General features: G+C 31.1%; 2 protein-coding genes, 1 long non-coding RNA gene and 1 pseudogene across 3 annotated transcripts in view; 2 read left to right on the top strand and 2 right to left on the bottom strand.

Moving 5' to 3' along the window:
* LOC137825707 (uncharacterized) overlaps positions 1 to 608 on the top strand; it is a 2,357-nt gene extending 1,749 nt beyond the window's left edge. Inside the window, exon 6 of the long non-coding RNA XR_011083331.1 lies at positions 1 to 608. This exon is cut by the window's left edge and continues 18 nt beyond it. This is a non-coding gene — a long non-coding RNA (uncharacterized lncRNA).
* Positions 609 to 17,289: 16,681 nt separating this feature from the next.
* On the top strand, positions 17,290 to 19,239 carry LOC137826925 (adenine/guanine permease AZG1-like). Its single transcript, XM_068633079.1, has one exon. It carries the CDS (start codon positions 17,402 to 17,404, stop codon positions 19,160 to 19,162), a length of 1,761 nt encoding a protein of 586 aa, XP_068489180.1. The 5' UTR covers positions 17,290 to 17,401; the 3' UTR covers positions 19,163 to 19,239.
* Positions 19,240 to 24,785: 5,546 nt separating this feature from the next.
* LOC137825782 (uncharacterized) lies at positions 24,786 to 25,745 on the bottom strand. The gene has a single exon (XM_068631564.1). It carries the CDS (start codon positions 25,736 to 25,738, stop codon positions 24,992 to 24,994), a length of 747 nt encoding a protein of 248 aa, XP_068487665.1. The 5' UTR covers positions 25,739 to 25,745; the 3' UTR covers positions 24,786 to 24,991.
* A 25,583-nt stretch (positions 25,746 to 51,328) lies between these two features.
* LOC137824108 (CBL-interacting serine/threonine-protein kinase 14-like) lies at positions 51,329 to 53,624 on the bottom strand (annotated as a pseudogene).
* Positions 53,625 to 72,089: the final 18,465 nt, after the last annotated feature.

The raw sequence follows: 72,089 nt of genomic DNA, 5'->3' as shown, positions 1-72,089 counted from the left end.
GCAAGGGAAAAAGGATTGCAATTTTGGATAAGTATCTTATTGGTAGTGTGTTCATGCAGTATCTCTCATTTTTCTGTTTTGGGAAAATATTGCAATTTTGTGAGGTACGTAGATATATATGTTCTCTTCTCATCCTCTGTGAAGACAGACACATTGGGTTGTGACATCTATCTTTGCTTAAAACATTTGGCAAGTGTCATTGCCTTTCAATGTTCAATCACAAACTTCTTCATTTTGGTGTAATTAGATTCACTGTGGAAATCAATCCAAAAATTAGAAATGGTATTGTTTTATATTTGGATTATGCATGGATCTGTTTTGTTGTTCAAGAGTTATTGTTTTATATTGGCCTCCTGCACTATGTCATCAATTCAACACTGTTTTCTCTTATTCCTTATGCAATATACATACATCATGCATGATGAAAACTTCATGTTGACCAATGATATGGCCAATATAGTGTGTGCAGGATAATCCATACCTTTTCAGCTAGTTTTGATATTGATTAGAATTTAAAACTGAACAGGTTTTTGACTTGGGCCTGTGCCTCTTTCATCTACATAAAACATTAAAAGTTTGTATATGGAGCTATCCTAAGGCTTCTTTCATCTACAGTGAAACAGAAAAAGTTTATAAATGTGGCTATTCTCTTTTAGGGTATATGCAGTGACATCTGCAATTTAATTAGTAACTCCATAGAGGATTCTGTGTGATCAATATACAATTTTGAATATAATAATCTCTTTAACATATAAGAGCTAAGATGTTATACCATATGATTTAAATGTTTGTGTATGTAGCTATCCTTAAACCTTTGTTGCTGTTGTACGATCCCCAGTTTTAGATACTATGTTATGTGTCCAGAGAAACATATGATGGGCAAAAATATTTATTATAGAACAAAGTTTCTTAAATGTATTAAAATGATAGTTTTTTCATTGCATATGTTTCGATAAAACATAACTAGTAAGCAGCGCAAATGGAAGGCATTTCAACAAAGCCTAAACCTAAGAAGAAGAATAATGAAATCACTAAGATAACCAAGCTAACTAATTAATGGTCATCTTCCGGTGCTTAAACACTTTTTATTCATCAATATAATAATTTATTCATTACTTTTGTTTTTTAGTTTTTAACTTATCAATTCATTGATGTTTTTTTCTTTTTAATGCTATTGCAAAAAAAAAATTAAAAAAAATTAATATTTAATATTTAAAATCCAAACTTTTATTTAAAAGTGGAGTTCAATAGCTGCCAAAAATAGTGCATACAAAAAAAAAATTATGTGTCCACATATACAAGGTTAAGCCCATTCTAATTTCATTGTCACTTTACCAAGGTCAAGCCCTCGCTTTATTCTAATTTTATTGTCCCACTATCCAAGGCTAAGCCCACGCTTTATTTTTAATTTTATTGTCCCCTTATCCAAGGCTAAGCCCACGCTAATTTTATTGTCCCCCTAGCTAAGCCTAAGCCCTCACTTTCTGTCCAAGGCTAAGCCCCCGCTTAAGTTAACATTTGTAATTTTTTGTGTTGGCAACTTGTAGGCAAAGCCCACGCAAGCCAACTTATTGCGACGCCACGCACCCGACAATTTTTTTTGCGACAAGGATATTAGCTTCAAAGTTGTGTGAAGGCAAAGCCCACGTTAATTGCATCTTTGCGTGGGCTTTTTGTGATTAGTGTCCGCCTTTGGCCATTTCTAATAAAAGTTTTTTTTTGTAGTGGGAGAAAGAACGTAAAGAACAAAAGTGAAGAGGCGCTTCAATTTCTTACGTCTTAATTTCTTCACATTCTGACCCTAAAACAAAATATTAAATCTATTCAACACGGACCCCATAACTCTAATAAAATAATATTAATTTTGCCACGTGTATGGTGGAGCAAGTGCACTCCCAGTTGTTCAACCATCATTTTTCTATTTTAAATATGTTTTTATAAAATAAAAATATGATATAAGACAATTTTATTATCAGCTTCTACTTACATTGTATATTTTCTTATTTTATAATTTTTTTTTCTTTTTCTTTCATTAGTGTACCTCTATTACAACCATCACTGTTTTTTTTTCTATGATTATTTTACTATTATTGTCGTCCGCATCACTCTATCACATCTATGATATTATCGTCTGTTGTAATAATCATGATCATTATTGTTGTAACTTCTCACCTTTAACACCATTATTATCATTTTTATCATCTTCACTAGGTTGTTATCTTTATCATTGCAACTAATACTAAAGACTTTGAAGATCTTCCACCGTGAAAGCTGAGAGATGAAAATGAAAAAGATAACATTGCCATAAGATAAGAAATCCAAAAGATCCTAAAACTTAGGATAAAAGGAAAAGAACTAGAAAAAGATAATCGAGAAGAAGGAAACAGCAAGAAAAAGCAAAATATCATCTAGAAAATTCATTAGTCAGATAAGTGAGTCACACAGCAAGAAAATAATCATTAAGGGATGGCAGTTTCTTCCTGTACCCCCACTTTTTTCTTCCTGCACCCCCACACTCTTATGCAAAGACAAAATTATCTTTATTAATTTTTAAAATTCCAAAATTACCCTTAACCTAATAAAACCCTAAAAACTGGAAATGGGTGTCGTTTGTGCGTGCAGGCAGCGTCGTCTTCCTTGGATTGTTGATAGCAGCGACGCAATACTTTCAAAGGTCATTCTCCTTCCAAATCTCACACATCTCTCTTGTGATTTAGAGTGTTATTCATAAAGGTAAGCAAAGTTTCATGTGTTTCGGATTTTCACATCCGTTTTTGTCATGGATTCTTGTTTCCATAAACCTTTTTTCACATTCCGAATCACAGAATCTGGTAGAATTTTGAATTTGTGGATCTGGTAGTGTTCCGGATTTGTGGATCCGGTAGTGTTCCGGATTTGTTGATCCGGTAGTGTTCCAGATTTGTTGATCCGATAGTGTTTATACTTTATGATTTATGTAGCAAAAGCTTTAATTCGTAGATGGTTATTGAAGTAGGAAAACCATTAGACCTCTGTCTCCTATTCCTCTATTATTTTTGCTTCGTTTAAATTGCATGGGCAAAAAGTTACACTTCCGAAACATCCCTCATTCGGAAAACACAATGTAATTAATTATGAATTCATGAATCCAGAATATATTACCAGATCCATAAATCCAGGACACTACCGGATCCGCAAATTCCAAATTCAACAGATTCTATGATTTGGAATGTGAAAAAAGGTTTACAGAAACAAGAATCCATGACAAAAACGGATGTGAAAATCTGAAACACATGAAACTTTGCTTACCTTTATGAACAACACTTTAAATCACAAGAGAGATGTGTGAGATTTGGAAGGAGAATGACCTTTGAAAGTGTTGCGTCGCTACTATCAACAATCAAAGGAAGACAACGCTGTCTCTGCACGTAAAACAGCAACCATTTCCAGTTTTAGGATTTTATTAGGTTAAGGGTAATTTTGGGATTTTAAAAATTAATAAGGGTAAATTTTGTCTTTGTATAAGAGTGTGGGGTGCAGGAAGAAAAAAGTGGGGGTGCAGAAAGCAATTGCCTTAAGGGATAAGACTGAAAAACAAAACAGAAGGAAGATAATGGGCCAAAAGAAGCCCAATCAGTCCAAATAGAAAAAACAGGACAAAATAAGGCCCAGAAAAGAAAAGCCTAAACAAAAACAAAAGCTCTATCAGCAACTACCATTACACTATCACTAATACCATTAAGGTTATGTCTTTTGCTATAAAAAAAATCGTCTACATAATAGCAATGAGTTTGAGTAATCAAATTTGCAAACACTCATTGACTTGTTTGGACAAGTGAATTGTCATTTCCATTTTTGGATCAATATATAAGAGTGGTTTCTATTAGAGTCTTACCATTTTTCACATTAATAACTACATATTTTAAGTATAAAATATGAATATAAAATTTTATTTATAAGATTTGAATATAATTTCACTCTGCAAAAAGAATACGTGGGTAAAGATTGTAACAAAGGTTATGCCAAAAGCCTTTAGAGTTGAATCCTGCACAATATTTTGTAGCAAAGAACCCTAAAACGTGTTTCAGCCAATTTGGGCGTCTGGTCCATGTCTGTTGGTTACATGACTCATGTTGGTGCTTTCCACTCATCAAATTTGAGTTAAAAATATATATGTATTAAATACTTAATTAAAAAGTTTTGCATATCATAGTCATCATATTCTATAACACGAAGAGAATTGCATTATGAGAAAATAGTCGTAATTAATATGGATGTGTGATATATCAGGCATCACATCTCTAATTTTATGAATTTAATATATCATATATGAAACTTGATATTAAAAACTAAATTTAATTCTAATTCAACTTCATACAATTGTTTTTAAGATAAAGTTTACTTTCATTTGGTACTATATGTAGTTTGGAATATAGAAATGTTAGGATTTTTTTTTATAAAAGTTGAAATATTTTTAAAATGTTCATTTTAATTGAATTAATTATTTATCGATAGAAAAAAAAATTACCTTCATTTATATACAATAATTTAACATTATCTTCAACCAATATGAGATTTACAACATGTTAGTATGAGATCTATAAACATTAATTAGTTCTTACAACATTTTTATGTAAAAAAAATATTTTTTTACACGAAATTTGTTCAAGGAAGTTTATATTAAGTTGAGACATATAAGTGAAATTAGATGTTTGTAGGTGATTCAATACCGACTTGATAGTAGATAATATAATAAACCTAACAAATCTCATTAGAACACTAATATCATATTTAAGAACTGAAGTTAAATTTTTAAAAATATCATTATCATATAAATAAAAAATTCCCTTAACTTACATGCTATAGTTATAAACAGAAAAAAAAGAGAAAATAAACATATAAAACTTATCTTTTAAAAAGTAGTGAAATTAAAATGTGCTAAATATTGAGAAACATTCAAAGAAAGAGAAGATAATAAGCTTTGTCTTATTGGAGAACACATTTCACAAAGTGTCGGCCATAACCTTTACAAGTTACATTTGTATCGTTTTCTCATTCTTTTTTTTTATGAAGGTTTCCACTAATACATCAAACGCGGAGAAAGAAAAGTTTGGCTTGTTACTGTAGAATAATATTATTATCTTTTTTTTTTCAATTTAATTAATTTGGTCACCAAGTAACTTAAAATATTATAAAAACTTATTAAAATCTCTATTTACTATATGTTCTCTTGTCTCCCACAGACACGTTTTAACGTGTTTTATGATAATATTAAATTAGCATAAAAAATCCAACAAAACATTCATAAATGAAATAAATTTGGTATATATATTAATTGAATATTCCTTTTACTTGTTCAAGTAATTAAGGATTCTTCAAGGAGAAAACCTATAACAAGTTCATGTAGAACAAGAATGTTTAACAAATGATTTCGACTTGCATTAAACGGGAGATAATTTCGCTATAGTTATCGTAATCAAGTAAATTTCTTTCCAATATTAAATATGTGGTTTTTAAAGAATCCATGGATAAAAAAAAACAAGTTAGACTAGAAAAATGGGTGAACTAGTCTAGACTATTTAGTCAAAATAAACCATTAAATTCACTTTGAAAATAAAGAATTAAAAAATTGATAAAATTTCGATAAATTTAATAAGAATGTTAAAAAGTTGATAAAAAAAAGCTATCTCAAAACGTATTAACGAAACGTGTTTAATACACCATTACTTTTACTTGTTAAAAAATAAAGAAATAATCTAAAGTATTTATAAATTTATTTTTTCAACAAATATTTTCATCAATACTATTTTATACGATATTATTGTGCATTCTTCAAGGTTAGATATGTGTATTATGATACCTTTGATTTGGACATTTATTTGTAATACAAAATGTTTTAGTTTTAGTTTTTAGTATTACAAAGTTATAATATTATGCTTTTTATGATATAGTAATATTTTAGGCGTTATTATTATTAGTATTTTATTACTACTTATTTGATTATATTGAATCATTAACTTTAATTTAGCGTTAATGTTTAAAAAAAATATAAAGATTGTAAACGGAAAAAGGTAAAATAAAAATATGAAAAAGTAAAATTTAAAAGTGATCATAAGAAAAAGGTACTGAAAGAACTTTTATATTATATACAGATAAACAATAATTTAATATGTACCAACTACGTGTTTAAAATTATCTTAATCTTTTTTCAGAAAAATCCCACCAGAAAGGTGCTATGACATTCATAAAAAAGATAGGATTGTTCTTGAAAGTCAAAGTTTATAAGCAAAATTTCTTACATATAAAAAAGTTGTTGTGATAGTGTAATTAATACTAATTAATTCCCATGGACGGTTTTCAACTTTAAATACTTTATATATATTTATATATGCAGATCATACAATAAAATCTTAATTATGTTGCATTTCACCTGTAATCCATTAACAATGTTGAAGGGACCAACTGGTAATTAAATTAGCTGCAACTTTTCAAGAAATCAAAGTTATTTGGATTTATTTATATCATGAATCTCGTGCATCAGGGCATACAAAAATGTATTTTTATTGAATATTCAAAGTTTAATAGATATTTATTTTCCGGTAATTAGAAATCATTTTATGAAGTTTTTTAAAGATGATTGTTATTAAAATCAATAAACGTATTTATCATATACGAGAATTTGTTATTGGATAATAATGTATATGGTCAATCCCTACATTAATCTCTACACACGTATTTATTATATCATATATATAAAAGTTATTTGTTTAAATAATTGAATATATTATTGTACCGGTACCGGACGAGACTGGGACCCATCTGGCTGTCCGATGCCCAATCAATCTGCCTGAGTGACCGAAGGTCGAGACCCCTTGAAGACTTGGCCGAGAGACCGAGGGCCGAGACCTTTTGGAGACTTGGCCGAGAGACCGAGACCGTTGAAGACTCAACTAAGACGGCCGAAGGCCACGGGTACTTGGCCGGTGGCCGATCCTCACCCTGAGAATTTGGCCGATGGCCGAGCCCCATTACAATTAACGCTCAAACCAAGATCAGTGAAGTTAATCCATCACCAAGAATTAGGTAATGCAACCCTAAGCGGTATCCACCTCGATAAACGGGCCCAACAAGGTAGGCCCACTAGAATAGTATAAATAGCACGCATTTCAAGGAGTAAGGTATGTCATTATTACTGTTCACCTACCCGAGAGCTAACCACCCGCTTTACTGACTTGAGCGTCGGAGTGCCTTCGCAGGTACCCCCACCATCCGGTGTTCACCCGACGACCGAGTCCTGAGTGCCGAAAGATAAGCAGAAGGAAGAGAAAGATCCCAATTCATCACCCAGCCACCTGCCCGACCGAATGAAGGAGAAGAAGACTTCAACAGTTCTCTAGGTCCCATCTCCCTAGCAGGAACAATTATGTTTAAGAAAACTATATTAACAAAATTCTATTAAAATATCCAACCAAATAAAAGCTCAATAAAATAATTTGTCTCTTGAACTATTTGGATTATATAACCTGATTAATTCTCCGAACTTGTTTTGATGAGTTAAATGGATATGCTCAACCTATTTAAAAATCCTTAACTATGAATTAAGAGAATTCAATTAAAATGAATGATAATGTAATTTTGTTACTTTATTTCTCCATTATGGATTTTCCTTTATAATAAAATTATTAACTTTTTAACAATGATTAAATGCCATACTTAAAGATGACTTTTAATTAGTTGTGAATATTAAAATACATAAAAATCAAACATTATTATCACTGATATCTATTTTTTAATATAAAAACCTTACTTATTCTCCATTTCCTTCATTGATGATGGAGTCTTGAAATTGAATGTTATTAGTGGTTTATTAAAACAACAAAACGTTGAATGAATTATAAAATCGTGTGAATGCAAAAAGTAAACAAAAATGAATTTAAAAAATAAGACCCAGCACAAAGCATGTAGCAAATAATGCTGTGCAAGTGTCTAAGTAAATTCCTTAAAAAAAAGTGTCTAACTAAAATCTTAATTAGATAACGTCGATACTAAAAAAATCTTACCATCCGCATGCAATATGTTTATTGGAGTGGATAATCCACTATCCATTTATCGACATCAATTTTACTCTATTTTTTCAACATTATTGATTCTCTATTTTTTAATATAATTAATTATTTTAAATTTTGTTATGAATAAATTTTGTTATGAATGCATAATAAATTATTTTTATATTTTAACTATGGTGATAGTCGATTATGTTTGTTTTTATACATGTTTTACATGTTTTATATTTTTTAGTTGATAAATGATTATGTTAATTTTTAGACACGTCCCATATATTCGATTATGGGTTACATATATAATGAATAAATGTTGTTGATTTTGTATGTTATGACTTTTGTATATATATTTTTTTAATTCCAAACTCATGTAGTTTTAAAATATTTTCATATTTTTCATATTATGTTGTTTGAGAGCATTTCAAATTATTTTTCAGACTTTTTTTTAATAATTTTCTATATTAAAATTTAATTTATAACTGAAAATTATTTCTAGGAGAACTTTCCATGTTTCAATAATGTTACTAGCTTGTATTTTTTTAAAATAATTATTTAATGGTACCATAAATAATGTACAAATTTAATTAACTAAAATCTATACAAAAATATCTCTTATTTCCTTTTTCAATTATTTTTAAAGACCGTGGGTATATTTGTAAACTCATCCTCAAACTCATCATATCACTTACTAACTTCATTAATTTTTTCCCACAAATCCACTCTATATACCTTAATTCAAACAACCTTACTTTCTTCCTATTTTCCTCTCAAATCATTCCAAATTCACTGTATCAAATTCTCGCACATCCCTTCCTTAATCCAAACAAAGCATAATAGTTTGTTTCTTTGTTAAATTTTTTTAGTAATTAGCGATAATATTTGTGGCACTAATATCTATTAAAAAAATGATGATTGAATTGTGTTTTAAAATGTGACAATTTTTCACAAGTATGTTCGAATATGTGTACTGAAATGATAAGTTTTGTTAGTCAGACAAATTGACAAAGATTTTCACAAACAAAGTTTAAAAACTTATCGTTCTTAAGTTAGTGCAACAAATATACATGTAATATAACAAGGTAATGTTGCAAGATACGAGAATATTTTTTTGGCTCATAGGCACCCCTGACTAACTCGTACAAGTATTGTTTAACAATAAGTCACTCTTGATTAACACTAGCATTCTTTAACAACAAGGAATTTTTGACCAAGACAAAAAAATTATATAGGTTGTGATAAAAAGATCACGAGATTTACTCATTAAAGTGAGGTTGCATTTTTTGATGTTTACAAAGTTAAATAGTATTTTCTAGTTTGTTAGATAAACATAACAATGTTCTTATAAAACTTGTATAATTTAGTGTGTACATGACTAGCGTTAAAGCCTAAACCCTAAACTTTCTCAACTAGTGTTAAAACTAACTTTTAGTTTCTCGACCTCTATTGGGCCCATATTATTTTTCATCTTTTGCCAAATGTTTAAGCACAACTTTTTCCATATATACACTCATACTTTTACTTTATGTAACATATTATCATTTTTACGTTTACATAATATACATTTCACTTTCACACTTCATTCTTCTTATTCTCTCTTTTCTCTGTTCTCTCTCATCGCGATTAGGGTTCTTCATTCTCTTTGCCTCTCACATTCATTGTTTTTCTGTTGGCTTGTTTCTTTATCTTCATTTAAGTGAAGAGCTCGGTTGCGCCTTTCTGGATTTTTTTTCACCTTTTTTACTTTTTTGGTGTTCTTCTTTTCTGTTTTCTTTTTTCTTGTTGTGTTTCTCTCTCTGCAAATCTTGACTATTTTTCTTGTAGATAATGACTAACGAAAGCATTACTTCGTTTTTCTAATCGAAACAACCAGTGAGTAGCTACTTGTATTTGCATCCTAGTGAGAATCACACTATCATCATTGTTCTCAGTGCCAAAAACAAAGTCGAATTCATTCTCGGCACTCATTCTTGTCCACCAAAGAATAACCCTATCTTTTCAACTTGGTCACATTGTAATAACATGATAGTTTCCTGGTTAGTTCACTCTGTTTCTCTCCCTATTAAACAAAGTGTTATCTGAATAAATGTTACTCTTGATATCTGGAATAATTTAAAATCTAAATATTGTGAGAGTAATTTATTTTGTATTTCTAATTTGCAACTTAAGGTTGCCTCTTTAATATTTTAAATCGTTGAATTGAATTGTTATATTACTTCTCACGTTTTATTTGAAATGGGTTTGAAATAAAATTGTAAAAAAAACCACTATTAAGATTAATGATATATTATTTATTTTTGAAGCTTGATAATTTTATAATGATTTTATTTTTAAAAGATGTGTTAAGAATAATATATTATAAAACTACCTTGGATTAAAACTATCTGTTACTGTAAAGGGTTAAAGTACCCGTTTTTTTTCTTATGATTAAAGAAAATGTTAGACGAAAACTCTTAAGTAATGTAGAATCGACATTATTAGAACAATCTCAAAGTAATGAAAGGTTAAGGAATAAAAGTGACAGAAATAAATTGATACTTTGATATGACCACAAGTCACCCAATAAATTTGTGTAGACTCGATCATTATTCTAATTAAGTTGTATTTTTTAATTCATTTTGACTTTTTATCCTGCTAACGGGTCAACAAATTATTTTGACATGCTTTAAAAAAGTAAGAAAAATATTTTTGAATAACAAACTTAAAATAAAATATGTATTTTTATAATTTAAGTCATATTAATGACATTAATTTTAATTTTAAATATAATGATTTAATATATAATTACAATACATGGATATGTTTTAATAAAATATTTTTTTCATAATTTTATTACAATAAATTTATTATTTTTTATATATATGTTTCTTATTTTTAATTTTTAATTTTGGTTTAAATACAATTTCCAAATAAAATTTAAATAAATTTAAAAATTTAAATTTGTACCTTTTCTAATTGCCTTTCAATATTGTATTGTTTGAAGATAATGAAAAAAAAAATCAAAAGATGATTTATGTTTATAATTTCTTTCTTAATTAAAAGTTCATACATTTTTATATAATAGAATAGGGTATTTATTACTATAAAATGAAAAAAAAAATCTTTTTGTTAATAAATTTTACCTACATCTTAAGTTCCTGAAGAAGAAAAGAAAGAGTTCTAATATCAATCAAATATGAAGAAATAAACAAAAAAAATCACTAACTTTTAATAACCTAATATTTCAAGACAATTTTATCCATTCATCTAGACACTAACTTACATTAATATATATTGAATTAACTTGTTAATGTAATTTTTAGCGGTAACATCGGTATTACACGATTTCTCATAATACCTTAAATAACAACAACTATTTACAAATCACATAAAAAAATATTATTAAAAAAGAAAAATACAAAAATATTTGTAAATCACATAAAAAATATTATTAAAAAAATAAAAATACAAAAATATGTTAGTTGTATTAGTTGAGTTGCGCTTTGTTGATAGATTGTTACCATACTTTATGTTTTTTAGTTTTGTAAGGGAAGGTGTCTTTTAGTAACCTCTTGTATAAGAGTATAAGAATTGAGAATATCTCTATTAATTATTTATTTTTTTATAAAAAAAAAACTTGTTAATGTATATATAATTGAAAGGAAACCATAAAATTTGGGTAAAAAAAAATTGAAAAGGATAAATTTTAGTGAATGGAAGAAAAAAGTGTGCACCCACCACACACCTAAAAGTTGAAGTTCTGACCTAAGAGAGAAATAGAAAAAGGAAGAAGAAAGGAGGAGAGGATGGTGGTGGTGGTGGAATTGAGTGGCATACAGAGGATTTATTAATTACCACTCAGTTCTTGGTTGGGATCATAGGACCTGGAAAGCAACTTATGAGTGAGTTCATCATCACTTTCAGAGACTATCAGTAGCAAGGTTCTACAAATTCCATAAAAATAATAACCCTTTATCTCCTCTTCTTTTCTCAATCAATTAGTTCTTATTCTTTCCACGTAAGTAACATTGCTTCAACATTTTTGTGTGGTTATCAATGAATGCAGGAGAAGATTCTGTAGTTAATGGAATCTGCGTTGCTTGTGCTGCTGCTGTGTAAAACTTTTGGATACAAAATTATGTCACTGTCATGTGTTCTTCAACTGGCATAACTTCATTCTAGATTTTCATATCCAATCATTTTTAAAAACTGTACTTACAAATAAGGTTTGAGAAATTTTATATTTTTAAGAATTTTTGGTTTTTGATAAAACACTAAAATATAGTTTTTTTTTTTTTTTTTTTTAGGGTTTGTGGCTTTGTTAAGGGTTTTTTAGTACGAGGATAAAGTAAAATTTTGTGTAAGGATTGAACTACTTTAAAATGGTTCATATTTGTTGATTTTTTATTGTTGATAATTTTTTATTTTTTTAAATAGTTATTATTATAAATACTTTAAAACACTTTTTTATTAATCTGGAAAAGTGTGATTGAATGGAATTTAATTAAACATAGGATTTTGTATAAATAATTTTGAATATGAGTATTGTAGTGTTAATGTAAAAACATTTTTATAGAAAATATGAGGCAAGGGAATGGTATTCTTCTGAGGTAGGAAGTTCTTTGGGCTAAAAGAAAATACCCACACAAGACTTTCATACAATAGAAGGTGATCAATAATTGAGAATAAGATACATCAGATTCTTTCTTTGATTTTTTTTTAAGAGAGTTGTAACATTTTTAAATTATCCAATTTTATTTTTTTTCTGATAAAAGGTATCATCTAAATACCCTAGGTCTGAAAAAACATTTAGAAAGTTATTAAGTATCTGGTTAATTACGTAACAAAAGTATCTAATTGATACTTGCTAACATAATAATTAAGGGAATTAAATACGATTTAGACCACTCATCCTACTTATTGTAACTTTAATTTCTTCCCCTAAAAAGGTTTCACTATTCTTTCATCCTCTTCACTTATCAACATCATTCTTTCTTTCCTTTATATGGTCCATGGTTGTAGTTTTTCCTTTTATTTGAATGGATAAAAGCTTGCACTTTGAGGATTAAAAGAATTTTTATAGAGACCACAGGTATCATCTATCATAACCCTTAAACTTAAAACTACATTGTATATAAAATAAGATATATTTGAAAGAAAAAGTACAAGACAAGGAACCTTACCTATGAAAATGGAACTCTTTGCAAAAAACTTTGTTCATTTTTGGAGGGAATACGGTTGTCAATGGAGAACATGATGTTAATAGATTGTGGTCACTCGTAGGAGGGAACCTTGGTTGCTATTGTAGTTTATAATGCCTTCCACGTACAATTGTTTTTCCCTTCACACGTTCACACACTCTCAACCTCATGCTCTTATATATTCTTTTAATTATATGGGTTACAAATATTTTTTTAATAATTATTGTACTGGGACGACCGATCCACCTAGTGAGTCGGTTGGGAACTCGACTATTCAACCAATCAACCATAATGAAAAGGTGACGACGACCAATCCATGACGACGTGTCATGGGTTGACCAAGTCAACATAGTTAATCCACAATTAAAGGTTGTTTAACACAACCCTAAACATGAATCAACCTCCTAATCCGACCCACCAACGAAGACTCATTAAAGTAATATAAATAACACAAATTCCAAGAACCAGGTACGTCATTATCTACAATACTCTGACATCCGAGTGCTGAGACCCTGATTGACTTGAGCTTTGAAGTGCCTTCTGCAGATACTATCCCAGCCTGTGAGACCAGACGACCGAGAGGAGAAAATAGAGCAGGAAGCCAACAGTGATCGTGACCGACCAAAGGAAGTAGAAGAATAATCATTTTCCACACCCCAAACACCCGAAGGATATCCTAAGAACTAAATCTTATACTTTCGTATAATTTTTAACTAATAAAACCAAGCCTAATGTTTCTCCTTTTCAATTCATTTCATTCTTCAAAACCACACTCATTACTCATTCTTTTGTCCTTATTATCATCCTTCGATTATCACATATGTTTTTCTTCTCTTGATAGATGAATTATATGCGAAGCATGACGTGAAACCTTAGTTCCCACCAACAATAACTAGTATCCCAAATTTAATGGTTTTTGTTTTCTATTTTCCTTTTAGAAATTCAGTAATCAGCTTAAAAGTTTGGTTATTACGAAGGGAGAAACATAATTTTTTCTTGATTTGAAAAAATAATAATAATACAATTTTCTCATCCTTCAATTTATTTTAGGAATTATTCGTTTTAGAGTTTAGAATTTTATTATCATTTTATTCTTAAGAAATATTTAAAAAACTAAAAAATAAAGATGTATTTAAATTAAATTTTAACTGACTCTCAATTAATGTGGTAGTATTTAAACTAATCAAAACACTTTCTTTGAAAAATGAAACAAATAAACAATAGTAAATGAAACAAATAAACAATAGACAGCAGTGTATGCACTTACATGGTAAATAACTTGTACATTATTACATGCACTTACAATTTGATAATCACTCTTAGCCATTCAACTTCGCATCTTCCATCATAATTCGAAATACAATAAGTTTATTGCATCATGCAATAATGCTACTTTATAAATTAAAATAATACTGATTTTAATTAAATGATAGTGTAAAATACATTGAAAAAAAGAGTTATGAAACAATTCGATTAAGATTTATATTACTTAAAATTTATTTTCATTACTCAAAAAAAGTTTTTTTTTTCTTTTGAAGAAAAGAAAGAAAAATACCGATGTAAATGTCTTTTAGCAATAATTTAAGTAAAGGAAACTCAATTAAAATGAAATAATTTGGACTATAGATAATTTTGTTTTTTTTTAATCATATATATAAAACAAAAACTTAAATGTTTTCAACGATCAAACTTTTAAATTTCATATAATAGTCTTTTTGGGGAGAAATATACTCTTTAAATAATAGGTCAATATCAATTTCAAAATTTGTGAACTAAAACTCTTATACTTTTTTCTTTTTCTTCCGGTATAAAAAGCATACTAATAACATTTTTTTTCAGTAGAAGTCTCAATGGCACGTAATATATGATTCTAATATGTGTTCTTAGCTAAATGAAATCATACCGAAAGTATAAGGCTCATGTGGGTTTGTTAGAATAGCTAGATTGAATTTTATTCCTAAAGTATAGAATGTACAATATTTGAATAGTTTTGTTTATATTATTTTTAAAGAAATGAGAGACTTACACATGACATGTACAAGGAAGTCAATCCCAATTTAAAAGAAAAAAAAACAATAGTGACATCAAACTAAGTAGGTAAACTACAAAGTTTGACTTTGATCACTACATTGACTAATAAATGACTTCAATTATCTAACTAATTCTATGAATTGGCCTTATCAACTACCAAAACAACCATATGCCAATAATGTATTTATAAACAACCTATTTTGATATTTAGTTCTCAAAACACTCTAATTTGAGATAAAAGAAAACATTCGAAAAGATGAAAAAAAAGAGAAAAGTGAATCCTATAGGTGCAATTTTGTCTTTTATTTACTAAAATGGAAAAAAAAAATTGTTACATGATTGAGTAAATCATATTCTAATAATATTCTAATAGAACTGTATTGGCACAACCAGACGTATCAGTGAGTCGATCAGATAGAAACCATCTGGTCACTCGACCACAATAAGAAGGTCGCGTGGCAACATGTGGCCGACCGACTCATGACGACGAGCCATGGGTTGACTAAGTCAGCAAAATTAATCTATAATTAAGGGCTGTTTAGCATAATCCTAAACGCGAACCAACCTCCTAATCCGACCCATCAATGAAGGCCCACTAAGGTAATATAAATAGCACAAATTGCAAAAACTAGGTACATCACTATTTACAGTACTTTGATAACTGAGTGCCAACACCCTGACAAACTTGATCATCAGAGTGTCTTCTGCAGGTATCATCCCAGCCTATGCTACCAAACGATCGAGAGGAAGAAGGAGAAGCAGGAAGCCAAGAAAGACAGCGACCGACCGAGTGGAAGAGCAAGACAAACGTTCTCTAGGTCCCAACACCCGTTTGAGAACAAGAACAACTTCGTAAAAGAAAATTCATGATTAAGTAACACGACTTCTAATATAAAATTATTTTTTAACTCAAAACGTGTGATCAAACTACGACTTTCATGTTAAATTGTATGATGAATAAGTTGTGAGGCCTAAAAACAATTTTAATTAACAATGACTTCGTTCCTGCGAAAAATTACTTATGCCGAATAGCTGCAAAACTAAAGTCATACATGTATAAAGCACAACTTTAATATAAATTTTGAATAATAGAAATGTGCAATGGAATGACTGATTTTACATACAAATTATAATAAATGACTTATTAAAATTTATATTAATATGGATATTATTATTAAAATAATAATAATTATAAGTATCATAATAATAGTTATAATAAAAATAATAATTATTATAATATAATGACAAAAGTTATCTATGAATTATGATTATAAATATGTAGTGAAATGTATTTTTTTTAGTGATTAATTTTGAGTAAATATTTCAAATATTTAACAATTCAGTTAAATTATTTCACATTTCAATTTTTTTTTAATTAATCCAAAATTTCAGTAATAATAACACTTTTTTGTATAAAACTGAAAATAATACGTGCAGAACACGATTTAAGTGTAACATTTATAGAATTAAAGTCATCAAGTTTTTTTAAAAAGTTGTTTTTTATAAGAACGACTTTATTATTGATCAAAGTCGTTTTTAAACTTCATGATATAGTTTAAGACGAAAGTGATGATTTACTCACACGATTTTAAATTAAAAGAAAAAAATTAGATTATAAATTGTACTGTTGTTATATTCTACAAATACAAAATAAAATTGCACAATTTTAATGCAAAAACGTCCAATAGAAAGTGAGGTCCAATGGATAAACAAATGTAAACAAGATAGCAACATAAATAATAAGAAGAAGAAAATGGATTTGGAAAGAAGGAATAATAGAAAATTTAAAGATATCCAAAAAATGAGAGAAACCAAAATTGTCATTTTTGTATCTTTGTACATAAAAACAAATAGAGAATTGTAGTCAGAAAATGGCACCAAATGCAAACCAAAGCACCCTACATCATTTGAATTTAGTGATGTATGATATATATAACATGTTTTCATTTATAATATATATAGTATGAAAAGAGAAGAATTTAAAAAAGAAAAGAAGGTCCAAGAGCACTGAGAAGGAATATAAATACGATAGGTACATAATAGGATGAAAATAGATCCTCATCAACCTTCTCTGATTCCCACACCAACTCTTCTTTTTCTCTTCATTTTCATACACCTTCCCATACACACCTCCTCACACACACATTGCTCCATATGGCACAACTTCACCCACCACTTCCGACTCACACTCACACTCCTCAACTCACGTCGTGGTTAAATTTACTGGTGGCTGAAAGCCGCTTCGGCAAGCGCTTTAAGCTTGTAGAACGCGGTTCTACTTTTACAACCGAGTTACGTGCCGGTACAGCCACGTTCCTCACCATGGCCTACATCCTTGCCGTCAACGCCACCATCATAGCTGACTCCGGCGGCACTTGCTCCGTTTCCGATTGCACCCTTCTATGCTCTCACCCCAATATTTCCCTCACTCAATGCCCCACCCACCTTCTTATCCCACCCGATTCCTCATGCAAGTACCCGCCCGTCAACCCGGGTTACGCAGCGTGTGTGGAACGCACGCGCCGTGATCTCATCGTTGCCACTGTCGTATCCTCCCTCGTGGGGTCCACCATAATGGGCGTGTTCGCCAACCTTCCATTGGCGCTCGCGCCAGGCATGGGCGCCAACGCATACTTCGCCTACTCCGTGGTCGGGTTTCACGGGTCGGGTTCAATACCCTACCGAACCGCTTTAACCGCTATCTTCTTAGAAGGCTTGATTTTTCTTCTAATATCGGCCGTTGGATTCCGCGCGAAACTGGCGAAACTCGTTCCCAAACCCGTCCGAGTTTCGTCCACTGCCGGGATCGGTCTCTTCCTGGCCTTCATTGGGCTTCAAAGCAACGAAGGCATTGGCCTCATCGGGTTCAGCCCATCAACACTCACCACACTCGGAGCCTGCACGAGAGACAAACTAACGGCGTTAGCTCCCGTCACAATAATCAACGGAACCGTTAGTTTAATCCCTGGCGGCGCCGTCTCCGGCAAGATACTATGTTCGGGGAGCCGAATGGAGAGCCCCACCCTATGGCTGGGTCTTGTCGGGTTCATCATCATAGCTTGTTGTCTAATGAAGAACATAAAGGGCGCTATGATATACGGCATCGTTTTCGTGACCGTGATCTCGTGGTTCAGGAACACGTCAGTTACGGTGTTCCCCAACACGGATTTAGGCGACGCGGGTTACCAGTACTTCAAAAAGGTTGTTGACGTGCACCTGATTAAATCCACGGCGGGGGCGCTTAGTTTTGATCACATGTGGAAAGGTGCATTTTGGGAGGCACTGTTCACGTTCCTGTACGTTGATATTTTGGACACCACTGGGACTTTATATTCGATGGCTAGATTCGCGGGGTTTCTCGACATCAACGGTAATTTCGAGGGTCAGTATTTCGCGTTCATGTCCGACGCGTCGTCGACCGTGGTGGGGTCGTTGCTGGGCACGTCGCCAGTGACGGCGTTTATCGAGTCCTCGACGGGGATACGCGAGGGGGGACGGACGGGGTTGACGGCTTTGACGGTGGCCGGGTATTTTTTGTTGGCGTTCTTTTTCACGCCGTTGCTGGCGTCCATTCCGGCGTGGGCGGTGGGGCCGCCGTTGATCTTGGTGGGGGTGATGATGATGAAATGTGTAACGGAGATTGATTGGGAGGAGATGGGGGAAGCGATACCGGCGTTTGTGACGATTCTGTTGATGCCGTTAACCTACTCTATAGCTTATGGGTTGATAGGGGGCATTGGAACGTATGTTGTGTTGCATGCGTGGGAGTGGGGAGAGAAGTTGATGAGGAAATTTGTGAGCAAGGGGAAGAAGAACTTCAACGATGCTTCATCCAATCTCAGTGTAACTGCAAATACAAATCCTCCTGTTCTTGATCGTCATGAACTAAGAGATCATAAACCTCTTCAAGTGTAGACATTATTTTTGGAAACGCTATTTAATCCAACAAATTATGCTATTACCTGCTTTATCATTATTATGCTTCTGCTCAATCTTTACACCAACTATAACTTAGTGTTTTTCATTTTTTTTTGGTAGTTTTAATTAATGATTTTTCTTTCATATATGTATGTTTTTAGATTAAATTGGGAACTTTTTCCTATTTAAATTTTATTTGTGATTTTGATCTTCTTACTCTTTTGTTCATTTTCATTTTAGTAATAATCTTTTCAAAAATTCACTATTTTGGTCCAATTCTTAAATTGATATTCATTTTACATTTTAAAAAAAGTTAAAAATACTATTATTTGAGAGGTTGTTAATTGACGTTAGGGTGGTTGAAAAAACAAGTTTTTGCTAGATATAATATAACCCACGTTACAGATTATAAAGGAAAATAAAATTGTATTCTTTTGAGTGAGTTGACTAAAATCAATTTAAAAGTTTAATAAAACCTTATTATGAATTGAAAAAATCTATTATAATCAAAATTCAGAATGCATTTTATCTTTCCATTGAGTTCAAAAATCCAAATCCATTATATAATTTGTAATTATAATTTTAAATCCTTAAAAATTCAAAAAAGCAACTATGTTATGTAATATGCTCTACAGTTTAACAATTTGCTTGACATTAGCATAAAATTAGGGTTGCATCTCGTATTGCTAACAGTTAGACTTTCTGTTTCTGTAGTGTAGTTATGATACATTGACTTGTTTGGTTTAAAGGTGAACAAACTTATAAATTTTCCTTTTTCTGCCCAATAGTTTTTTTTTTCTTTCTATCTTTTACATTCATATATGGAGTTCTAAGATCTATTATAGCAGTTAAAAACTTAATTCTTAAAGTCTTGGTTAAAGGGGATCCTTGCTTTCTCTAATATTAGGATTCTGTGGTCTTGGGCACAGAGAAATGTTCGTGAGGGTAAAATGATTGCTTCACTATCACTCACATGAGTTAAAATAATCAACATTGTTTTCTATGCACTCCACATAGATTATTAGCTACAAACATAATTTTAATTAACTAAAGAAAATATAAAACTTCACTCAAATACAATAATTTTAACTAGTTGCATCTGTTTTTCTTTTTAGGTAGTTTAAGTAAATGAATTACTTCCTAAATAACATAAAAAGTATTTTACACTATTTTTTTTTCTATTTTTTTTTTGCTAAATTGTCCAAAGAATAAATCCTCCATTTTTTTTATTAATGGTTGTATTATCGCATCTTTTACTAATAACTACAAAACAATCAATATTAAGATTCAAATACAATAGATATTGTTCTCTTTATAATCCAAATTCACAACTTTTAATCAAACATGATATCACAAATTTTATAATGATAAGAAATTACATATGAAACACAAAGAAAGTAGTTAATATATGGATTACAACACATAAACTACATTTAATATATCGACCACAAACAATATAATGATGAAAAGATTTTTTACCTTTGCATTAGAACTTTTCAATTTTCTTCCTTAAGTCTTATGATTCTAGTGATATGATATCAATGGCTAGTACTTTAGAATAATGTATATCTGCAACCAAAAAAATTATAATAACATATAAAAGATGACTTATCTTTTTGTTTGTAAAGTAAACTTCTGATCAATCATCAAACATATAGATACATACATATTATGTAATGTTGATTGTAATTTCAAACATACATGAAAAAACATTGGTATAAAACTAGTCAAAGTTTGTTCAGATGAATAGATTTTGAAATAGAAGAAGAACAACAAGTAAGGGTTGTAGCTAGCTTCATTCTTAACTTATTGTTGGAGATCCCACATCGACTAGAGATGAGAGCCTTTCATAATATATAAATGGGTGCAAACCTCACCCCATTGAGCCGGTTTTATGGGGTTGAGTTAGGCTTAAAGTCCACTTCGTAATATGGTATCAGAGCCATTTCGAGCCTATCCTAGCGAGTAATTGTTGGGCTTATCAGGCCACCCGCTATCGGACCGCTATCGGACCACCCAAAATATATAGTCCCACGCACGAGTTGGTAGTCTCGGCGTGAGGGGGGTGTGTTGGAGATCCCACATCGACTAGAGATTAGAGCCTTTCATTGTATATAAGTGGGTGCAAACCTCAATCCTATGAGCCGGTTTTATGGGGTTGAGTTAGGCTTAAAGTCCACTTCGTAATATGGTATCAGAGCCAGGTTCGAGCCTATCCTAGCGAGCGTTTGTGTTGGGCCTATCGTGCCACCCGCTATCGGGCCGCTATCGGACCACCCATAATATATAGTCCCACGCACGAGCTTCTATCTATCACTCTCGGCGTGAGGGGGGTGTGTTGGAGATCCCACATCGACTAGAGATGAGAGCCTTTCATAATATATAAATGGGTGCAAACCTCACCCCATTGAGCCGATTTTATGGGATTGAGTTAGGCTTAAAGTCCACTTCGTAATACTTATACGAGTCAAAGTAAAAAAATAAAGTAGAGAAATTTATTCAATCTTATAATTAGTGACAATAATAATATATTCTCTTATATATTCTAGAAGAATCTGAATTGCGAGTGATTAGACGTGTAATGAGAGAGATCAAATGAAGGTGACAAACTGAGATAAATTATACTGAAGGGATGTCTAATAAAATTAGAATTCCTACACAAGTCCCAAAATATAACAAACTGAAAATAATACGAGAACCCAAATATTATACATTTTTAGACATAAAAAATATAAATAAACAAAATATAGAGATCGTATTAAATGTTATTAGAAAGAACATAACAACGATGGCACCATAAACCTTGATCAATGTAGAAGAGGATGAAAAAAAGAAAGTTGCACTGCCACACAGAGAGTAAGAAGAGGAGAAATGTGTCATTCAAAGAGTAAATAAAAGCATCTGTTACATAAAAAAATGTCCTGAAAACAGTAGTAGGCAGTTTCTTTCTGCACCCCTACATTTTTCTTCCTGTATCCCATAATGTTGTGCAAAGACAAAACTGTCCCTATATAAAACTGTACATTTATTTTTTTGCATTCCCAATTATGAAATCCGGTAAATTTTAGGATTGGCGCTTCCGATAAAATTTTGGATTGACGCGTCCGGTAATCTCCTGGATTGGTGTTTTCGGTAATCTCTCAGATTGGTGCTTCCGATAGTACATGAATGGTAGTGTTAAAAAATATGCATTCCAGATCCGTCAATCCGTAATTCAAAATATGCATTCCAGATTCAGAAATCCATAATTGAAAAAAATCATTATGGATCCACCAATCCATAATAGAAATTAGGCTTCCAGATTTCAGTAATCTGAAAATCAACAATTTATGCAAACTTTGCTTCCAGAACATCTCCTCATCCAGAAAGCAATATGATTCACTTCCGGATTGATGAATCCGTAGCAAACTCCCAAATCTTGATTTCAAATTAAAGGTAAAGGTCAATTTTGGGATTTACAAAATTGTGGCAGGAAGAAACTGCCACAGTATTATAGGAGGGAAAACGGGCCAAAACCAAAAATTGGCTAAAAACTGAAAAGCCCAAATAGAAAAGCAAGAAAAAAAAAACAAGATAGTTTTTCAGCCTCATATATTCTTCATTCCCAGCTTAAAATAAAGAGTTTTAAAAACATTCGGTGAGAGAAAAACAAATTGACTAGATGATTAACAACAAACTTAATCATCCTTATTTGTTACCTCATGTTACGTAGAATTTCACTAATTTAAAATGATTAAAACTTTTTTTGTGACGTCGATATAATATCACATTTAGAACGAACATACACTCAAGAGTATCATAAAAATTTAAATATTTTCTTTGGTACTTACCTAAAATAAAAATTATTACATTTAAGTGATATTTTCTTTTTATGTTTACATTTACAATATTTTTTTTTCTTTTAATAGTCATAATTATTGTCAAAAGAAATCATCGTTAATTCTACTTTATACCTTTTGTTACATATATTTAGAGATAATGTGTAGCATCATAATTAATTACTCGTGACCAGACCAACCATCTAAAAAAACATCTTTAGTAACAGTTCAATGAAGTTGCTAGCATAATATTCCATTACCACACAAAATTAATTATAGTTATTTACTAATTAACCTTTGTAAGACTTTAACTATTCATCACAAAAATTGTGACATATTATTGTACTTTGTCATAAAGAGTCGTCGATTTTTTTTAGTATCGGTTTTGTTGTGAAATCAAATGGCTTCAATATTCAATAATTATTGTGAATAAGATAATTAATTTATTTAATAAATAAAGTAGATTTCATGGTGACTTATTATTCTTATGTTAGTATCTCACAGTCTTATCGAGAATGAATCTCTTCACTTACAACTATAAAAAAAAAATCATCAATTACAAACCGATTTAAAAAAAAAAAATTATTAATTATTATAGTGACTAAATTAGAAATCATTTTAAAAATTAAAACAAAATTAGTTTCTAAATTAATTTATATTATTCTTAAATAGTTTCTAAATTGGTAACTAATTAGATACCAATTTAAAAACTATTTAATAATAATAAAAACTATTTTTTTTTAGTTTCTAAAATGATCTCTAATTTAGTCATTATAGCAACTAGTTATTTTTTTTGTCTATAAAATTAGTTTTTATTTCATGATTTTCTTGTAGTGGACTGATTATTTTGTAAAATTTCAATTTTAAAAAAAGTTATATTAATAAATTTAATGAATAATTATAATATCATATCTTGATATGATCATTATACTGAATTCAATTTACATTTTAATTAAATGTTTTTTCGCAATCCTCTTTTTAATTACACAATATATACCTTGTGTATCGGTAAAAGAAATCTTCCAATCATATTTTTAAACGTTCATAAGTAGTGAAATTAAACTTATATAATACTTTAAGTTATTTATTATAAATCTAAAACATGATTTATATATTAATAATCTATTTGTTATCATAAATTTTAATTAAGTACAATTTATACATTAAAAGGTATTTAATTATAATAAATTGTAATCTTATAAAAATAAATATTTGAGATTTATTGGCAAATAGAGATAAAAAGAAATAATGTGCGTTCATTGAATATTTATTATATGAAGGTGGAAAAATATGAAAACTATTATATTGTCGTATATTTTAGAAAAAGAAAACAAAAATTAATTTAACTGAGCAACAAGCAAGATGGGATCAGATCAGGTAAGAAAGCAAAGTTGTTTCAACTAAATTTAGCTTACATAAACAAAATGGCATCATTTCAAATACCAATAAATGGTCTGCACAAGGCTTCAGCCTCTTTTTTTGGTTGAGAACAAAGTAACTAAAATACCTATCATTACCTTAAAATACAATCTTAAAATTAACTTAATATTCCAAGGAAACAACTTATGAAGGATTTTTGGGATGAAGATATGTTCTTATTATTAAAGAGTAAACCTCTTTGGGTATAAACAAAGGCACTCAAATTCATTAGTGGTTCCACAAGATTACTTTATCAATTGAATTAAGAACTAATTACAATAACCAAGGGAAACTCAGTGCTGGAGAAAGCAGGTAGAAAGAGTTCTTGTGACAGAAACATATGTGGTAGAAAGATTTCAACATGAAAGTCGTGAATTGAGATATACCTTAAAAAATTCATATCAAGATGTTGCACCTGTCCAATATCTGTAACGTACATATTCCTTAGTTTGTTTTTTCATATTCGTAAGGTTCAAGATACTCAGATATATTATTATCTGCATCTGATATATACCCAAATTTTTATTTGCACATATCTTGATCATTTATTCTTTTTATATTTGAAACAATAAATAATTAGTGGGTAATTTCATGATCTTTTTGACTTTAGGTAAGGGCTTTCATCCCTACATTTATCTAAATCTTCCTCCAACATTTCTATCATCTTGTCCTTCTCGTATATTGCTTCTAAGAGCCTAATATTTTCTTCTTTGAGAGCTTCAAACTGGCAAATTATTCCTGCAATTTGAGCTTCAATGGCCTCATCACTCAACTCAAAGACACTCTCCACCATTCTAATGAAACGCCACAAACTCACTACAACCAACAAACCACCCCCTTTTCTCACCACAAAGGCTTCCAAAAATATAGCCCCTATGACTACAACTGCATCAATGACATACCCCACATGCTGGAAAAATGAAGAGCCTAACCCCACTAGTAGAGCCATTGTCTTGGCTAGAAGAATAATCAGAATGCCAATTCCAATCCAATGGAAACATTCTTCTGCTACGCTGCTTATGTGTCTCTCACATGAAACTAGAGATGACGATAGCTCAAGGGTTGTGATGATGAGGTCTACAATAAGCAATAAGACTGTGAACACGTGAATCCATGTTGAATCAAGGAAATTGGCCAAATGGGTGCGCCATGATGCTCTACTATCCGAACCTTGTTGGCTAGATGTGTTGAATAGAAGCAGCCATCTTTCCCTTCTCTTCCATGATTTTACTAAACTTTGGACTGATGAATCTAATATTTGCATGGAAAATGAACTGGTGGGGGCTTGTGTTTGGTTGGTTTCTGAGGAAACATGGACAGATCTCAAGGTTTTCATTGATGAGAAGTGCAAAATTTGGTGATCAATTCATGATTTTAATAGAAGAAGAGAATGATGATTAACTTTGACGAATTAGAGGTGGCATGTTGGTGAAGTGCAAGTAAGATCTGAAATGTTTTGCAAACTTTAGCTTTGGGGTCAAGTTATTAGACGGCCACATTATTTGCATTCTGTTGTTGTCATATCATGTCATCATAGAGACTCAATATTATCACATAATAATAATAATAATAATAATAATATTATTATTATGTATTAATGTTTAATATTATTTCTTTAAAAATTGGTTAACTCTTTTTCATGACATCCTCCATTAAAGGTCATTGAACACAGGATGGTAGGTAAAAGGTCATTACGGAACTAAGGGATTGAGTCCCTTAAGGCTTAAACCAAAAATAGAGCCGACAAGAAAATAAGCTTATTGAAGTCAATTTCAAAGTGCTTAATTTTGTTTTGATTTTCACTAATGTATTGGGCAAAGAAATTAGTGTGATATCTTGTAATGGTTTTAGTTAGTTTAACAGATTATGATAGAGCATGGTTTATCTTTAGGAATTAGACAAGTACTTATCTAATATATTGATGGGAAACCCTTTTTATAATTCACATGTTTACTAAGAAAATGATACTTAGGACAAGTTCCATAAGAAAATGATACTTAGGACAAGTTCCATCTCGTTTGAGTTATTCTTATGAATGAATTTATGTGATAATTATGAGTGTTAAATTTGAAATTTTATTTGAACTAGAAATAACAATATACAAATTTAGAGTGTATTTTTTAGTATTAAATTTTGAAATACTACTTTTTTTACTCCATACATTAACTGTTATTTTTTCTTAATAAATTTTTGTTGTTTAGTGAGAAAGGTTAACACATGTCTTATCTACATGATTTTCAGCATTTAACAACAGTTAGTTAGTGGAACAAGGTTTTTGTTGTTGTTTGTGATAATAGCTTCTCCTCACCTTGTTTGATTATACTACTCCCATACCATGCACACACGCAGCATGGACAGAATCAGCACATTTGCTTAATTATTTAAGCTGTGTATGAAAATTTGCACTCAGTTTGAGTAGCTGATAACACTTAGCAGTACGTTCTTATCAAATGAGTTTTATTCATACCTTCACCACGAAACTTTTGGAATCAGTTGAAAAGAGTTTCACCCTATAGCTTATTGAAATAAGTTCAGAAGGTCATATGCCACTTCCAAATGCTGCTACATTTCCACTTTCCATGGCAAATCTTAAGAAAATTGCTGTCTTTAAAAAATGTTATTTTTTGTAGTAAAAATATTATTTTTATTGTACTAAACTTCAAATTTGTATATTAAGGACCCATATTTATTATTTTAAAAAGTATCTGTTTACATGTTAAAATTATATATATATATATATACATATATATATATATATGTATATATATATATATATATATATGATATACATATATATATATATATGTACATATATATATACATTTAATACTAAAAAAGTATGTATATATATATATATGTATATCATATATATATATATATATATATATACATACATATATATATATATATATATATGTATATATATATATATATATGAAAATTTGTTATTATTTTTATGGATCCTTTCCTACGAATCTTGGAAGTTGAGCACATATACAAAAGTTATTTTTAGAGCATTTTTTTAGCTTTAAGATTTAGAAAGTAATTTTTTTTAGAGAAATTTTGTAGGGATTGCAACAATTTTTTTTTTTAGCTTTAGAAAGTAATATAATTCATTAATAATAAAAAAGAATTAAAATATTGGAACAGTTTATTTTGTTAGTATTTTAATGTGTAGAGAATGGATTTTCTAGTTAGTTAGGCTTTGAAGCATCTAATGGTTGATAGACAATTGCTTCTTCTACCTCCATGTTTTCTTTTATATAAAATGTAAAAATTATTTTTTTCATACAATTTTATTAAAAATATTTCAGATTAAATGATTTATTTCTTTTAGAATGTATAACTTGGAATTATAAAATTAGGTATTATATTTTAAATTACAAAATTGAAAATTGAAAATTTATTAACTTTTTTTATGTAATTTGAACACAATCTGAAATTATTTTTTGATTTTGAATTGTGAAATCTGAAAATATATTTTAAATTGTATAATTTAGAAAAAAAAATCTTGAAAATTGGGTAATCTAAAATTATTTTTTTACTGATGAATTATTGAATCTGAATTTATTTTCTTTTTGGTTAATCCAGAGAGTGAAAAGATGAAGGTCTGCTATATTTATTATGACTAGAAGTTTGCAATAATAAACTTGTCATCTTTAATACCACTTTCAGAGGAGGCAAAATGAAAAAAAAATTGGGGGTGTGGGAGGAACATATAGAGTTGCAGAAAGTAATTGTGTAATCGATATGAGAAAACGGAACCCAGTAATAGTGCTAAGGTCCAAATGTTAAAAATTTATTGAATAGTATTGATGTTACATAATATCTAATATAAAAAATTTAATCATCGAATAATTTTATGTTTTAATATTTTGAGTTTTTGTTTTAATATTGGAAGTGCTTTTGATTTTTTTTCTAGATCATTCAAATATTTTTAGAAAGTTGAAAAATATAATAGGTTTACTTTGTGAGGATTGTAATGAGTTTTTTCTTAATTATTCAATTTTTTATTTATGTAAACAAAAAAATTAAAAAAAGATCCGCTCAATAAATTGAAATATAAGAGTTTGTTCCAGAAGTTAATATTTTTCTTTATAGTCCTGAATTTTGTTTTGACTTTTTGTGACTATTATTATTTGGAGGTACTTAAAATTTTCTTTCTATCTTAAGAAAACATACAATATTGTTATTGTTATTATTTCCCTTTTCTTCACTTTCATATGCTTGTGAAAACAAATGATGAAGATAGTTACATTGAGATGTGACAAATATAATATATTTTATTGGGTTAAAGAAAGATAAAAAGGAGATTTTTTTTATCAGTATAAGAAAAAAAAATTATTTATGGTAAAAATACGTAACTAAATTAGCATTATCCAAATAACAAAATTCATAAGTAGTTTGGTGTAGTTAATTTTTGTACGGAATGTCCGTGAATAATTGAAATATTAAGTTATTCACAAACTCAAGTCCGTGAAAATATTTATATATAATTCTATATATTTTATTTTTAAATTTATCATAATTATAATTATTATTAAAATTATTAATAATATTTTAAGATTAATAATATTTTATAAGTATTATTAATATTATAATATTAATATTAGGAATATCCATTCAGTCTACAAGTGTATAGGTAATATCTCAAACTTGGATTGGTAAGTAATACCCACCAACTCATGTTTGTAAGTAATATTCATCAACTCATGTTCGTAGGTAATACCCACCACCACCTGTAGTTCATAGATAATACTCATCAACTCCAGTATTTAAGTGTTCTTACAAGGACCTAGAAACAAACTATCTTCGTCTTCCACCCGTTGACCTCTCGGCCTTCGCTTCCGGACTCCCTTCTTGGTGTGATCTTTCGGCTTACTTGTTCTTGGTTTGTATTTGGTTCGAAAACCTTTCACGTTTTATTGAATTGCTTGACGGACACTTCCCGGTCAGTTTTAATTTACTCCATTTGATCTTTCGGTTTTTGGTCTCGGCTTCCTCTCACAGATGGGTGTGCGTACCTGAAAGGTGCTCCGATGCCAAAGTTAGATTCAGTTTTTCAAGATATTAAAATGAATTCAACCTTCCTTATCTCTCAGGATGACCCTCTATTTATACTACTCTTTTATTGGGCCCAGAAGTTATTTGGGCCTTTTCTTTTTGTATTAAACATTTACTACACATACCTACATATTTGGGCCCAGTTTCATGGGCTTTTGCTTAATAATAATTTCCATTCTATTTTATTTCTTTCGTTATTTAGTTTACTTTCGGGTTGAGCTCTCGGCTTAGTACACCTTGCTTTCGGTCCGATATCTCGGCCCAGTACACTAAGCCCCCCAGGCATAAGGAGGTGTAGACGACGAAATGTCTATTAGAAGATAAAATGGTAGCTCTTGTATTTTTTGGGGGGAAAATCAAATTTGAAAGAAAAGAGAGAACAACTTGAATGTTGTATTAACTATGAAAAGACAAGCTGATGGGACCGCTTGACAGGACAAGCTGGAAGTGCCAACCATCGGATGTAAGTAAATCTGATGGTCCCTATGCCATGACTCTGCAGATTTCACCACTATAAATCTTCACTTCTATTCACCTTATTTCACAGTTTCTCCCTGCATTATATATTAAAGCTGAAGCAAATATTCGCGGAAGGTATAATGTCTTCATCAAGTTCTGTTTCCGTTTCTTCTGAGTTTACGGAATTTTCGAGCACGAGTAATGAATCTACTGGGAGAGTGATTGAGTCCAATAAGAATGCCAACCCTGCTTTGTCACCTGAAACGGTTTCATGTCTGAATTCGTCAAGCAAGGATGGCGTAGATGTTGAGGTCGAGGAAAGAGAAGAAATGGCCGAACAAAAATTAAGCCTTCGGCGCGGGTACGAATGGGTTAATCCAAAAGTTCGGGAATATTTCTCTCGGTACCAATTTAGTTCAACCCTTCGTAACTTCCTTTCTAAAATTTATGTGTATTCTCCTGATGCCACTGAGGAAATCATTTCTTTTCGGCGAACTTGTGCCATTGATAATGTTTGCCATGGCCGTGAAAGCGACGAACACGAATTTTTTTATTTTTATGAATGTCTCTTTACTGATCTCCATATTCGGTTTCCGTTAAGTGAATTTCAGATGGGTGTCCTGCGTTTTCTGAATATTGCTCCTACCCAACTTCACCCAAACGGTTGGGCTTATATGCAAGCTTTCAGTATTTTGTGTAGATACCTTTCTTTAATTCCGAGTCCGAAAACCTTTTTATATTATTATAGCTCTCGGCCCGGTAAGAAGCCTAGTTGGTTGTCCCTGATCAGTAAGACAAAAGTGTCTTTTCTTTCTCCATTTACTTCTTCGTATAAAAATTTCAAAGGAGGCTTCTTTAAAATTCTAATTGAGGAAACCGGGAGAAAGTACTTCTTTGATGGTGATATTCCAAAATTCCCTTTTTACTGGACCCGTGCTCCTGTGAAATTCAACTCTTGTTCTTACCATTCGATGACTACCGAAGAGAAGCATTGTATTGCGGTTCTAAGTCACTTCTCCCATAAGATTCCAACTCGTGCTCTGCTTCGGCTATACGTTTCTCGTAAACCCCAAAAGGATTTCATGGGTATGTGATTCTTTCGGATTTTCTCTTTTAGTAATAATAGAATTTTAACTTTGCTGAATCTGTTGGTGATGTCCAGGTTTAATGGCGGCCACAAAACCGAAGGATCGTGCTTATTTCTCTAAGCTGTTTAATCAGGCTGGAGGTTCAACTCCTCGTTTTGAGAATGAAGCTCCAGGAACAGAAAATGAAGTTGTTGAGCCTACCCCTCGCTTAGAGGTTGAAATAGCCGCGGACGCCGGAATAGGACCTTCTAGAAAGAGTAGGAAACGAGACAAGAATAATAGAAGGTCACACTCCTCTAAAAAGTATCGTCATGGTTCTGGGAGTTCTTCTCAATCGCTTTTTGAAACAATGTTCACATCGTCCACACGCTTTTCAGACTTTGTTGACTGCAATCTTGACTCCTCTGCTCGGGATATGTTCAAAGTGGTTTCTGTTCCTTCTCTAGCTGATTCAATGTTTGAATTGACTAGCCGTGCTTTTTTGATTAGTGAAGCGATAAAGGAAAAAACAAAGAGCCATGTTACTTCTGCTGAATTTGAGAAATTGAAGAGGGAAGCAGCTGAATCGAATGAGAAAATCGCGTTACTAAATTCTCAAATTGATAAACTTTCTGCGGTTAATAACCGACAAGAAACTGAAAGAAAAATTGAAGGGTGAAAATGTCAAGCTCTCGGCCCAAACTTTGGCACTTAACTCGGAGAATCAAGAATTGAAGGGAGACGTTGCTAAACTCACTGCTGCGAAGAAAATCGATGCGGAAGGCATTTCTCAATTGGAAGCAGAAGTGAACAAGTTAAAGTTGAGAGTTGGTGAAGTTGAGAGTTTTGTTATCCAACAACACCAGTTGGGTTTTGAAAAAGCTCTTCAACAAGCCGAATACTTCTACAAGATCCCGTTGGATGCCGGTAACTTTGATGTCGGCAAAGACTTCTATAAGGGCGAATTAATTCCAGTTAGTGATATTCCTTATGACGGATCTCCAGAAGAGGAGAGGGAAAATGAAGGATGAAAAATGAATGACGAGGCCGAATAGTAATCTAATTAGGATGTTTTTTGTTTTTTGTAATAGCTCCGAGTAAAAACTTTCGGACTTTTTTGGACGTTTTGTCTCTGTAGTAATAGGAATTTTGGATATACGGCATCAAATTATATGATAATATTTGGTGTACTTCGTGTCTATTTTACTTGATCGGTTCCAGCTATTTATTATCTTAATTTCATACGATAAATGTATTCTGTTTAATCGAACAAGAACGGGCGATCGGCCATTTAATTGTGATCTTCAAGCGAACAACTAAGGATAGGTGGCCAGCTTACTTGCGATGTTAATCAAGCAAATTTGGTGAGCGCTCGGCCGGCACTTGAGATGTTACGTTCAGCCAATATTTGCGATGTGAATCAAGCAAATTTGGTGAGCGTTCGACCGGCACTTGAGATGTTACGTTCAGCCAATATTTGCGATGTGAATCAAGCAAATTTGGTGAGCGTTCGGCCGGCACTTGAGATGTTACGTTTAGCCAATATTTGCGATATTAATCAAGCAAATTTGGAGAGCGTTCGGCCGGCACTTGAGATGTTACGTTCAGCCAATATTTGCGATGTGAATCAAGCAAATTTGGTGAGCGTTCGGCCGGCACTTGAGATGTTACGTTCAGCCAATATTTGCGATGTGAATCAAGCAAATTTGGTGAGCGTTCGGCCGGCACTTGCGATGTTACGTTCAGCCAATATTTGCGATGTTAATCAAGCAAATTTGGTGAGCGTTCGGCCGGCACTTGCGATGTTACGTTCAGCCAATATTTGCGATGTTAATCAAGCAAATTTGGTGAGCATTCGGCCGGCACTTGCGATGTTACGTTCAGCCAATATTTGCGATGTTAATCAAGCAAATTTGGTGAGCGTTCGGCCGGCACTTGAGATGTTACGTTCAGCCAATATTTGCGATGTGAATCAAGCAAATTTGGTGAGCGTTCGGCCGGCACTTGAGATGTTACGTTCAGCCAATATTTGCGGTATTAATCAAGCAAATTTGGTGAGCGTTCGGCCGGCACTTGCGATGTTACGTTCAGCCAATATTTGCGATGTTAATCAAGCAAATTTGGTGAGCATTCGGCCGGCACTTGCGATGTTACGTTCAGCCAATATTTGCGATGTTAATCAAGCAAATTTGGTGAGCATTCGGCCGGCACTTGCGATGTTACGTTCAGCCAATATTTGCGATGTTAATCAAGCAAATTTGGTGAGCGTTCGGCCGGCACTTGAGATGTTACATTCAGCCAATATTTGCGATGTGAATCAAGCAAATTTGGTGAGCGTTCAGCCGACACTTGAGATGTTACGTTCAGCCAATATTTGCGATATTAATCAAGCAAATTTGGTGAGCGTTCGGCCGGCACTCGCGATGTTAATCGAGCAAGCTGGCAACCGTTCTTTCGGGAAGGATTTCACCTGGAGTGAAAGCATCCAAGACCGAGAGTTTCTAGTTAACACTTAGAACTTTCAACAAAAGATCTTAATATACAATAGTAAGTGTTCTTAAATACAAGCTTTAACTGAAATAAAATTTTAAGTGACTCATATTCCAAGTTCTGGGTATTAGCTTTTCGTCTAACGTTTCCAACCTATAGGCTCCATTCTTCAAGTTTTCTTTTACTCTGAACGGTCCCTCCCAGTTTGGTGCTAACTTCCCTTGTGCTGGATCTTTCCTTGCATCAGTTCTCATTCTCCATACCAAATCTCCTTCACTAAAAGTTCTCGGTCTTACCTTCGCATTGAACCTCTTACATGCTCTTCTTTTTACTGCTTCTTCTCTGATTTTGGCTTTCTCTCGAAGTTCTTCAATCAAATCTAATTCTGCCTTTAAACATTCATTGTTAACACTCCAATCTTCTATTTGGCTTCGTAATGTTGGTTCAGTGACCTCTATGGGCAACATAGCATCTGTTCCATATGTGAGATTAAATGGTGTTTCTCCAGTTGATGTCTGCGGTGTGCATCTATATGCCCACAATATTTCAGGTAACTTCTCGGCCCACAACCCTTTCGCACTTCCCAATCTTCTCTTTAGTTGACTGAGAATGACTTTGTTAGCTGATTCTGCTTGCCCATTGGTTTGCGGATGTTCAACTGAGGTAGTTGTAGACTTGATTCCCAAATCCGCATAGAATTCCAGAAGCTTTTTATCAGTGAACTGTCGGCCATTGTCAGTTATAATAGAATGTGGAATACCGAATCTACAAATTATATTCTTCCACACAAATGTTTGAACTTGTTGAGCTGTTATTTTTGTCAATGCTTCAGCTTCTATCCATTTTGTGAAATAATCAACCGCAACAATCATGAATTTTGTTTGTCCTCGGCCTAAAGGGAATGGGCCGAGGATATCCATTCCCCATTTAGCGAATGGCCAAGGAGAAGCAATGCTTTGCAACTCTTGTGATGGTATATGGTTGAGGCTTCCAAATTCCTGACACTTCTTACAGGTTTTAACGTATTGATTGCAATCTTCACGTATTGTCGGCCAATAATATCCGGCACGACAGATTCGTGTTGCCATTGTTCGCGCACCACAGTGCAATCCACATAGTCCTTCATGAAGTTCTCGGATTACATGTTCAGCTTGCTCATGAGAAAGACACTTTAACAAAGGAGTTGAAAACCCTCTCTTGTACAGTTCATCCCCTATGAGGATAAAATTAGCGACTTTTCTAGCCATTCTAACATCAATTTCAATTCCTTGTTCTTGATTGTTAATCACTTCTTTGTATGATCGAATCCAATCATCTTTCTCTGTGGTAACAATCAAACATTCTTCCACTCCAACTGTCGGATTGTGCAAGGTTTGTTGTAAAATGGAGTTGTGCTGAGGTTGTCTTCGTTGACTTGCCAACTTGGATAGAGAATCTGCTTTTGTGTTTTGTTCTCTCGGAATATGTATGATCTCGGCTGTGATAAAGTTTTCCATAATGCTTAAGACTTTGTGATAATACCTTAATAACAAAGGATCTCTTATCTGGTATTCACCTTTCATATGTCCCACCATTAATTGAGAATCACTCCGGCATATAACATTTTGTGCACCCATGTCTTTGGCTAAAACCAATCCTGCAATTAAAGCCTCATACTCGGCTTGGTTATTTGAAGTTTTGAATTCAAATTTCAGAGCCATTTCCAAATGAAAGTTCCCTGGTCCTTCTAGCACGATTCCTGCCCCACTCCCTTTCTTGCTGGATGATCCGTCAACAAATACAATCCACGCTTCATGATCGGCTTCCATTGTCGGCATTTGGATAATAAAGTCTGCTAATGCTTGTGCTTTGATTGCTCCTCGCGGCTCATATTTGATTCCAAATTCTGACAACTCTACTGACCATGCTACCATTCTTCCCGCAAGTTCAGGTTTTCTTAATACTTTGGCTATCGGGCAATCGGTTCTGACAATAACCTGATGATTCTGAAAGTATGGCCGAAGTCGCCTTGCTGTGTATAAAAGTGTTAAAGCAATTTTTTCAACCCGTTGGTATCTAGTTTCGGCGCTTTGGAGAACTCTGCTCACGAAGTATATAGGCTTTTGTTCTGGATTTTCTTGTATCAAGGCTCCTCCTATGGCTTCGTGAGAAGTGGCAAGGTAGACAATGATAGGCAGAGTTGACATAGGTTTGACCAGGACGGGAGGTTTAGCTATCGTCTCTTTGATCGTTGCAAAAGCTTGCTCGCATTGTTCATTCCACGTGAACGTTTCGGCCTTCCTCAACAACTTCACTATCGGTTTGGACTTCTCGGCCAGTATTGGCAAAAACCTTGCCAATGCATTTAACCTTCCTATTAACCTCTGAACTTCTTTCAAATTTATCGGATTCCTCATATTCATTATCGCTTCACATTTATCTGGGTTTGCCTCAATTCCTCTGTTAGTCAACATGAAGCCGAGAAACTTCCCACCTTTGACTCCAAAAACGCATTTTTCTGGATTCAATCGCAAGTTATACTTCCTTATCTGTGCAAATATTTCTTCAAGATCTTTCACATGGTTATCTACCGCATGAGACTTGACAATCATATCGTCCACATACACTTCCATATTCTTTCCAATTTGTTTTTTAAACACCATATCCATCAATCTTTGATATGTTGCTCCGACATTTTTCAAACCGAAGGGCATGACCTGATAGCAATAGTTTGCCATATCGGTAGTGAATGCAGTCTTCGGGATGTCAGGTTTATACATTTGTATTTGATTGTAACCGGAATAAGCATCCAAGAAACTCATCATGGCTTGACCAGATGCCCCATCAACCAACCTGTCAATACTCGGCAAAGGATAGGAATCTTTCGGACATGCCTTGTTCAAATCTGTATAATCAGTACACATTCGCCACTTTCCGTTTGCCTTCTTGACGAGAACTACATTTGCTAACCAAGTCATATATTGGATTTCTTTAATGAAACCCGCCTGTAACAATTTTTCAGTTTCTTCAAGAGCAGCTTTTCGTTTTTCCTCTCCCAACTTCCTTCGTTTTTGAGCTATCGGTCTTGCTTCTCGGCAAACAGATAATTTGTGAGAAATGATGTTATGATCAATTCCCGGTATGTCTGATGCCTTCCAGGCGAACAAATCTTTGTTCATTCTTATTACTGCCACTAAGTCATCAATCATTTCTTCGGGCATACTACCCCCAACATATGTACATTGCGTTTCATCTTCGCCTAATTGAACCGATGTAATTTCTTCTCTTGGCTCTATCCTTTCATCATCATTCATTCTGGGATCCAAGTCCAGCATTGTGACCATGTTTCTTGCTTCCATACTTCCGGTCGCCACTCTCGGCTCTTGGACCATCTTCAATCCGGTCGCATAACACTCTTTGGCTGCTTTTTGATCGACATATATGGTTGCTATGTCTCCCCGTTCGGTTGGAAATTTCATTGCCAAATGTGGCGTCGACACTATAGCTCCCAACTTATTCAACGAAGATCTTCCTAACAAGGCATTATAGGAAGTACGAGTATCTACCACCAGGTATCTGATTGTAATTGTTTTCGTTGCATTTCCTCTACCAAAGGTTGTCGGCAAATCAATATATCCTTTGGTGTCAACCTTTTCACCTGAAAACCCAATTATTTGCTCCTTCAAAAGAACCATGTCTTGTTCTTTCAAATGTAATTTTTTGAAGGTTTCCCAGAACAGAATATCGACTGAGCTCCCTTGATCTACTAGAGTTTTCATTACCGCGTACCTGGCAACTTCAATTGTTATCACCATTGGGTCTCGTTGATCAGGATCAATATCTTGGAAATCTTCATCAGTAAATAACATAGGTGGCAAACTTCTTCTTTTGAAAACATAATTCACGGTCATGGCACCTCTCAAATATTTCTTTCCTATCGTATTATATGTTTCCTTTTCCGGAAAACCTCCAGAGATGGTATTAATGAACCCCCTGACTGGCCTTCCCAAACTGCGTTGTCGGCTCCTCCTCTCTTGAGAATGGAAGTGGCTTCCTCCACTTCTTAGATCTCTTTTTTCGTCTCTTCCTCCTCTTCTCTCCTTTCGATCGTTTTGTATATCAGTCGTTCTTCCAGGTTTTTCTCCTCTACTCCTGACATCTTGTTCTGGACTTTGACTAGCCTTCATTCTTCCGACTTTAACAAAGCGTTTTAATTGCCCTGTCTGAATCAACTCTTCAATTCGGTCTTTCAGCGCTATGCATTCTTCAGTGTGATGGGCATGATTTTTATGGTACTGGCAACGTTTGCTATGGTCAGCTCGATCTGGGGTTCGTGCTTTCCTTGGTGGCGGTATTACTTCAGTTGCCATCGTCTCTTGAAGTATTCGGGTCCGAGTTGTGCTCAATGGTGTGTATTGTTGAAACTTTCGGCCACAGGGTTCCTCTCTGAAACGTCTGCTTTGATATCCTGCCTCTCTTTCATTTGTTTTCTTCTCGTTCTTCACGTCCATCCTTGCCTGATTCCTAAAGTCCCTTAACTCCTCCATCTGCATGAACTTTGCTGCGCGCCGTCTTAGTTCATCAAGGCTTACGGTTGGTTTTTTGCATAAGCTATCGGCAAATGGTCCCGGTCTCAAGGCAGTTATCATATGATGCATAGAAACTTCCGGACTGAGGTTTCTAATACTTAAAGCCATCCTTCCAAAGCGTTCCATAAAAGCTCGCAGTGACTCATTCTGTTCTTGTCTTATGTTTACGAGAGCTATAGATGTTAAGTGATGTGGTCTACTTGTAGCGAATTGAGCTCCAAACTTTTCTATCAAAGTGTCAAAACAATCAACAGATAAGGGTGGTAGCCGAGTAAACCAGCTCAGAGCCGCTCCTTTCAAGGTAGTTGGGAAAACCCTACATAGAATGGCGTCGTTCCACGTGTACAGACTTATTTGAGTTGTGTATATTGCAACATGTTCATCTGGATCTGTGCTCCCATCATACTTCTCTATTGTTAGACTCTTCCAATTGTCAGGTAATGGGGTCTCTATTATAGTCTCAGAAAACGGGTGTCTTCTGACTGGCGTTTCCACAGCGACACTGGAAGTCTCAGGTATCTTCCTTTGTGTAACCCCGAAACTCTCTTCCTTGTTCTCTCTTTCATTAACAAAGTTTCTCGGGGAAGTATTTAACGCTGTTTCTCCATTCAATCTTTGTCTCATGTAAGCATTCTCAGCTCTCAACATGCTCAACTCCTCTTCATTACTCTTCTTCAGTGTCTCAAATTCCTCTTGCAATTGCATTAACATGGCCATAGTCGTGGCGTTCTGACAATCTTCTTGTCCTCTAGAATGTTCTCCTCTTTCGCTCATTTTGTTTCTCGGCCCCACGGTGGGCGCCAAAATGTTCTTACAAGGACCTAGAAACAAACTATCTTCGTCTTCCACCCGTTGACCTCTCGGCCTTCGCTTCCGGACTCCCTTCTTGGTGTGATCTTTCGGCTTACTTGTTCTTGGTTTGTATTTGGTTCGAAAACCTTTCACGTTTTATTGAATTGCTTGACGGACACTTCCCGGTCAGTTTTAATTTACTCCATTTGATCTTTCGGTTTTTGGTCTCGGCTTCCTCTCACAGATGGGTGTGCGTACCTGAAAGGTGCTCCGATGCCAAAGTTAGATTCATTTTTTCAAGATATTAAAATGAATTCAACCTTCCTTATCTCTCAGGATGACCCTCTATTTATACTACTCTTTTATTGGGCCCAGAAGTTATTTGGGCCTTTTCTTTTTGTATTAAACATTTACTACACATACCTACATATTTGGGCCCAGTTTCATGGGCTTTTGCTTAATAATAATTTCCATTCTATTTTATTTCTTTCGTTATTTAGTTTACTTTCGGGTTGAGCTCTCGGCTTAGTACACCTTGCTTTCGGTCGGCTTAGTACACCTTGCTTTCGGTCCGATATCTCGGCCCAGTACATTAAGTATTACCCACTAATTCTAATTCGTAGGTAATACCCACCAACTTGAATATATAGGTAACCCACCAACTATAGTCAATGGTCGCATAACAATTAAAAAAAAATACTTTTTGTAATAAATATAGTTTAAATTAATACCTCGACTTGTAAAAAGAAAACTGAAAATTTGGAGCATTGTTAATTGCACATGCCCTTGCAACAATACACTAGGAGGTAAAGGTAAATTAAAGTTGATGCAATTTCCTTATTCAGATGTAAAAGAGGCATGTTCCATAAATTCCTATTAATTTAATTTCAGGCATTTTATCCACTCCATTTCAAAATTAATCTCATTATACAACTAATCTATTGTTCTAGATATTAACCATCCAATGTGAAATTAACTAGAAACATAGTTTTTTCATAGATATGATGAAGTTTTATGTTTCCCAATTTAAGTGTCAAACATACACCTACATATTTCAAGAGGTACCTATTAGCTTTTACAACAATTATATATGTCTTAGGCATATCAATTTTCCTTGTAGTTCAACTAGCCAGATTATTACCAGGACAGACAAAGGTTACGTTGGTAGTGAGAAAAGAGTTTTCTAATCAGAAGGAGTAAAGTCTTGTTGATTCTTTTATAATTTCTTATTTAGTTATGAGGTTTTAATCAATAAAAGTTTTGTTTTTTCAATTCTCTACAGCAATTGCTTTTATCTTCTAATATCCTAGAAAACTGGTTTTTGTGAGAGGTTGTACTCAACGCATGATTGAAAGTCTTTCTTATCTTAAAATTTGGTTTCTTAGTTAATTCACATTGTTCTAATTAATTTCTTGGACGCATGATTCAAGAGAGAAGAGATAATCATTCTCTTGGAGTATACACATGGAACAAAGTGGGTACTTATTAAAACAGTAGATGCATGCTTTATTGGTGAGTTTCAAGTTGAATTAGATTAACGCATGTTCAATCTGGTTTAGCTATGTTTGATGAATGAGAAATGACTAAGTACCTGTGAAGAATTCAATGGTGGAAGAACTTGGGGATCAATCGGTTTTTATTTATTGTTTTAATCTCTTTTATATTTTATGTTAAACAATCTCAACCTTTTTTTATCTTTATTGTTATTTCTAATTTTTCTCGCTTGCAAATAGATTCTAAACACTGATTTACTGATTTCACTATTGAATTCGTTGGGAGATGACTTGGGGTCATCTTACCATAATTATATTATCATCTCTCTAGCATTAGACAAGTCTACACTGTAATCCTTTCTTTCAATTTGACAACGCAAAGACAACCATCAAATTTGGCACGCTTGACAAGGAATCTAATTTAAATTTGGTAATCAATTTTTTGGTTTTTTGATTATCATGGGACCTTTTTTTTTTGTTTTTACCAAAATGGGGTCGCTGTCAAAAAAATTACAAATTTGGGGCAAGTCGTGCCAACTTGGCACGACTTCATATGTAAAAGTCGTGTCAAGTTGGCACGAGTTTGCCACGTCAGCCTGAACTCGTGCCAACTTGGCACGACTTCTGCCACGTCAACCTGAAGTTGTGTCAAGTTGACACGACTTTGTCCACATCATTTTTAAAAAAAAAAATCTTGTTTTTAAATATATATATATATATATTATAATTATTTAATTATAATTATAATTATAAGTTATGTAATGTTTGAAATTAATTTGATAAATAAATTTTTTATGAAGGAATAAATACTTATGTAAAGAAAATGAGGAAATTAATAATCAAACTTGAAATTGAATTTTATTATCAAGCTTGTTTGTGCGGACAATTGCTTCTATTGTGACCTTCGGTTCTGCAATATGAACATTTTTTTTGTTTTTCATATTTTTTATTAATCTAATAACCAAATTAATATATTACATTACCATTAAACATGATCCATAAACAATTATTCATTTTTTTATTGCTTAAAACTAACACTCTTAGAAAATTATGTATCAAATTAATTTTAAACATTACATAACTTACTACTCAATATATAAATAAGAAAATTAAAAAAATAAAATAAAAAAAAAAATAAAAAGAAAATATATATATATATATATGTATATATATGACGTGGACAAAGTCGTGCCAAGTTGGCACGACTTCAGGGGTTGACGTGGCAGAAGTCGTGCCAACTTGACACGAATTCTACATATGAAATTGTGTTAAGTTGACACGACTTGCTCAAATTTGTAATTTTTTTAAAAACGACCCCATTTTAATAAAAACGGAAAAAAAGTCCCATGAGAGTGAAAATCCCCAATTTTTTTTCTTGTAATAATTGTGTTATATAAGAATAGGCTCTTCATGTATATGATCAAAGGGAGACTACACAATTTGCTGTCAAGGGTTATATAATTGAAGAAAGTAAAGTGACTTTTCTATGCAAACTAATCACTCGATTGGCCAGGGAAACATACCCAACCTTCAACTATACAAGTGAATCTAGTATTAACTCTTCAACAAAAACTAATAAAGAAATGATACAATATTATCTTCTTATATAAACTAAAATAGAATTTAAATCTGGTACTGATTGAGACTGAATGAACTATGTCACTCGACATTATTAATAGATCGATTGAGTGATTAACCACATTACGGGCCAAATGAGCCACATCACTTGACATCATTGACCGACTGATCGGGAGATCAACCACATTACGGGCCGAATGAGCCACGTCACTTGGCATCCATAATTTGAAAAATAAATGACAAGTAAGGAAACATCCTATAAATCAGGGTATAACCTCCATACAAGTTCGGGTCACTCCCCGCCTAATCTGGGTGACACCCCGAGAAATCCGCTAACATTGTTTTATTGAAGATATGCATCAAATACAACCCATGAATCAAATGGTCCATTACCAAACACTATAAATAAACTTTCTATTGTCGGAAAACTTTTTGCAGGATAACTCCCAACCGAGCACCAAGGAGGAGCGACCAAGTACCAAAGAACAAGTATGAAAAGAATAAGGATGAGTGATCGAGTACCAGAGAGAGTACGAGAAGAGTAATCAGGAGTGACCAAACATCAGAGCACGAGTACAAAAAGAGTAAGGAGAAGCGACCAAGACATCAATGACAATTGTTACTGTCAGTTCCAGATCCAGGTACTATCTAAACCCCATTTATTTAAGGAGAAGTCTCTTATCTATTATTTAAGGTTTTAATTTGCTCACTAGTTAGGTTTAAAAACTTACGTTTTTTATTTCTTAAAATTTTGGGTATATACTAAAGTTAATCCTTTCATTAGTTTTTATATTAATTTGGTAACGGGTGACAAACTGTAAGACATGTTAGCTAAAATTGATACGTTTGTGTGAAATACTAATGAAAAGACTAACTTATCTAGTATAGAAACTATAAATGACTAAAGTAAAAAAATATATAACTTAAATGTAGACAAGAGATAAAAAAAAAAACCCTATTTTTAACCCTTCATAATAGATATTTATTATTTAAAAAAACTTCTACAATAACAGGCGATGTTTAATCCCTATCAAAATAGACTAATCGATATTTATTATTTAAAAAGACTTGTACAGTAACAGGCGATGTTTATATCCTATATTAAATAAAGAATTTAGATTGAATATATTCATATTTTATACATAATAAAAAGTTCATAATGTGAGCAATCTTGGCCATGAATAATTTGAAAGAAAAAGGAAAGGATGGGTCTATGAAATGGGTCATTATGAGGGGTCCCGATGGACAGAAGTGAATTGTGGTAAAGAGAGGAGTGCAGAAGTCTGGGAACTGAAATTAATTTAGGGTGTGACCTGTGAGGAGGTATGTTGCTTCGGTTCACGTTCCTTGTTTGTGGAGTATGATTAACAAGGAGAGTCTTATTATTGGATATATAATATATATATATATATATACATGAGAGTGACATTACGTTGAGAAGTGGAATCATTACATGTAGAGATCATGACTTTATTTGCTGCTTACTTACTCTGTTCATCACACAGTGGCTTCGATGAATGAATATTTGATTCTTGGATGAGAAATGGTGCTGCACAGAGATTCTCAATCACAGACCCATATATTGCCCTTATCCACTCCCTCAATATATATTCCTTATTGGGTTCACATATATAACTGGTTAATTCTAAGTTGTGGGAGTGTGTGAATGAACAAATAGAAAATATTGTATTGTATTTTGAAAGTTCGTTGTGATATAGAGAAAAATAGTGTGTATAAAGCACTCACACCTAAGCAATTCAAAGATAGATAAACTAACTACTAAGAGTCTACATCTCCTTTAAACTTACGTTGGTGAAGTTACAACCATAAGTTTAGCTCTAAAGGCAATGAAAGAAATTTCAAAAGTGGGTTTCGTCAAATGTTTGTGACTCGAAATCGAGTTGGGAGATGCACGAGGCTAACATGCTTTTGTTGAACATGATTTTTGACAAAGTGAAGATCAAGCTCAAAATATTTAGTTCGCGAATGCATGACAAGATTTGCGCTAAGTAAAACTACATTTAAGTTGTTTGAAAAGAGTTGAGGTTGTGAAGTGGATATGTGAAGTTCATGTAACAGAGACTGAAGCCAAATTACCTCAGTGAGTACAATGATAATGCTTCTATATTCCGCTACAATACTACTACAACATGTTGTTTATGTGAAGATCAAGCAACAAGATTGGAATCTAAATAAACACAGTATCCGATGATTGATTTACGATCATCCACATCACTTCCCTAATCGGCATCACTAAAAGCTAGATTATTTGATGAACAGCAATGTTTAATGAGTAAACAATTCGAAGTTGTGCTGGCAAGGTAGCGAAGTATTCGTTTCACCGCCTTCTAGTGATGGTCTTGCGAGTTATGCATGAACTAACAAACTTTATTTACAACAAAAGAGAGCTCATGGACATGTAATGAGTATATATTGAAGAGTTCCAACAAATGAGATAAAAAGTCAACATGTCATAAACATGGTAATTCAACACCCAATGCAATGTTTTGAAGTATAAGTTTTAGGTTATGTTTTCTCATATTTGGTTTCACATCCTCTCTAGTAATCTAGTTTTAGGTATTTTACAAATCAATAAACCATTTGAGATCAAATATTTATAGTGTTTCTAAACCCCTTTCAAATGAAACGTCACAACATTACGATCGTCGAATTTGAATGCATCCAATGATCAAGGATTGATAAGCTTTCACCTCAACGATACAATAAATGTGACACACGCGAAATGATACAATCTTTTCAAACAAAAGTGCATTTAATATACAAAATCTCATAAATATCAAAATCAAAATCATTTCCAAAAATATGATAAACATTTAAAGCGACATTTCGTCTTCTCTAAAAGGCATATCGTCTTTTTAATTCCTTATGTCTAGGGGGCTAGTGTATTTTCTAGGCTGAATGGCCGAAATTTTGAAAGGCCTAGACCGAATGGTCGAAAGGTGGAAAGACCGACAATAAGACTCAAAATTAAACATAAATAAATAATTAATTAAATAGTAAAATATTGTAGCAAAACCCATTAAATAGGCCCAAACAGAGGGAGTATGTTTAATAAATATTATGTACAAAGAGTAAAAGTCCAATTGGGTGTAAGGTCCAATAAGAAAGTACTATAAATAGGTAATCAACCAAATAGGGAAGTAGAGTGAATTTTATTTGATAATTAACTAAAATCAATTCTGACTTTATCATCGGAGCCCCTTTCAGGTACACTCACCTACCGAGAGCGGATACCGAGACCATAGACCGAGAGTTTCAGTTGATCTAGCCCAGCGAGTGAGAGTCCATGACTTATATCTAAGCCGAAGCCCAAATCAGTGAATAGTAAAGTCAAAAGCTCAAACTCGAGATAGAATATCGAAAAGCCGACAGGTACATAAGAGAAGAAGTAGTTTGTTTCTGGGCCTTATAAGAACAATGCAACTATTTTCTTTTTCTCTAAAATTGATTTCTATTTAATGATTTTATAGTAATATTAGAAAAGGAAAATAAAAATAAAAAGTTATATTTTTTATTCAAAATAAAAAATATTGTCTCCAATAAATAAGTCATTGTAGCAATAAATAAATCAAGTCATTTTCTCTTTTGACAGCAAATTTATAAGACAATGATGGGGTCAAGCACGGCTCAGAACTGTTTCTGGGGTTTTTGGAGCATTGGAGGTCTGTAGTGAAGCAAAGGTGCACACGGTCAAAGTGGAATTCTTTGGCTGCCAATAATGAATAGTTTTATGGGTTTACATACATAGTACATTTTTATTTCGAAGATTTTCAACTTCTGTGTATTTGGGTTTCGCTTGATGTTTCTTTGTAATTGTTATGAAGAAAATGAAGTAGGGAATAAGGAATTAAGATTACCTTTTTGAAATCTTTAAATTTAGATGGAATATTTTGTATAAGAATTGGTGTACTGTTTCTTTCAATTTAATTAATTTTTTACTCTTGAAAAAAGACATGCACATGTTATACATAACTAAAATAAAAAATTAAAATTTGCTAACATTTAGAAAAATAATGTTGACATTAAAATAAAAGGCCATATTTCTTGAACATGAGTAATTCAATTCCAACCCAATTTTAATATGTTTGTTTGAAGTATAAATTTTCGGATTATGTCTTTCCATCTCTAATTGCAAATGTTTTTTTTATCCAAAAAAATAAATAAATTAATAAAAATATTTGAAAGATGTTGCAATCGTATTTATAAGAAAAACTGAGACAAAACTACTTCGATACAACAAAATACCATTAAAATATTTAAATATCAAACACATTACACATTGCGTTCTTATTTATGACTCTCAAAAAGAACAATTGACAACAACACAATATTAACCGATACAAGACAAAAAAATATGCAGACTTCATCTCCTTTATCATATCCAATTGCAAATGTTCTCTAATAAACTGATTTTAGTTTGTTCATGGTTCTTCTCATATGTAAGTGTTAGATAAGTTTTCTAATCAAATATTTACGCCCTATTTAGTAGAAGAAGAATCGATAATAAAATAAAGTTAAAGATTTGGTGAAAGAGAGAAAGAGCTGAATTAAAGATATAAATTTCATATAAAAATTTAAACTCAATATTTTTTTAATAAATAAAATAAAATAAAATAAAAATAATTCAAAAATATTTTAATCCTTATACAAATAATTTCAACACAAATTTCTTATTAAAATTTTTATAGATATTACAATACTTCACACACATTAACGTATCATAACTCGAAGAAATTAACTTACCATAACTGAGACGTGACTTATATTGTAGTAGTTTTCATTTTCTACGCTTTGTTTTCTTAGCAAAGTTGTCCCATAACTGAGACATAGAAATAATATATTCCAGAAATATAATAAAAAAGCTGTATGTTAACTATTTTATGTCTTAAAAAAATGAACCTAGGTAAAATGTTTGTAACATATGACATTGACAGCATCAGATGGAAGATCCATGGTTTGCAGCACAGCCTCCATAGAAATCTGTCATTATAATCTGAATTGGCAAATGAGGAATGGATCCAAACTGGAAAAGTGTAACCTTCCTAACATCTTTGGCTGGATTCATACAAAAAAGGCATGCAACTCTAAACAGTGAGGCACTGATATGACTGCTTATAATTACGGCTGAAATTGCAGGATGCCATTGTTAATGTTTCCTTTCTGATCATCACATCTTTGGATTCACGCTTAAACAATAAGTGCTGTCAACATCATTATTTGCATTCGGGATTACACTACGTCTAATCTAAATCTAATCATTCATTTCTACAAAATCTGTTTCAAAGAGAATGCAAATTGCGATTCTTTATTCATAAATAGTAATAGCAGGTAAATTTTAATGAATTAACATCTACTACATGACAAAAAGCGTATCATGTAAGATGTTCTGTAATGACAGGATTAATGAGATAAATAAATTAGCTTTTACAAAATCTTTTTGAGTTTTAATCTTTCAATTAGTTAAATGACTGACAATTAACTTTCGTGACCTAAAATATTGTTTACTCTTTATAAATGTATAAATTACATATTATTGTTACTTATTTATAAATCGTATTTAAAAATATTAATATATTATTTATGAGTTTTCCAATACTGTTTACAACTTTATTATTTAATTCTGATTTTACTGATTAACAGAGGATAAATAATTTTTGCATAAATATTAAATATAATAGTAAAATATTTAAAATAATGTTTCATATTTTAAATTTTAAATGAAATGATAAAATATTTGTTATTAATTACATGCGACACTTGGAATCATAGAATGGAGAAAATAATCTTAGTAAATTTCATGTATTTCCCCATTACTGCTAAAAAAAAGGTTTGTGTAGTTCAAAATATATCCTAAAAAGAAATATAATTATTCTGTTATGTTATGAATGAGTATTCACTGCATGTAATAATTGCTTAGTCAAAAAAATGTGCCACTTTAACACATTTTGTTATTAATGACAACTTTTTTTTTTATTAATGGTGATTAAGTCGTTCGACAAATTTAGACAGAACTTAGGTAGACGAATGTAGTAAAAACAATGACGTGAGGGTAGGGGCTTAGGGGGAATAACTTCACACCATTGTTATCGTAATTTTTAAGATCATGAATATGAAAAATTCTTTCCTAAATTATATGAAAGTTCTGGTAATAATTTTTGGAGCACTAATTTAATATTTTGAAAAAGCAAAACCATGCACTAACCGTATAAAATAATTTTATACTACCCTCTAGTTAAAATATCGCTATCTATAATAAGTTTATTAATTTTCATAATAATTACTTTAAAGAAGATTTACCATGAGTATACGATTATTAAACTCTTATAAAATTTATAAATATTATCAATATATATGTCATGGTCTTGGATTACCAGAAATAAAAAGGGATTATCATTTAAGTATTCTAGTTAGTATTTGGATCCACTAAGCTGTTTAAAAATTATTAAGAAGAAATAAGGTGGTTTTTTAAATCATTTGCTTAGGACAATACAGAAAGATAGATTTGTGATGATTTTGCTTTGTTTTGTTTGAGTATGGTACATGGTAATATGGTTAGTATTATAAAGTGAACTTTAAGCCTAACTCAACCTCATAAAACCGGCTTATTAGGTGAGGTTTGCACCCACTTATATACAATGAAATATTTTCATCTCTAGTTCGATGTGAGATCTCCAACACGACCCCTCACGCCAAGAGTGATAGCACGTGCGTGAGACAACATATTATGGGTGATCCAATAAAGACCCGATATCGAGTGACACGATAGACCCAACAAATACTCGCTAGGATCTCCAACAGTTAGGAAGGGTATCTGATTTAATGTGTGCATGTGAAAAATAACTAATCGGACTAGCACGAGGTTGGAATTGACTATACAAATGATGAAAGTGAAAAGAAAGACAAGAAGGGATACAATAACATAAAACATAAAGAAAGACAATTTGACGAAATAAATATATAACAATTTATATGTTAGTTTGAGTGTTATAATAAATAATTTGTAATTTGGAGAAATTGTATTATTCGCACTAATATACTATTGTCATTACGGAAAAAAGCTATACGGAGTAACACTAAATATAGTAAGTGTAGGTGTTTTCTCATATGACATGTTATCTAAGTAGGATTGGAGTATCTACTACCATTTATATATTAAAAGATCTAATAGTGTATTGGATGAAGAATTTCCTTGGGTTGTTTCCTGCAAGGGTCTTGGTATAATTTTATTTTCCACTCCATGAAAGAAGGTGTGGTTATGAAGACGACTCAAGTACTTCAAATAATTAATGTGAAAGCTATGATGATTAATGAGAGGTGAAAACTGGTAGAGACGTGAAATATGGTGGGAGTGGACCCTTTTCTTTACGCCAACCATGCAACCATGTTTGTGAATAAGAATGATTGATGTCTGAAGATGGAAAGCATTACGTTTGTCTTCACTCTCATCAATGTAAAGCTTATCCAATCTCTCATCTTCGTTTTAATTTCTCTGTTTAACGTGCACCATTACCTAACCTCGATCATGTTAACTGGGGACCAGTACCATTTCACAAACACCTTATGTGCAACCTACAATACTCCTTACACTCCAACTTACCCTCATCACAACATTACTGTTTATAGGGCTTAGAGTATTTAGAGATTCATGTACACTACATGGAGAATTGCTTCACATTAATAAGGAAATGAAATTAAGGTATTAATTAATCAAATATGACTATTAGGAATATATGTTAATTAGCTAGAGAAAATTGCATGATTACTTACTTTAAAGACAAGTCACTCGAAAGTAAATCATAGTTAGTTTTATTAAAATTAATCTATTCAATATTTATTATATTAGACAATAATTTGTTGTGTGAATAAATTTAATGAAGTATCATACTCGCCAATATTGAACATTTAATGCAACATAAATGTATATTTAATAATAAAATACATTAGGACTTAGAAGTGGTCCTCCTTCATAACATTAGAGGCAATTAAGTATGTGTTTATTTTTATTATTGTGTCATTATGATATTAACGACAATGAAGCTTCTGCTTGTTACAATATTTGAGGCTAAAGAACTGTATATCTTTTAAAAGTTTATTGACTTCGATCATTCAAAACTTAACCTACTAACTATAGTTTTTGGAGCTCTATTTTTTTTTTTATATTGTTAGGTGTTAAGGTGGTAGGCACACCATTTTTTATTAAATGTTAATTTTATTTTTAAGATTATGTATAATGAATTCATTAACTTGTTTGATGTAATAGGATTGAAACATCTTTAAATATTTTTTATTTATTTATTTTTTCTAATAACTAACTAAAATTAAAATTAAATTTTTTTTTAATACAAGGATATGTTGATCAGGCCACAAAGTATGTAACTATTAATTTTGAACATAATCTTTTATCTCTGTAACCACTTTGATGAACCCATATCCTTCCATTTATGAAGAAGGGGATAGAGTTACTTACAAATATAAAGGACTACACGAATTTCAATTCTCTATATTGATTATACCTAATTTAGAAGATCTTATCCTAATTATTTTTTCTTACATGTCAATATATTAAGATAATTAACAAAATTTATGGGGCATTGTAAACTTTTATTGGAAGAAAATTTAGTAGAATAGTTAAAAAAATAAATTATAATAGTTATTTTACAAAAATTACTTTTGAGAAATATAGATGGGTATTCATAGATACTACAGGTAAAAAAAATATAAATCTTTTAAAAACTTAAAACATTGAGTACTAGAAAGATATGGTGAAAAGGGTTGACATGTCTCTCGTAAACAGTTTAGGTTCTTATTTCTTATACTCAAGCTCGAGTATCAGAGATGATATGATAAAATATTTAACAATAAAAGTAAAACATTTATGAGATTTTGTGATTTCAACAATAAATAATATATTTTAAAAAAATGTTGGAGAATATCTCATTAACATTTTTTATTATTGAAATCTTTTAAAATGATTTAAAATTAATTTTAACTACTGATCATAGAATAATAAAGAATTTGACTGACACAAACATTAAATAAAACAATATAATATTCATGTCGACTGCCAACTCAAACCAGGGACATAATTCAAGGATTTAATATATTTTTTATTCACCTATTTCTGACTGTCTATAATTTAGCAAAACTAAACTTTTTTCTTACAAATAATCCTATTTCCCCCAAATAATTATTAAAAAATTCAATTAATTTTTTATTATTCCTTCGAAAGAATTAAAAACAACAATTTATTCAATTAAGGAATGTTATGTTATTATCATTCAAAAACTCATGACACAAACTAAGTACACAAGTATAATTAATTCAGCTTTCTTCAGATAAATTCAGTGGTAAAATCTTCTTGCAGTTATAAAAAAACTTATAAAAGGTCCTAAAGTATTCTAAAATTTTATTAAACATCTTTATTATGTACTTAATTATAGAAGCTCTGCAAAACATAAACCCTTGAGCAATCACCAATCCATAAAGACAATGGATTCTGATTGGTACCCAGAACAAAAAACAGAGATACCAAACTATATTTTACAGAAGTCACCGGAAACCGGCACTTCCCGTTCACCTGCAAATTCAAGAAGCAGAGGGCGCAGTTTATCTTTCCAAAACTGCGCGCCACATTCCCCTCCCTTCTCACTCCTCTTCATTTCAACCACCACCAGCTCCTCCGTTAACCGGTAAACCTCTACGATACCTATCAAATTACCATCCTGCCCTTCCAACTTCGCCCCCCACGGTTCCCCTCCCTCCTCACCACCACCCTCCCCTCCTCCGCCACTGCTTCCATCCTCCCTATAATATTCTCCGGCTCCGCCGCGCAAACAACCCGCTCCACGGAATCTGACACGTTCGGATCCTCGAAAAGAGCCGACATGTCCAACCCGGTCGAAAAAGAAATTAGGTCAAACGCGTTCAGCGAACTGAACCCGGTTTGGCTCTCCGCACATACGCATTCAGTCTTCTTGACCCGAACCGGGTTGTACCGGTTTTCACCCGCGTTGAACCAGGTGTTCTGGTAGATCTCATGAATGGTAATCCTGGTTTCGGGATTCGTGTCCAACAAGCGTGATAAGAGACACCTCAGATCACTAGACATCCACCTAGGGAACCGGAATTGACCGCGGTAAATCTTTCTGTACAGAACGGTGACGTTGCAATCATTGAAGGGTAAATAACCGGCAGTAAGCGCAAACAACACGACGCCGCAAGACCACAGATCCACTTTCGCACCATCATAGCCTCTCTTCACGAGAATCTCGGGTGCCACGTAGGCAGGGGTCCCACAAACCGTGTGTAACAACCCGTCGGACCGGATCTGACCGGTGACCGCACTCAACCCGAAATCCGAGACTTTCAAATCTCCGTTCTCGTCGAGCAGGAGGTTATCGAGCTTGAGGTCGCGGTGGAACACGCCACGCGAGTGGCAGTGCTTCAAGGCAGAGATGAGTTGCCGGAAGTAAAACCTGGCGGCGTCCTCCTCCAGGCGCCCCTTTCCGGCCACCTCGTGGAAGAGTTCGCCGCCAGCTGCAAACTCCATGACGAAGTATATTTTCGTCTTCGTCGCGAGGACTTCGAAGAGGTTAACGATGTTGGAGTGGTGGAGGCGGCGCATGATAGAGATCTCGCGCTCGACGTTGGCGGCAAAACCTCCGTTTACGACCTTGCTTTTGCTGACGGCCTTAACCGCCACGCCCTGGCGCGTGTCGACGCTGGTGGCGTGGTACACCTTGGCGAACGCGCCAACTCCCAGTAACCTCTTCAACTCGTACTTCCCGAACAAAACGACGCCGGATGGAACGTCGTAGTTTGTGTTTGGTAGTTCGGCCCCCACGGTGTCGTTCTGCGCCTCTCTCATGGTTGGAGTAACCAACTAACGAACTCAGTGAACCTGAGAGAGGAGTTCGCTGCAGTTAACGTGAGGAGTTGTTGAGCGAATATAAAGCGAAGCGGATTTGTGGCGGTGGAAGGTTTGGGTTTAAGGTTGCCGCAATGGTGGTTGGTAGTGGGATGTTGTGAAGGGCTTTGCATAAATCTTATCTAAGAAGGAACTTCAAGAGCCACTAAAAGGAATGAGTGGAGTTGAAGTGTGTTGGAGAAAAAGGAAAAGAGAGGAAGAGTTCATGTGTTGTAGTGAGCCTGCAACAGAGTATGGCTATTTAAAGATGGTCACACTTTCCGTCAACAAGACAACTACTTTCCTGTCTTATTTTTCATTGCTCAATTTTATTACGTTGGTTTACTTTATTTAATAAATGTGTTTAATGGTTTATAATAGTGTTGGAATAACTAATAATGAGCGTGATGATGCATATAAAAAAAGTGGGGATAAGAAAGTGCGTTATTAGGAAGAATGATGGGTGAGTTTGACAAAAAATTGGTGCTTATGGTGTAGCCAAACAAGGTTTAATGATGTGAAGGGAGTGCGAGACAGGGCGTGATGACTATACAGAAGGTGCGATTAGTATAGGTACGATCCTACCACGCTATCACTTGTGTGTGCTGTGCATGCATCTACGTCAAGGATCCACCTACGAGGATTATTCTACGTTCCCATTATTGTACAAATTTTAAAGGAAAAATAAACATAATGCGGGATCAACCTCTTTTCTCATCCTGTTATTGTAATACTGTCATATCTTATTTTATTATGAGTGGCTCAGGTGTGATATTCAGATGGATTTTTGCATATGATGTCAAACTCAACTTTTCTCACTTTCACATTTTATCTTCTCCTTTTAGCCTATGTTTGGATACCATAATGTACTGTAAATACTGAAATGGGAGCGGAGAAAGTAATTCTACTGTTCACATTTGGATAGTAATTTAAGCGGAAAAGAAGGTGTGCCCCAGTCTCATGGGAGGAAATAACAGGGTCAACACTATATTTGAGCAATTACAGGTTTGTCCCATAACATATACATGCATTATTTCAAAATTGTATTGCTTTCTACTGCATAATTGATTAACTTCTGCTGTAATCCTGTGACTTAAAAATGGAATGACAAAAGGTTCTTGAAGAGTATCATAGTAAATTTACTTCTAGTCCTAAATTTTCATCAACTTGTTTAATAATTGTGAAATTTTTTCTTTAATTAAAAACTCCAAACACAAATTTATACATAATTATATACACCTTTAAAAAGAAATATTTATCTTTATTTATATATTTTTTCAAAATTTTATGACAAGGGTATTTTGGTAAAATAAATAATTATATAATTAATTTTCTTTTTATATTTCAATCACATTAATCATGTTATCTATAAATCTTTAATTCATTTTCACTCACTTTGAACTTCCTCTTCAATATTCAAACAACTTCACTTTTTTTTCCCTATTTTTTTATATACCGATCAAAATTGGACGAAATCCAAAGTTTAAATACCCGATATGATCCAAACATTAATTCAACCCAATAATAAAGGACCATAATAAACATTTAAATAGTCACAAGTTTTGATAAGAATGTATGTTATTATCGCGCATTAATTACACCGAGCACCACATATTGAATACTTACTTGAGTGTCAGAGTACCTTTTGTTGGTGTCCTCCGAGTAAGAGCATACAAAGAAAAAAGAGTTTAACTGAGATGAATGATCAAGATCAAAAGAAGATCGTGTGAAACAATTAGTTAATAAAGAGAAGAGAAGTGATCCGACTAATAAAAAAAATATTAAGTATAAGTTATCTCATCCTATTTCTACACAACAAGGAAATAACAATTTAGTAACCGAAAATTAGTGGTCGCAATTTGCAATCGAAATAGCCACCAAATACCCGTAGTGTCAAATCTGCGATCGAAATAGCGACTGACTGAATTATTAATCATGTTAGTTAGTTTTGCGACTGAATCAGCGACCGAACATGAGAGTGACAAAACCATTGGTTGCTAAAGTGGTGGTTGTTTCGAATAAATTGGGAAAAATATATATGCGACCGAATTAGCGACCGAATATGTTTATTTTTTAGCCACCGACTTTAATTCGGTCGCTAAATTTTATTGTTTTTTCTTCCACCGAATTAACCACTGAATATGTTTACTTTTTAGCCACCGATTTTCTTTTGGTCGTTAAATATAAATGTTTATTTTTGCCACCAAATTAGCCACCAAATTTATTTATGTTTTAGCCACCGATTTTGTTTCGGACGCTAAATATAATTGTTTATTTTTACTACTGAATCAGCCACCAAATACGTTTATTTTTTAGCCACCGAATTTCTTTTGGTCGCTAAATATAATTGTTTATTTTACTACAATTAATAATAATAATAATAATAATTCATTTTTATTTTAAAAAACTATATAAAGATCACACTTTAAATATTAATGAGTAGTAATCCGTTTAAAAAATAATTAGTTGTATTACTGGTTTTTTTTTTCTATTTAAAAATATTTTAAAAAATATGTGTTAATTATATTTGTAATTTCTTAAATTTAAATAAAATTTATTAAATATTTTTTTTTTAAAATATCAGCTCAAATAAAAATACTAAATAAAATTACATAACAAAATATTATTAATAATAAAATTAATCCTTTAAAAAAGTAAATTACTCTAGATAATTAAATTTAAATAAAATGATCTCTTTAAAATAACTTTAATTTTATAAAAATAAATAAATTTTCATAATTAAATTGTAAATAATTTTTTAATTATTAACTTTTTTATTAATAACAGTTTTATCACTTGTTTCTATTTTTTTTAATTAAAAATTATTAAGAGAGGTAAGTATGTGCCAGTTAGAAATCATAAAATGTATTAGTATGAAAAATAATTAATTGATTAAAATATCCACATTTACTATCATGGATATTTAAATACTTATTTAATATTCATTTTTTAATTTTACATAAATATTACATTTTTTAATATTATTTATAAAGAGGTGGCTTCAGTAAAAAAGAACGTGACAATTTAATACAACATGCATACTTATTTGTTCATTGGCAATAATAATAATAATAATAAATAATATAATTAGATAAAACATTAGGATTTGTTTTTTTTAAGCTTCAGAGTTATTTGGAAGCTGCAGGTAACTTTTAGGGCACCAAATATCCAAAACAGAGTTATTGGTCGTGGTCAACAAAGGTGCGGAGGAGGAGGAAGTTGCGAGTAGTGGTCGTGGTCAACAAAGGTGCGGAGGAGGAGGAAGTTGCGAGTAGTGGTCGTGGTGCGAACAGAGGTACGAACAGAGGCGAGCGGAGGTGTGAGCGGAGGCGAATGGAGGTGCGATCGAAGGCGAACAGAGGTGCGAACGGAGGCGAACGTAGGTGCGAGAGGAGGTGTGAACGGATGTATTTGATTGTTTGCATTAATTTTAACCTCAATCCTTTTGCCTAGGCTTGCAAAAGACAATTTATTGCTAAAGGATCAAACAAGTTATCATTCTAGGCATTAATTTTTCTTGTTTCTTCTATAAAGTTGTTTGAAGGTCTCTGAGCATTGCAATCACACAAGAGGTTTTTGTTTGATGGGGTTCCAATGTGAGTTGAACATAGTGCTTTGCACAGGTTCTACTAACGGAGTTATTATGTTAGTGTTTGCAAGTGATAATTTTCACGTTTGGAAGATAGGGGATTCTTTTTAGTGTTTTCATGCATGTGATTGATTTGGGTTTAACTGGTTAGTTTGGTAAATTTTTTGGTGTTTGAGCAAAGACCTTTTAAAAAGATTATTGCATTTTAATTCTTGGTGATAAATAAAATGCTGGTAAAATTATCTGGAAGACAAGTTTTGGAGCAACCTACTAAGAAAAAAAAAAGTTTGCGTTCAGGAGATAGGCAATTATGTGTTTCAGAAAACTGTTTTTGATATTTGTCATCAGTGATCCACCTTTCTGAAAGCACTCGTATGATCTCTGTAGATATGGCAAAACAACATGCCGTACTCATATTGTGAGTTCCACTGTCCATAGATTCCACTTGATGGACCTAAATCTTCACATTTAAGGCCAACCTGAGTTTAATAAAAATACAAATGGTGTATTCTGTCTATGCATGACTTCAATAAAAAGAGGAAAACCGAAGTCCAATTTACTAGTTCAGTTGTATCTATCCAGTTAATTGAGTAAACAATACTCAAAATGGGAAATAAAATAACTGGCTTTAGTTAAGTTGAGACTAACTTGATACTCAAAGGCGTCTTTATATTTTTGTGTTTTGGAGCTAGTAGCATTACTCTTATGATTACTTGTTTATATGGGGTGTAATGTTCCTACTCCAATGGTGGGATGGTAGTTTACTTTAATATGGGGATTATTTTTTGTTTTTATTCCCCTGAATTCCCCTCGACTGCATTTTTAAATCCTTTGGGGTTCATGTTCCCACCTGGTTTAGGAGCATTATATGTGAGATTAGTTGGATGCTGAATTATATAATAGATTTGACTCTTTTAACTAGTTTTTAATACTTTTTCTTGTGTAATACGATTTACTTTTAATTTGAGCACAACTCCTTTCTAAACTATGTATTTGAAGTTATTCGTATTTAGCTTGATTGAATTTTGAGTATCTATAAGCAGGTTTGAATTTTTTTATAAAATGGTTAAAATACCATTTTAAACAGGTATGAACAATAAATATAAAAATAGCCACCGAAACCGATTTGGTGGATATATTTACAAAAAAAAAAAATTAGCGACCAAAATAGAATCGGTCGCTATAATTAAGAAAAATATTTAGCCATCGAAATCAAATCAGTTGCTAAAGGGGTCTTCATTTAGCCACCGAATTAGCCACCAAAAGTTTTTTTTAATTAATTATTTTGATCCATTAGCGACCGAAAATGGTGGTCACTATCACCTCTATTTCAGCCACCAATTTTTTATAAAATTTTGGTTGGTAATTTGGTTTCTGAATTTTGGTGACCAAATTTTTTGCGACCGATTAAGTCACCAAAATTTCGGTTGCTAATTTAGTTTCTAAACTTTGGTGACCAAATATTTTGGGACCGATTTCGTCATCAAAATATCGATTACAAATTAGCTACCACTTTATAATTCGATCGTTAAAGATTTTGCGGCTAGGATTTTCGTTTCCATCTTTATTAAGTGATTGTTTCGATCGTAGATCCATTTAGCGACCGATTATATTAGTGTTAGTCGAATTTGGTGGTAATTTTTTTTTAGTGATATAAGACCAACTTCTATTTCAATTCTCACCCTCAATAAGAGCATATAAGAGGATAAAAAGTTGCTTCTGATCTAACTAAACTATTTAAAGGTAATTGTGATTGTAGCTTTTAGCTTTGGAGTTTGTGTTTTGTTTCAAAATGTAAAACCTATATGATATTAGAAAAAAACTAATCATAACTTAGAATTTCATTTAAACATATAATTACATTACACCTTTATTTAATGCATCCATCATCATCGGTATATATTATTATATTATTTTAATATACTTTTAAACTATTATTTTGAGTGTCAAAATATTATTTTCTATCATAAAAATATACTTTCATACTTCAAAACTTACAATTCATTATAATAATATAATAATACATATTAGTATTTTAAATTAAAATATATGATTAAAATAATTTATTGAGTAGTTATTACTTTTTATTTATGGTATAAAAATGAAGTATTGTGTACAAAATAAGATGATGTCTTAATAATGTATGGGTTAACCGACAACAAAGTGAATGCTCTAGGCAATTGGGAGGATACTAATTAATGCTTCGTCTTTCAACGGTAAGCCTACGTTTTAAAGAGAAGAAAATAAATAGAAATATAAAAAAAATAGTAAAAAAATATATATTATTTTCACCTATGAAATAGTGATATGTTGAGAAACATACATCAAGTTATAATTGAAAAGAAAAAAAATATTAAAATAAAATAATTTTAAAATTATATTAACAATATCATAATTATAAATTGGTATTTTTTAATTTACATTTGTCAAAAGTGATATCTTTTTATTATGTTACATTTCAACAAAACTTTCAGCACATATTTCTTATTTTCTAACAGTGGGGAATTTTCAACGGTACCATATGAAAACAAATTATTCTAGCGTTTTCTCATCCACTAAAAATAACAATTTCAAGATGAAGAAAATTGATATATAGTGGGTATTATTATCCAATTATATTTCGAGTTTCACCTTGAGAATGATTTTACTTGTTAGAAAAAGTTAGATTTTATTTAATAAAATAATCACATATCAAACAAAAATAAATATTTTTGACAATTACCTTTTTAGCACAAACAAAGAAGATATTAATAAGATATAAATCATTAAAGTATAATTCAATTTGATTAGAAAATATAAAGCAATTTTTGTAAAACTCAAACAAAGGGGGATACAAAAATTTATTTGCACGTGATTTATCCGCATTTATCCTAAGCCTGTTAACAGCATTTAAAAGCTGTGCCTGGCTTAGGGTTCATTCTTGGTTGTGCCTTTTAATTCTTGATTCTTGAATATTTAGGTGTTTATTTCCAAAAAATTTAGATCTTTTATTTCTTCATTTGTCTTTAGACACTAAACAGATCGTATTTAATTCTTTTTACATGATTGAATAAGACGAGATTCTTTTTTTTAAGTCTCTAAACTTTTGGACTATGTTATTTGTCAGTTTTTTGTCTCTTCATCTTTTCGGTCTCTCAATGTCTCGGAGTACACACTTACAAAAACCACTCTAACGTTTAAGTTATTGATGAGTATGTTCAGCTTATAGATATTGTAGTTATAGAATCATTACATTTGTTTTTTAAGGTTATTTTTTATTTATAATTTTTTTATGAGTCTGAGGATTGTTCTAGGTCCATGGAGACGCAATCATCTTCTTAATCCTATTTAGAGAGTGATTAATTATTTGTGATTTGTCCTCTTATGATGAATGCCTAATGGACTGAATACTCAGCAATAGTGAAACTAGGATTTTGTCATCCTTTTCTCCCTTATTTTTACACACTATCTTCGTTAATTAACACCAGAAACCTTTCTCTAAAATTTGATTATATACTTTATATTTTTCTATTTTTATGGAACTCTTTCACTTCTCAACAATTAATACGGTACACCAATAATTATACATATATAGTCTGAAAGCAAAAAGATTCTAATATTATATAGAGATTGGTATAATTTTTATGATATTATAATACATATATCTATATATATATATATATATAATTTTATACTTTTATCCTTGACCTCGTATATTCTATGCGTAATAGAATATGAAATATAATGGTATAAATATAGTGTAGCAAGTTACGTAAATTAAACTTAATTAGACGTCAAAATTATATACGTAAAATGATCGTGTCACTTATTTTAAATTTAGTGTACCTAACATGCATAAAGTAATTTATTTCAGGTACATTTGTATGAAGATAATTGCACAGCTATATATAAGTGACACATAAATAGAAGAGTTAAGAAGTGAAGACCTATCATGAATAATGTATTCTAAATTTGGACACCTTAGTTAGACATACTATATATTATTCGCTAGGTCTTTATCTAGTAATGGCTATTAATGGTGTGCTAGGTTTTCTATGTGTAGTTCTAAGATTTTGCACCACAAAAGGGGTTCAATTAAGTACATCTACCAATAAGTCACTCCCTTTTTTATAGTTTCAAACCTATATTTTGTTTTTCAGTTGAACCCAAACGTGATGAGTAAAAATAAATAAATAAAATATGTAAATGAAAAATCTCTGAAGATATGATACAGCATATGAAGACAGAAAGAAATAATTTTGTTGATAAGGGTGGTCCTTGGCATTAGGAGTACCCCATTGTCGTACTACGATCTCTTACTTGTCGAAATTTCGAGGAAGAAAGTGTAGTACAAAAAAACAAGTGGAGGGTTCATATGCTTTCAAACCCCAAGTCATTATAATGCATACATCCAAACAGAGTCTCTCTGTTAAAATTTTCCTCCACCACAAATTACACCAATTCAAGTTTGTGTGTAGGTATTGTGGTCTCTATGGTCTGGTTATGGTATAAGCTTATAAATATGTTCCTTTTTGACACAAGAGAGATTTTTTTTTTATAATTGGGATATTCTTTAAAGGTTCTTATTTATTTAATTTATTCATTAACAATAAAAAAAATACAAATTCAAGTGATTACTCAATAAATACTGACAGACTTGTTAGATGAAATTTAGTTTAATCCAAACTTATTAGTCTTTTATGTATTGGATAGTGTATATTAAATTAAAAATTCAATTCAATCGAATAAAAAAAATATTATTTTAATTTTTTGTTGTTTTTATTTTTTAAATTATGATATTTAATTTGTAATTTAAGTTATTTTTAACTTTACTTATAATAAATATACAGTTTATTTTTGGAACATAATTATTCTAAAAAATATAACAATTTTTTTCAAAATTATAAATTTTAAAAAAAAATTCAAAACTTGTGATTGAAATAATGTTTTTCAAAATTTGTAACTTGTGAAGAATGACTAAGTAAAATCTTGTTTAAAGGTTTCTAGATTATCTTAAAGTGGTAGATTGTTCAAATTTTTATATACATTTTTCTATCATATTTGTTAGATGATCTCACTAGACTCTCTTATCTCTTAGTGTCTATTATGACTTAAACCATTTGGTGAAATTTTCTAAGTGACTATCCAAATGAGAAACATTGTTCATCTATCTTTCTTATTAGTTTTGATGCGTTTAGGGTTTAGGATTTTGTGTGTGTGATTGTATCTTGTTTTTCATAAACCCTTTTTTAATTTTAAAAGGAGGAGTCTTTTACGTGGTCGATTTCTTACGCTTCTCAACAAAATTTGTTTTCTTTCGATCTTTTTAGATATTTTGTTTCCGTACTAGATTTGAAAGGTCGAAGTACTTGTAGTCACACAATATAAACTGTTTGAAAGATAATATACACGTACAGCAACAACCTGTTTTTGGCATATAATTTTCAGAAGAAGTTTGAACAATGTTCGACACTATATTTTATTCGTACTATATATGATCCCATTTCGAATTTGAAGCAGATCAATTCTTGAAATATATAACATTACATGAATCAGATAAAGTTGTAGGCGTTAATTTTAGTTTATTTTTCTTTTTCAGTTGGTATGGCGAGTATTTCTTCATGCAACGCTGAGCTCAATTTTCGTTTCCCAAACTTTATATAAATAAGTTCAATCCTCGTTTTAGAATTAGAATTTCATATATATTTCAATATTGTATATATAATAAATTTATATTAATTGTTTTCATTTTTCCTATTATGATAATGGGTAGTAAATTAGATAAAAAAAGTAATTAAAGTATAATTGAACAAAATGTATTATTATCTTAAACTTGAAAATGATAAAGAAACAGTAACATTTGTTCTTTAAAAAACGACACTTAAAGAAGTAAAAAAGTTATGGTCAAATGTACAAAATAAGTAACATTAAGTGTCTACAAAAGTTGTCTTCATTATGGAAAAATTAAATTTTGGATTTATCACAATTTTTTTTAAAGAGAATGCATGTGCTATGAAGTTAAATTTTATTCATATAAAGTAATAAAATATTTTCATTGATATAATACGTTTTCTAGTTCTTTATTAATAGGTATATATTATCTATGTATTTTTTTTAATATATGATTTTTAAGTTATTTTTTATATCTTTTTTATATTTTTTTCTTATTTTTTAATAATATTTTTTTATATAATAACAAATAATTGTTATTATTTAAAATGTCAGTTTAATTTAAATAAATTTCATAATAATATCTAACATAAAAATTTTATAAAAAATAAAAATTGTCTCCTCCAAAACGAATCATAATATAAAATATCTGCTGTACCAGCTAATTTGGCTGCCATAGTTTTCGGTGAAATATGCTTTGGATATTTGCTTTTATGGTCTTTGTTTGTTTGACTATTTATTTATGTGGCTACCAATACATATGTTTTTTTAGGGTTATAGTAGATTTCCTTACTTTTTTTTTTAGTTGTGAAGGGAATTGTTATCTTTTAGATGTTTGGGTGGTAGATACATATTTTTGTTCGTTATTTGGTTAAAGTTATACAAAAAAAATGATAACATGTTTTTTTAATAGGATAGAGCACACCTAAAATGTTTCACATTTTTTATTATAATATAGTAGTTGTGATCAACTTGATGACTAATTCTCATGGTTTTAAGAAATTTATATCCTAACAAAATTCATCATTTCTAGTTATTATCTTTCATGATAAACAAATTTTGAGTTAGTGTTCGAAGTGTGATAAACAAATTTTGAGTTAGTGTTCAAAGTGTGTACATGTTTTAGTTCCTTTCACTACACAAAATTGTATTATAGCATAAGCTAATGAATAAAAAGTGCTAAATTAAATTTCACAAAACAATGAAATAGAAATCAATTTTATAGAAAAAAAAATTAGTTGTTATAATAATTAAATTAGAGACCATTTTAGAAACTAAAAATTAATTGATTTCTAAATTAGTTTCTATTATTATTAAATGGTTTCTAAATTGGTATCTAATTAGCTACCAAGGTTTTAACTATCAATTATTTAATTTTTAAATCTGGTAGCAACAATCTTTGTTGTTAATTCAGTACCGATTTAGAAATCATTTCACAATAATATAAATTAATTTAGAAACAAAAAAAAATTTAGTCTATAAAATGTCTCTAATTTAGTTACTATAACAACTAATTATATTTTTTTCTAAAAATTATTTATTTTATGATTTTCTTGTAGTGTATTATAAGTTTTTTAATATTAAAAAATAACTTCAAATATAAGTCAATCCATCAAATTAGTTTGTATATAACAAGAATCTTTAGAACTTACTTCATAAAATTATATTTTTACTTATTTATATATTATAACTTGATGATATTATATTTAGTTGGGGTAAAATTATCAATATCAATTATTTTATAATAAATAATTTATTAATATTTTAAAAAACATATAAAGGATATTATTATTCTTATCAATAAACTATTATTTACTAGTATTATTTGGATGATATGGCGTATGAGGAATTATGCTCGTTTTCAGGATAAGATTGAGGTTTCTATGGCTATTTTGGTTATTAAAGATTTAACTTGTCTAGTGGGTAATTCGTCTAAAGCTTCAATGAAGAATGATATGTTCGATTTCAATGTGCTCAAGTTTTTTGGTATTAACACTCGTACTGGTAAAGTTTTACGTCCTCTTCCTGTTAGATGGAAGTTTCCTTCACCAGGCTGGGTTAAAATTAACATTGATGGGGCTGCTAGGGGGTATCCTGGTCTTGCTACTTGTGGAAGTATTTTTCGTGGGAGTATGGGGGAATTTATTGGAGCTTTTTCTGCATTTCTTGAAGTTCAGACTGCTCTGGTTGCTGAGTTTTATGGGATTATACATGCTATGGAGGAAGCTCAAAAGATGGGGCTTACTAATGTTTGGTTGGAATGTGATTCTACTTTGGTTTGTGCTGCGTTTACTGCTAGGACAACTGTTCCTTGGATGCTTCGTAATCGATGGAATGCTTGTCTTAATTATTGTGGGAAAATTAGGTTTACGGTTACTCATATTTTTCGTGAAGGAAATGTGTGTGCTGATAAGTTGGCTAATTTAGGATTTTTTCATAGAGAGTCTTTTCTTTGGTATAATAGGCTTCCACCTTGTCTATTCTTAGAATTCTTTATGAATAGGTATAGTCTACCTATGTATCGTTTTTGTTAACATATAGGTTTTGGTCTAGTCCCCGTATTTTTGTATTTTCTTTCTTTTTTTCTTTTGTTCAATAATACTTTTTTCATGTAATGGTAAATGATTGTTGTAACTTGAGGTGTCAGCCTAGCTGAGATCTTAAGTTACATAGTAATACCTAACATGGAAGCTTTTATTTTTAAAAAAACTATTATTTACTAGTATATTTTTAAAAACAGTAAGACACTATTTTCATTATCTCAGTCCCAAATAGACAGTAAATTGAAAGCTATGCAAAATAAATAAATAATACAATGTTTTATCTTAAGTAATGAACTTTAAATTTAACGTAAATGTACAAAATTTATGTATAAAATATCTTTATCTCATCTTCAACATTTTATGCCGACATATATATTAACACATAAATTTGGTAAGGACAAAAGATGGGTAGTTAAAAATGACTAAAATTTAGGATAATTTCAATAGATATTTTCATGTCCATAAATAAATTGGGTTGGGAACACATGTGAAGATATATAAGTACTTGATATTACCCAATACGGTAAAATTAATTAAATTTAGTATTTGTTTATCAGTGTAACTGTGTGGAATATTTGAAAGCTTTTTTAGTGTTTATATTATTGTTTTAATAAAAACGTTGGAATAATTAAACACTGTGGTTAAAGTATTTTTTAAAAATTAGTCAAGTTATACTTCTAATATATGATTTCAATTCTTTATATTAAATTAAAGTCATATTTATCCGGTACCATTTAATTATATCAAATTCTATTTAAAGATAATTAAGTTTTAGAATAACTTTTTTCTATTTTAAAAAATATTAAATAAAATTACACTATTTTAAAAGAAAAATCCCAATAGTAAATTTAATTTCTATAGAGTAAATGTAGACAAAAAAAAAACTCAAGGATTAACTAGAACACCTAGAATAAAAATAATTATAAGGGCTTAGAAAGATTCATATTGCACCAACAAGGTTCTTTTGCTCTCCAAATCTTCATCTTCCTTAGTTTAAGAAGATCTTAGAAGTGAGCATTGAGAAAGTTAATGTAGCATTAAACTTAGTTTTTCATAGACAAGAACATATTGTTAAATTTTGTTGGCGAGCATTGTCTAATATAATATTGCCCTCATAAACAAATTTTAAATAATTCAGGGATGTGTAAACGTTTTTACTTAGATTGATGTTAAAATTAAATTATGCCATAAATTAAATTTTAATTAGGTTACTATCTTACACCAACCTTAATTTGTAGTCGTGTTGCTAATGGGTTAATACGTAAGCCACCTAATGTACAAAATATCTTTTTTCTAATTATTTGTTTTTTACTTTGTCTAAGTGTTTGTCATGCAGCACGACAAATACAATGAGATTAGCATAAATATTTGGCTAATAAGTTATAATGAAAGTTTAAAGGAACTTTTAATTTTGACTTCGAAAAATGTCCCAATCTACTAATGAAGAGCCTCTTTCTCAAAAGGGTCACATATTGTTACAGCATACGTCACAAATTGAATCTTAGATTCCAAATACTTACCACTAATAATATTAACATTTTTTTTACCAAATGAATGATAAGAAAATATTTTTTTTTTCACAAAAGCATTGAAAAGATAAAATTAATTTTTCCTTAAATTAAAATGATTGTATGCATAAAATAATTTGTAAAAATGACTTCGTATTAGATTTTTTAAAATTTGATATTAAATAGTGTATAAACTATCTTATAAAAGTAATTTTATTTTCTAGGTTAAATAGTCTTTTTAGTTTTACTATGACTATTTTTTCAATTTTGTGTTATTATTTTTGTCATTATTAATTTGGATCTATTTTTTTAAAATGAGTTAATAAAATATTTTTAATCTAATAAATGATAATGACACTACAATAATAATTCTTGACATGAAAAATTAATAACACGTTATGAATTAAAGTTACTTGTGGATTGAAATCACTTGTCATTTCCTCAATTTTGATGGGTGGACTTTTCAGAACTACAACTCTACAAAATGATTGAAATTGATGGGATAAATATTATAAGTTTTATTTAGATTTTAAAGTTGTAATAATGTAGGAGTTGAGTGTGATTATTAGTGTTTATGATATGGATTTTATGTTTATTATTATTTTTTATATATAAAAACTCTCATGTTAAGTATCATTATGAAACTTGACATCTCATGTTAACACCTTACATTTGCCACCCCATGAAAAAAAATATTATTAAAAAAAATACATGTTGGGACTAGACAAAAACTCATATATTAACAAAAACGATACATAGTAATTTATACCTATTAATAAAAAACTCTAAGAAAACACTAGATGGAAGCTTATTATACCAATGAAAATACTTTCTATGAATAAAGTCTAACTTAACAAGCTTATCAGTACATGCATTCCCTTTAGAAAAAATGTGAGAAACCTTAAATCTAATTATCTAATTTTCCACAGTAGTTAAGACTAGTGTTTCACTTATTACAAAACATTCAAGGAACATTAATCATAGCAGTAAATACAACACAAATCAAGGCAGAATCACATTCCAACCATAAACTAGTAAGACCTATCTTTTGAGCTTGTTTAATAGCATATATAACTCTATTAAACTCAGCAACTAAAGTAGTCTAATAATCAAGGAAAGCAGATAAACCATCAATAAATTCTCTCATACTCCCATGGAAAATACCACCACAAGTAACAAGACTAGGAGAACCCCTGGTAACACCATCAATGTTTATTTTAACCCAACCTGGAAAAGAAAACTCTCATTGAATAGGAAAAGGTGATCGAACTTACCACTACGAGTATTAATACCGAAAAACTTAAATTATTAAAAAAAAATTATCTAATGTTATCATTTTAAATAATTTTTTCATAGTACAATTGTTTTTTATCAGTAAAGAAAGAATGAGTAAATTGGAGTATTTAAGGGATACTTCAACCCTATTGCAAAAGATTATTTCTAATTGCTCAAAACAACTTGTTTCAACAACATAAAGAGTCCATATAACTCACTTGTTCTTACATAACCCCAACAAAATCATTTTTCTTTCTTACAAAATGTCAAACAAAATAATAAATATAAGATGTCTTTCCACAAGGCAAAAAAATTGAATTGCAAATTGTTGCCCACATTTAGTTACACATCCCAACTAAACAATTTAATTTCTCCGACTTTTCAATTCAATATCAATAACCTCATAATAAGATGAAACACATGCTCATGTTGTTGTGAATGATAAAATGTGGATAGAATCAATGTTTGAAAACCGTAAAATATAATATATTTAATAAATTCAAATTGTTTAAGTGAAATCTAAAACAATAAAACTTGTATAATGTGATATTTGAAAAAAGTAACAAAAACATACAAATTAAACTTTTTCAACTAAAATTAATTTATACATCGGTATTTTGTAATAGGTTTTCATATACACTTTCTTTAAAAAATTGTATATAAAGTAATTTTAGTATATAAAAAAACTCATTTTTTTCTTATTTTTCTAACTTCAAAATATTTATGAAGAAGTTATCAACATATTTAAATCTTTAGTATTCTAGTTAATTAATTGTATGCCAACTCAATAACAACGACATATTTAATAACATTACTATATGTAGACTTTTGAATTAGTAATATATTTATATATTCATCATTGCTGCGGAAAAAAATGAGATACTTTTACAAGCTTATGCATCACTCATATAATAAATTCCAATAAATAAAACATGTCCATTTAGTTTAAGAAAAAAAAATCATTTTACTTTTAATCAAAATGGCAGTTTTTTTTCTTGATTTTAAATTTTAAAAAATATATAAATATGAGCTTTCAATTTTATCTCATCACATATTATACTGATATTAATTGAAAAATAATTATTATAAATTTTTAAAAATTTACTATACACATTTATTTGTGATTGGATGGCGTTATAGAATTATTTTCATTGTCAATGTTCAAAATTTCCCTCTTTTAAGTAATTAAAATTTAACTTTATTCTTTTCTAACACAATAAAAATAATAGTAAAATAAATTAAATTAAAAAAATTATTCTATGAATCCCACACAAAAAAAACTTTTATAGTCTTTTTTTAATTCACATTTATGACGTGTTTGAAATATTTTTTATCGATACAAAATTAATTAAATAAAAGAATAAAAAATGCGTATTCAACCGATCCAACTCTTTAGCCAAAATTCTCCTAAACTAAGATAAACATCACATCATCACGTATATTAACTAATTAGATATTATTTTAGAGACTAAAACATTATTATATCTAAATTAATTTTTATTATTGATAAATAGTTTTTAAATTTATATCTAATTAACTACCAACTTTAAAATTTAAATAATTATTAGATAAAACATTAGTAGCTAATTAAATATCAATTTAAAAATTATTTATCAATAATATAAACACATATAGATATCAACAATTTTGTAAATTCTGAAATAGTACATACACTATAAGAAAATCATTGAGTATAAACCAATTTTAGAGACAAAAAATAATTAGTTGTTATAGTGACTAAATTAGAAATTATTTTAGAGACTAAACAAATTATTCGTTTCTAAACTAATTTCTATTACCAATAAATAATTTATAAATTGTTATCTAATTAGTTATAAGGTTTTTTTATACCAAATTTAGAATCTAAATAATTAGTAATTAAAACATTGATAACTAATTAAATACCAATTTAAAAGGTATTTATCAATAAAAAAAATTAATTTAAAAATTAATAATTTTATATAAAGAAAACTTCGTTCAAATGACCATGTTAATGATTTAATTTTTTTTTCTCTTGTATTACTTAAAAAATATATTTTTATAAGCTTTTGTGAGTATCTATGTTGTTTGATGAATTATGAGTAATCAAAATAACATATGAATACATAATAATCACATATGAGTATATGATGTGTAAGGTTTAATTAGAATTAAAGTTAATTTCTTAATATTATTTATTTTAATATTGATATATAGTGAGTTATTTATCTTTATTTTCAAAAGCTTTTTTAAGTTTTGAAAATGTTTTAACTCTGAAAGTTCTTAATACACTAGTAACTTAAACTTGAAGTAACACTAAAAATATAGATAATTAATGATGAGTAGTTATTGTCTGGGATCTTCGAAGTCAATGAAATGCAATAACTAGGATAGATTCCTTTTGCTTCCATCATCTTCATTAGTTAATAGTTGAAAGAAGAAAGGAAAGAAAGAAGTGCACGAAAATGAAGAAATGTTCTTCTGAGATTCCACGTAGCAGAACCCTTCTCCTTCCTCTATGGTCATTGCACAAGAGATGCAGAGAACCGTTCAAACCAAGTTTTATATTTTTCATAATATTATATTATTAACTCCCCAGAATCAAGTATCTGCTGCTGAAATTGATGTGCTTCTTGTCTCATGCAGATTTCATCACTTATATTTTTTGTGGTGAAGCTTTTCTGGGTATATAATATTACTAGTTTATTCATTGTTTTCTGAAAGCAACATCTTCTTCTTTCATCTTGTTGAGTATTTAGATTTTGGATCCTCCTTCTTAATTTTGAACCATTCATCAGTATATGACATGGATTTAATGGTGTATAGAAAAGAGTGAGAGTGATAGATTTGGACCCCTCCTTTAACCATTCATTCTTCTTTATTATAAAAGTGAAGTCATTGACATTATTCTAGAATTGGTAGTTCACATGTCATTATCCATTTTTTTCATATGTATTCATTACTCATTTTTATATTTTATGTTTTTAGAATTTTATACATGAATATCCTGTTTCATTTTCATGTAAATAAATATATTTATCAATTCATTAGAATACTATCAAGTATATCTATGGTGATAAATTGTAGATTAAATTATTATATAAGAAAGTTATTAAATAAAAATTAATTTGAAAAAAAAATTACTAATTAAATTATATATTATTTTAATAATTAAAAAAATTATTAATATATAAAGTAATTTTTATTATTAATAAATAATTTTAAATTAATATCTAATTAGTTACCAACATTACAAGAAAAACTCAAATTACATACAGTCAAAATTCGTATATAACACACAAAATCCGTATGTAAAACATCGTTACATACGGATAAATCCGTATGTAAAATCTGTATGTAATTACATACGGATAAATCCGTATGTAATATCTGTATGTAATTACATACGGATAAATCCGTATGTAATATCCGTATGTAATTACATACGGATAAATCCGTATGTAATTACATAGAGATAAATCCGTATATAATATTCGTATGTAATTACATACGGATAAATTCGTGTGTAATATTCATATGTAAATCCGTATGTAATTAACGGATAAACTTACATATGGATAAATCCGTATGTAACATTCTACATAGCAGCATCAGCTTTTGTATTTGGAAGCACCCTATATTTTTTGTATTTAGAAGCACCCCATATTCTACACCTGCATATATTCATCAACATTTCAGTACATTCCAGTTTTCAGAAGACAAATATTCATCACATTCAATGTTGTCCATACATACAATACTTACTATTTCCAAATATCTAAAATGTATTTCATTAAAACAAAGTTCTAGAGAAGCTAATAATTATTATAATCTTCACCGAGTGAATTTTGTTGTTCATCATGATTACTATGATGTTGCACTTCATTTGACTGCTGATTCGGTTGAGTTGGTGGTGGGGTATTTGGCTGCTGAAAAAACTGTTGTGCTGCAGCCAAGGTTATCAAACTCTAGGGTTAACTCGTAAACCCTTACGAGTTTAAGAGTCAAGTGAAGGCTGGCGAGTCAACTCGGGAGCAAACTCGTTTTTGAGTAAACCCGAAGTTGACTCGGTCAAACTCGGCCAAACTCGCGAGTTTAGGGCCGAGTCACCGAGTTGCGGAAAATGGCCCTAGATTTTTAGGGTTTTACTTATCTGGTTCACGATCTCATCCTCTTCACTGTCGTCATCGTCATTCTCGTTGTGCCGCTCGTCGTCGTTCTCATCACGTCGCTCGTCGTCGCTCTGCACTGCACCGCGTCGCACCACATCACATCGCGTCGCTCCTTGCACCGTCGCTATCCTCTTCCCATTGTGCTGTTCGCGAAGCAATTCGTAGGAAAGTCTTGCTGTTGCGGTGAGGACAAATTGGATTAGGGTTTTTAAAATTAGGGTTTTTACTGCTCTGGACAGATGGGGTTTTTGTTTAATTAGGGTTTAAAATTAGGGTTTTTACTGCAGATTGGCTAATTGATGAAGATGTAGATGATCATGAAGATCTTGGAGATGATTTCCTCCTTAGAGAATTAGATGAATGAGACTTTTGTGTTGTTTGATAACCTTATTTTAAACTATAACATTTCTGTTGTTTTAGTTATTTTATTGGTGTATGAACTTGATGGTTTCAATATTATGGATTTGATATCATGAATTATTATTATTTTTCTAATTTTTTATGTGAAGTAGACTCTTACGAGTCTACGAGTCG

Source organism: Phaseolus vulgaris, chromosome 8 (assembly GCF_000499845.2).
Source record: "Phaseolus vulgaris cultivar G19833 chromosome 8, P. vulgaris v2.0, whole genome shotgun sequence".
Classification (NCBI taxonomy): domain Eukaryota; kingdom Viridiplantae; phylum Streptophyta; class Magnoliopsida; order Fabales; family Fabaceae; genus Phaseolus; species Phaseolus vulgaris.
This window is presented reverse-complemented; position numbering and strand designations above follow the sequence as displayed.

What these genes read in the sequence shown, in the direction of transcription:
- LOC137826925 (XM_068633079.1), top strand. Translation starts at nt 17,402, where the DNA reads ATGGCACAACTTCACCCACCACTTCCGACTCACACTCACACTCCTCAA.
- LOC137825782 (XM_068631564.1), bottom strand. Translation starts at nt 25,738, where the DNA reads ATGAAAACCTTGAGATCTGTCCATGTTTCCTCAGAAACCAACCAAACA.